Here is a 72,089-nt window from a genome sequence, read left to right as displayed (position 1 = left end):
TTGCTTATACCTTTCTCATGCTACCCCCTCCATGCCACCAATTAAATATGATTCATCTTTCAATCATAATGCGTTTAAAAATACCCTGGAAAGGCAGAGGAACCAGAGATCAAATTGCCAGCATTCGCTGGATCATAGAGAAGGCAAAGGAATTCCCGAAAAACATCTACTTCTGTTTCATTGACTATGCTAAAGCCTTTGACTGTGTGGATCATAACAAACTGTGGAAAGCTCTTAAAGAGATGGGAACACCAGACCATCTTAACTGTCTCCTGAGAAACCTTTATGTGGGTCAAGAAGTGACAGTTAGAACCCTGTATGGAACAACTGATTGACTCAAGATGGAGAAATCAGCACAGCAGGGCTGTCTGCTGTCACTCTGTTTAATTTATATACTGAGCGCATCATGGGAAATCCCAGGCTGGATGAGTTAGGAGCTGGAATCAAGATAGGTGAGAGAAATATCAGCAACTCAGATATACGGATGATACCACTCTAATGGCAGAAAGTGATGAGGTACTGAGGAGCCTCTGGATGACGGTAAAGGAGGAGAGAGAAAGAGCCGGCTTAAAACTAAATATTAAAAAAACTAAGATCATGGCATCCAGCCCCATTACTTCATGACAAATAGAAGGGGAAAATGTGGAAGTAGTGACAGATTTCCTCTTCTTGGGCTCTAAAGTCACTGTGGATGGTGACTGCAGCCATGAAATCAGAAGACGATTGCTTCTTGGTAGGAAAGCTATGACAAACCTAGACAGTGTGTTGAAAAGCAGAGATATTACTCTGCCAACAAAGGTTCAAAAAGTCAAGGCTGTGGTCTTCCTGGTGGTCTTGTATGGTTCTGAGAGCTGGACCATAAAGAAGGCAGAGCTCCAAAGAATTGATGCCTTCGAACTGTGGTGCTAGAGAAGACTCTTGAAAGTCCCTGTACAGCAAGGAGATCAAACCAATCAATCTTAAGGGAAATCAACCCTGAATACTCATTGGAAGAACCGATGCTGAAGCTGAAGCTCCAGTATTTTGGTCATCTGATGAGAACAGCATCAGACTCATTGGAAAAGTCCCTGATGGTGGGAAAGATTGAAGGCAGAAGGGGCAGGGGGTATCAGAGGATGAGATGCCTGGATGGCGTCACTGATGCAATGGACATAAACTTGGGCAAATTTCAGGAGACAGTGAGGGACAGGAAAGCCTGGCGTGCTGCAGTCCATGAGGTTGCAAAGAGTCAGACACAACTGGGTGACTGAACCACAACAACCAGATCTGTGCTTTCACTGCCAAGGGTTTGGATTCCATCCCTGGTTGGAGAACTAAAATCCCACAAGCTGTGCCTAGGGGTCAAAAAAGTACCCTTGTCTTTGCCTCTTCCCTTTCTTTTGCTTTTTTTTTTTTTTTCCCAAGAGGAAGAATTTGTTTCTGATCTCCATGATAAGCCATCCTCTTCCATTTCCAACTTAATTTCAATTTACCATTCTGCAACCTAGAGAGTTCCCTGGTGGCTCAGATGATAAAGAATCTGCCTGCTATGCAGGAGATCTGGGTTTAGTCTTTGGATCTGGAAGATCCCCTGGAGAAGGAAATAGCAACCCACTCCAATATTCTTGCCTTGGAGGATCCCATGGACAGAGGAGCCTAGCAGGCTATATAGTCCATAGGGTGGCAAAGAGTCAGACACAACTGAGTGACTAGAGTGTAAATAACAAATTAAATCACAACAGCAAATCCTATATACAAAATAAGGGAAATAGAAAAGAAAAATATATAATTATGAAAATTCATATTTTAAGAGGGAAGAGGAAATAAAAAGGAAAGGCAGAAGTAACTCAAGCTTTGGACACTCCTCCAGCTAAAAATACACACGCAGAGACCTCAGCCCCATTTCCACATCAGGTACTGAGGCCTAACTCGCGCCCCTTTCCCTTCTCTACTGAAAGTTCCCCTTCAACTGGAGTTTTCTTCCTTCTGATGTGACCCAAATCCTCACTTGTAAAGTCTCTGAGCTTTGGTGGTCTGCGATGATGCGGTCTCCCGTGTCATACAGTCACAGCCTTATCTAATTATTTGGTGAGTCCTGAAAAGTTCCTCTTGTCTCTCCTTTGGGCCTGGTCTCTCCTAGCTCTAACTGGGTGGATCTCATGGAAGTTTGAGGAGCCTAGGATTACGACTCCCACTCTAGGTGAGTCAGAGTCCTTCTCTGGGAATTTCTGAAATAAAATTAAAGGAAGGCAAGGCAAGGAAGATGTGAGCCTAGGGCCACAACAGTCACATTCTTTGCCAAATAGAAGTCAGCCTATTTGTAGGAGAAAGTAGTAGGAAAAAGTAGTCTGCATGTCTGTGACAGGCAGACACAGAAAGACAGAAGTCCTGCTAATAGTCCTGTCCTTGTTTCCTGAGGCCTTGATATACCTTGCAACAAGGCCCTTATTTTTTCAAGCCTGACTCGAGGGGAATTTCTCTGATTGGCAGTTGAAGAATCTTGATTAATACAGAGTACAGGGTGGTCCCCTGGGTCCCACTCAGGTACCTCTCAGCCCTCATTAAGTAGTAGCAACTTTATTTCCCCTTAAGAGTCCTTATCAGTCCAGCCTACAGTGTGACCTCCTTTCTCCTATTCCTCTAGTATTATGAGGAGCCCAAGGTACAGTGGAATCATCTTTGCATTCCCTGGTTAGAAACATTCCTCCCTAGATGCTAAAACCTCCTGAACTGCAGGATGTGGAATGTCAGAGACAGGAGGCAGACTCTGAGAAAGTCATTAGGTACAATCGCATAACATGCCACACCTGCCTCTACCTATTCCTATGTATTCTGGCTACAAAAAATAATAATAACTATAAACCGATTGTTTATCTAAAACCTCTATTACACTCGGTGTGCAATAACCTGGCAGAGCTGAGTCATCAGTTGGTCACTCCATTGTTCTATAAAGCTGGTTATTTCTAAATAACAATACCTGACAAGTGAATTCCAAGGGCATCTCTTTCCTTAGCCAAGGATCACGTTGGGTGGGGTACTCTAACACCGTATATGAAGTAAGTGCTCTGACAGTGGTCCTGGCAATTCCAGGATTTTCAGACAGCTGGAAGCCTAGAGGATAAAAATCCCTCCAGGAGGGAAGGGGAGTCCCTGACTACAGAAAAGCAGAAACGTAGATGTCTGATATGGACTTCTCTGGTTGCTTAGTAGTAAAGAATCCGCCTGAAATGCAGGAGATGTGGGTTCAATCCCTGGGTGGGGAGGATGCCTTGGAGAGGGAAATGGCAACCCACTCCAGTATTCTTGCCTGGGAAATCCCATGGACAGAGGAGCCTGGTGGGTTACAGTCCATGAGGCTGCAAGAGTCGGACACCACTGAGCGTCTGAACTACCACCACCAGTTGTCTGTTCTTCAGTCATCAGAGGCTTCCTTAGTCAGGCTGCCAGGCAATCAGTCTCCCCAGGTGAAGGGGTGTCTGTGGCTGTGTCCACCCAGCTACAAAGGGACGTAACTGGCAAGGACACAGAAATCACCTGAGATGGACAGAACCAGCCTGAACAGGGCTCTGTAGCAGGCCAGCCCATCATGAAGATCCGGCTGTGGCAATGAACTGATAGCTTGGTGAGCAGACAGATATCAGAGCTAAGACCGGCTAGCAAGCAGTGACCAGACCCAGGCTCAAGGGGCCGGGGATGTCAGACAAGGAGACAAGGGAGCATGAGAGACATTTCTACTTCAGGTAATAGAATCAACATGAGTTCCTCTCTAGGTGGATAATTTCTCAGTGTCACTACTCCCAGGAGAAAGAGATGGGTAGGATCAAAGTGTTTCGGTCTCAAGGACCTTGCCCCTTCCCATCCATTCATTCACATTCAGCACCCAATTACCTGCTTTGTGCCAGGGAATGAATCAGCGCAGAATCAGGACTGGTGGACAGCGCTGTGTTTAGAAAGGGAAATAGAAAAGAGTGGGCTATACGATGTGACAGATTCTACAACAGAGCTTGAAGACAAAATTAATGAGCCCAAAAGAGGGTAAGGAAAGGAAAGGCTTCACAGAGGGAATATTTGAAGGCCTTGAAGGATGACTCAGAGCTCACCGAGAGAAAGCAAGTGAAGGCAGAGGAAACCAAATGCAGAGTGTGTATTCAGATAACACAGAGGAGGCCAGTGTGGCTGGAGCTTGAGGGGCAAATGGAGATGGGAGACGAGGCTGCAGGATAAATCTGGCCCATTTGTGAAAGGCTTTGACCACCATTCCAGGGACCTTGGGCTTCATCTTGTGGATGGCAGGAAGGTAGATGAGGAAGCTCCCAAAGATTCCACAGCAAAGCAAAGCACTGGCATCTGATCTTGGGGGACAAGCTATTAGGCTGGCCAAAGAGTTCGTTCAGGGTTTTCTATTTCACTGTGTGGAAAAGCCCAAACGAACTTTTTGGCCAACCCAATACACTGTGACCTGTTTTCTTCTTTTTCCTGAGCTCATATTCTCTGTTAACTTTCCATATGGCTTTGGGAACTTGGGCAAATCAAAGCATTTTAACCTTTTTAGGTTAAATAAAGATAAGATGCCTTGAACATTGTTAAATAACATTAAGATTATGAACACTGTTACTTGGGCTCCTAAGGCCAGGCACAGCCCTGAAGGACCTCTGAAGTACGAAAGAGCACTTAAGGCAGGAAGAAAAACCGTTCCTCAGAATTAGCTCATCTCAAGAAAGGAAGGCCTAGGAAACCGGTGACCTAGTTGTTTTATTCATTCATTTCTCCACCACCTCTTAAAGGCAAAGTGCCATTCTAGTCTAGCCAAAAACTGCTGTGTGATCACCTTAGGTAAGACACGTCCAGAGGCTTCGCTGGTGCCTCAGTCAGTAAAGAAGACACAGGAGACATGGGTTTGATCCCGGGGTTGGGAAGATCCCCTGAAGGAGGAAATGGCAACCCACTCCAGTATTGTTGCCTGGAGAATTTCACGCACAGAGGAGGTCCGTGAGGTCCCTGGGGTCGCAAAGAGCTGGGCATGACCGAACAACTGAGCATACAGCAGAAGGCAAGTCCAGTCTCCAGCCCCACAGGGCTGTTTTCTCAGCTGTAACATGAGGAGGTGGTACTTCAAATATGAAGTTTTGAGGCTTTTTTAAAAAAGTCTTAGAATCATCCTTTTCCAACAAAATCTTTGTCATATACCCAGTTCCAGATCTCTCCTACCCTGAACCCTCCACCCTGCGCAGCTCCTGAGAGGCCTCCCAGGAAGCTTTTAAAGCTCAGTGTTGTTGTTGTTGCTCAGTTGCCCAGTTGTATCCGGCTCTTTACAACCCCGTGGACTGCAGCATGCCAGGCCTCCCTGTCCCTTACTGTCTCCCAGAGTTTGCCCAAGTTCCTGTTCATTGCATTGGTGATGCCATCCAGCTATCTTATCCTCTGAAGCCCTCTTCTTCTGCCCTCGATCTTCCCCAGTATCAGGGACTTTTCCAGTGAGTTGTCTGTTTACATTACATGACCAAAATATGGGAGCTTCAGCTTCAGCATCAGTCCTTCAAGTGAATATTCAGAGTTGATCTCAGCGGGGCAATTCCAAATCCAGTGCTCCACAGAAAGCTAGCAGATGGATTTCTCGACCATCCTCACCACCCACATCCTCTCTTCTGACCCTGAAGGGACAAAGGAGAAACTTAGGGGTGTTTTGGAGGTGCTGGAAGCATGAAAGGTAGTATAGATGCTTTCTCCCCTATCCATCCAAGTGGTAAGTGGCCTCTTTTCCACCAGGAGCCCAGAGAGGCCAAACCCAAGGTCCCGAGCCCACAGCAGAGAGAGTGAGGAAGAGAAGCTGATCTGAAGGGGGAATGAGAGAAGGGAGTGTCTGTTCCACCTCCTTCCTAGCAGCTGCCTCCATAATCCCCAGCCCTCTCCCCCACCCCAGCCTCTGGCCGCCCACCTCTCCTCCACCCACCCATTCATCAGTAGGAGGGCAGAGTATCAGCACAGCCTTTCAGGGCCTGACAGGTCCTTTCTGGGTGTCCCCCACATGTAACCACTTAACCTCCAGCACAAAGGGCCAGGCTGAATGGGCCTGGAGCCGGTGGCTCGTGCAAAGGGGGAGGCCTCAATAGGATTTGGGGAGCTGGGTGTATAAAGCGCTCTGCTCCAGCAGCCCTCAATGGAGAGGCTGGAGTCGGGGCATGTGCCGAGGGGAGGAGCCCGGCAGCTGCATCCCGCCCCTGAACAATGATTTATTCATTCTCCTGGCACACACAGAGAAAACAGGCTGGGGGAAACGTGGCCCCACAAATCGCCCTTGGCCTCAGCTGACTCCCGCTGCAGTCAGGCAAGCACTGTGCCCCTCCCACTTGTAGTCTAAAGTCTGGAAGTAGCCTGAAGGGGCCATTAGTAGCCTGAAGGTCAGGCAGATGTGTTTTTGGAATAGGTTCCACTCAAACTCACTCTCTGATAACTTCCTTGTCAGGTTTTTTTCATAGCTTGGCCTGTCTCAGAACTGCCCCAGGGGAAGGGCTGAGAAAGAAGCAGGAAGTTGGGGAGCTCAGCCTGGGAAATAACTGCCCAATAATGGGAATGCAATAAAAGCTTGCTGATATATAATGGCACCCTCTAGCCACATCTGGCTCCAATTCCTGGAAGAATCTTTGGAAGAACTTTGGGGAATAGGGAACTGAATGAAGGCAGGTAAGCAAAGATGCTAAAACTAGCAGATTAAAAAAAAAAAGTCAAGTGGGTGGTTTCAAGAAGCTAAATTGTGACGAGAATAAATTTGCTTTTGCCCTCTCACCGCCATAGCTCATGTCACCAGAGCCAGTTCACGCAGAAAAATCATCATAATAAATAAAACCCCAAAAAATCAATAATGTTAGCAGAACAGGGAGAACCAGATTGAAGTGACCATCTTCAGACTGGCCCCTGGGCTCCCTGGCCCCAAGTTCATAATTACCTTGTCACACAGAAAACAAATCTATTGTGGATGGTGAGTGTGGAGAGGTGGGAAATCTTGGACAAGGAGGTTGCCAGCTGCGGGGAAAGGGTCCACACTATGAAGACAAATTTGCCTTGGCACTGGGGTGGGAGGGGCTCGTGCTGAGACTGACAAAAGTAAGGCTTAGACAGTTTCCCAAAGTTGTCTTCCCTTAGCAGGGTGGGCATATGGAGGGAGGTCATCCTGTCTTATACTGAACGGGGGGTGGGGAGGGGGTGTAGTTAGAGGGAGATGGGGGGAAGACCCCAAGCCCACTCCACTGAGCCTCAGGAGGACAGGTTGCTATGCTGTTGCTGCCCTCTGGTGGATATATTCATAAAAAGGCTGCAGGGACACCTTCAACGCTGGAAATAGATGCTGGAAACTGCAATGGAGTCTGTCTTTTCCTGTCCTAAACCCTTGGCTTTAGATGGGAAAACAGTGGAAACAGTGTCAGACTTTATTTGGGGGGGCTCCAAAATCACTTTAGATGGTGATTGCAGCCATGAAATTAAAAGCCACTTTAGATGGTGATTGCAGCCATGAAATTAAAAGACACTTACTCCTTGGAGGGAAGGTTAGGACCAACCTAGATAGCATATTCAAAAGCAGAGACATTACTTTGCCAACAAAGGTTGGTCTAGTCAAGGCTATTTTTCCAGTGGTCATGTATGGATGTGAGAGTTGGACTGTGAAGAAAGCTGAGCGCCGAAGAATTGATGCTTTTGAACTGTGGTGTAGGAGAAGACTCGAGAGTCCCTTGGACTGCAAGGAGATCCAACCAGTCCATTCTGAAGGAGATCAGCCCTGGGATTTCTTTGGAATGATGCTAAAGCTGAAACTCCAATACTTTGGCCACCTCATGAGAAGAGTTGACTCATTGGAAAAGACTCTGATGCTGGGAGGGATTGGGGGCAGGAGGAGAAGGGAACAGAGGATGAGATGGCTGGATGGCATCACAGACTCAATGGACATGAGTTTGAGTGAACTCCGGGAGTTGGTGATGGACAGGGAGGCCTGGCATGCTGCGATTCATGGGGTTGCAAAGTCGGACACAACTGAGCGGCTGAAATGAACTGAACTGAAAGTCTTGGCCACAGGACTAGCACAGTCATAGGCTGGATTCCTCGGGAGACAGACTCAGACAGTTTAGGATGCAGATAGTTACTAAGAAGTGCCCTTGGGATCAATGTCTGTGGAAGGGAGGGCCTAGCAGCTGAGCCACCATACAGGTGCATGATAGAGGCTCATGCACCTGAGGCAGACCCCTCAGGGAGCTCTGAAGCAAGAACAGGCCCTTTAGACTTGTCCTGAAATGAGCCAACATGGCCAGGGCTTTACACTTCTGTCATCGCTGGATGTGGGCTGTGTGGGAGAAGGATGTGAGTGTTGGGTGAGGTGTCCTCTGAAACTGAGGCATTCTCCTGACTAAAGGCTGTCTGCAACCAGGCCAGCAAGGCCTTCACTAAAGGGGATGGGATGGCATATCATGGGGTCTACTCCACATATTACAGAAACTCAATAAACACGTGTTGAATGAATGGCAGGGTTAGATCATGCCTCAGGCTCCAGGCTCCACAGGACAGCCCCCAAGCCTATTATTCAAGCTCTTACACACTGACCTTTGGAAATGGTCAAGGGAGCCTTAATGCTCTGCTTCATGGATTCATTCATTCAACAAGCACTCATTGAGGTTTCCTAGGTGCCGGGCTCGGAGGCAGACGCTTTACAAATTTCTCAAATTTTAATCCTCACAACTGCAGAGCTAGTATTAACTCAGATTATACAGATTAAGTTATTAAGTGGCTTTCACAGTCCAGTGACGCTTTGAAAAATGACCCTCACAATGGGACAAGTGCTCTTGCTGCTGCCAAAGATTCTTCAGGCCAGAAAGGATCTTGGTTGTTGTGTGTGTGCACGTGTGCATGCAGAGAGAGGACTCTATGCTTTCAGACAGAACATTTCCTCTGTTGTAGCCTGGAGTCATGCCTCCAGAGCCTCCTACTTCAGCTCCTTCCTGATAATACTGCCCTATACTGTTGCTTGTAACAGAAAAAAGCTTTAAAAATTCCTAGCTGCAGCTACAGAGCTAGTTCCATTCCGGGACATTTAATGGACAGACAAGCCTCAACTCCTAGTGTCCTTTATATATATATATTTTTGCTGAAGCAAGGAATACAACTTTATTTGGAAAGCTAGGTGTCCTAGAAGATGGCAGGCTAGTGCCCCAGCGTATCACCTTATCTAGGTCTGAATGCCAGTTTATTTTATAGACAGAAGAGCAGGAAGTGAGGAAAGTGAAAGCAAAAGTGACGTCACTCGGTCATGTCCTACTCTTTGCGACTCCATGGACTATAGCCTACCAGGCTCCTCTATCCATGGGATTTTCTTTCTTTTTTTGGGGGGTGGGGTGGGGGTGGGGTGGGGGGTCCATGGGATTTTCCAGGCAAGCGTACTGGAGTGGGCTGCCATTTCCTTCTCCATATATATATTTTAAAATATTTATTTATTTGGCTGCTTTGGGTCTCAGTTGTGGCACGCAGGGTCTTCATTGCGTCATGCAGGATCTCTCATTGCAGCCCATGGACTCTCTAATTTTTGCACTGGGCTCTTAGTTCCATGATCAGAGAGGAAACCCACATCCCCTGCGTTGCAAGGCAGATTCTTTTTTTAAAAAATATTTATTTATTTGGCTGCACTGGGTGCTTAGTTGTGGCATGCTTTTAGTTTGGACATGTGGGATCTAGCTCACTGAACAGGAATCAAACCCAGGCCCCCTGAATTGGGAGCGCCAAGTCTTAGCCACTGGACCACCAGGGAAGTCCCCCCTCTAGCGTTCTTTGGCCATATCATCGTCAGAAAGTTATGAAAGGGTAAGTTCTTCCCCTAATGTCTAACTTCCATCCCTGCTATGATCGTTTTGGGATGCTAACACTGAAGGGACAAGAGGTAGACCAGGTTTCTGCTCCAGAAACCTCTCTGTACCCAAAACTCTGACTAACCCAGTGGATCTGTGGGAGGAGGCGATTGCAGGAGAGCAGAAAGCCGTCAGCCGCTGTTCTGCTCCAGCCCTGACATGTTCTCATCCTTGGCCAATTAAACCTTTCCACACTCCCAGCCACCAACGTCAAGATTTCAGTTTTCTCATTTAATTTGTAATCATAAAGAACTTGAAGAAAAAAGAGGGAGGAGGAGAGCTTGGATGTAATGGAGCAATTTCTGGGTCTGACTACACAGACATAAAATACTCTCAATACTCCTCACCCACTCCCAAACACACACACACACATACACACACATTCATACGCCTTTCCTCCTGGGCCCCCAGAAACTAATTTTTCACGTTTGGAAAACCCAGATGATTTTTGCCTGGGTCCATCTGGTTTTCCAAATAACCTGTCTTTTTGATAAATAACATAAGTTAAATTAGACAAGACAAAGAGAGGGGTGGGCAGTCAGTTTTTTTCCTTCCTTCAGTCACTGAGAAAAAAAAGAGATGAGGACTGAAAAAGCTACAGGACTCTCCCAGTCCTGCTGCAGCACCTTCCACCCCTCGGACTGGGCCCAGTGACTCTCCAGCCAGGAGCTGGGAGCTGCCTCTTCACCCCCACCTCTACCCCACCAGCCGTCAAGAATACCAGATCGTGGTTCCTTCTAAAGCGAAGGGAAAGAACCCCAGTGTCCAGCCCCACAGCTTCCTCCAATCACCCTTAGGCTGAAGCTGCTTCAAACCCCCTTTTCCAATTATGTATCCCACCCCAGGGAAGAACTGGATCAATAAACTGAAAATGAAAAACCTTTCAGGTGAGAGAAGAGCAGAGAGAATGAGGGGATGGAAGGACGTGGGTAGTACAGACCAGGATGATACAACCACGAGGGACAGAGATATGGCATCTGGGTCTCAAAAGGCAGACCCTGAGGTGGCACGGGCTGTACACAAAGCCGCGCCTGTTTCCCCAGCTCACGGAGACTCCAGGCACACAAGCAGACCTCCAGCCCGACCCCTCTCAGGAGCCTCAGCGCAGAGCAAGGCACCACTGGGCCCGGGCGAGGCCCGTGGGCTGGCAGCTATGGAGCTTTGGCAAGACTTGGCTTCTCCTTCCCACTCAGCTAGACGGTAATGAGCCCCACCTTCCCCTCAGCAGTAGGTCAGTCAGCATGAGCACAGCCTCTTAAACGTGCTCACTCATCTCACATTAATTGTACCTATGATCCCAACCATAACCTGGGAGCTAAACCAGGCCAGTTCACTTTAGCTTCATTTTCCAGCTGAGGAAAATTTCAGAATGACTTATTCCAGGGTCAGGCCACGTGTAAGCTGCAGAGGAAGGGCTTAAGATCTCACATAGCAACCACCTCTATCTGTTCTACCCCACATTAGAAAACATCCTTGCGGGCCATTCAGCTCCTGGCTCTTCACCATGAGCTTTTCCAGCCTTCAGATCATTCATTGCTCAATACATTTTTATTAATAATGCTACGTGCCAGGCATGGTGCTACCTGAAACATACATTATTTTTAAACACAATATATATGATCTCAGCTTTCACAGAATTTAGTCTAATGCAGAAAGCAGATCTAAACAAACATTAAAGTGGTAAACTGTGATAAAAGACCCAAAAGAAAGAAAGAATCAAAAAAAAAAACAAAACAGGAAACAGGTATTAAGAAAGAGGTGGTAATGGAAGCATCTCTGAAGAAGTTAGATTTAAGATAACAGTAGACAAAGGAGGGTGGAAGCAAGGACCTCTTGTACAGCACATGGACTTCTGCTCAATGCTATGTGGCAGCCTGGATGGGAAGGGGATTTGGGGGAGAATGGATATATGTATGTTTGGCTGAGTCCCTTTGCATGCGTGCATGCTCAGTTGCTTCGGTGATGTCCAGCTCTTTCCAGCCCCATGGACCGTAGCTGCCAGGCTCCTCTGTCCATGGGGATTCTCCAGGCAAGAATACTGGAGTGGGTTGCCATGTCCTCCTTCCCAACCCAGGGATCGAACTGGTGTCTCAAGTCTCCTGCATTGGCAGGCGGGTTCTTTACCACTAGTGACACTTGAGTCCATTTGCTGTTCACCTGAAACTACCACAAACATTGTTCATCAGCTATACCCCAGTGCAATATAAAAAGTTAAAAAAAAGACAGTGGAGAAAAGATCATTCCAGGAAAAGGGAAGGATACCTAGGAAGCCCCTGAAGCTGAGTAATGTGATTGGAGGGTGCGAGGCACAGTTATGTCATGGAGGGTCTTGTAGGCCATGGGGAGCTTGAACTTAATTCTGAATGCATTGGAAGACACACAAAGATTTTGAGTGAGGGATTGGCATCCTCTAATTTAATTATATACATGTTGCCCTTTGGCCGCTGTGCAGATTGGATGGAAAGGAGGCAAAAATATGAGTGAGGAGATCAGGAGGCTGCTGCCAACAGCTGGTAAGAAATTATGGAATCTTGGATCAGGGCTTTGGCTATAGAGGTGATTCAAGATGTAGTGTGAAAGTAGAAATAACAGGACTTATAGTTTGATTATGGGAGTAAGGTAGGAGGGGTCGAGAATGACCTTCAGCCTGAGTGACTGGGTATGTGGAGGTCTCCTTTACTGAAATGGAAAACACAGGAGGAAGAGCAGGTTTTTAGAGAAGATCACATTTTTAAAGATGTTAAGTTTGAGATGCTTATGAGACCACAGGCCTATGAGGAGGGGTCCACAAAACATGGCGCAGCTGTGATATTGACAAATCTATATGCTTGAAGAGTAGCACCAGACATGACGCACCCACATACATCTTCCAACAAGCCTCACAGCAACTCCGAGACAGACATGAATGACTGTGTTCATTTCACAGACATAAAAGGCGGCTCTGAAAGGGGTAGTCTTTTTCATTCAACATTTACTGGGCAATACCGCATTCCAGGCCCCATGCCAGGCAGTGAGCAGGACACAAAGGTAGAAGACATAGTCCGTCTCAGGAATGCTATAATCAGAGTATCACAATGAAGTGAAAGTCGCTCAGTCGTGTCCAACTCTTTGCGACACCATGGACTCTACAGTCCATGGAATTCGCCAGGCCAGAATACTGGAGTGGGTATTCATTCCTTTCTCCTGGGGATCTTCCCAACTCAGGGATTGAACCCAGGTCTGCTGCATTGTAGGCGGATTTACCAGCTGAGCCACTGAGATCACAAAATTCCTCCCTCCCCAATATCCCCCCCTGCCAAATACTTAACCTGTTCTTCAGTGTACAGACCTCAGAAGAGGAAACCCCAAAAGTTATTAGATAGACCTCTGGGAGATAAAACCCTGAGACACCCACTCTGAGCCATTAGAGATTCTTAAAGCAGGGTGAAGTTTGTAGAGAGGCAGTTGAGAATTTGCACAAGAAATTCTGAACACTTTGTCTCCACAGCACTCACGTGAGTATAACCTGATGCTTTATGGAAGAGACTCAAGTATGGTTTGTGCGGCTGTGGACTGAATTAATATCAGAATTAATACTGTTTAAATCAAGTAAGTACCATGTGTTCCTACCCCAGTGTGTGGAACACGAAGTAAGACACTGAGCACCCCAATCTCCCAGACTCACAGGCTCTCATCTCTCCAAGTATGTAATCTCCAAGCTAGTGAAGCTGAGTCCTAGCAGGAGCATAGCACAGGCCCTGGGCTGTGCAGTTTCATTAGAAGGAAGCTGAAGCTGATGGCTCAGTGCTCTGGGCACAGGGCATGTGGTCAGGTCACCACTCTCTACTTCAGTCATACCAGGGACAAAGCTTAGCTTGCCTTCTGACAGCTGTACTGGCAAGGAGAAAAGTAACGCAGAACTTAAGCTTCAACTTTTCTGTCTCCAAAGAGTGCTTTCTTTTTGGAGCTTAACCCTTAGCTCCCTAGATTTCTCAGGCACTGATTTTTTTATCTTTAGTGGACAACTCCAAAATCCTCTTCTCCATCCCTCCCCCTCAAAAAAGGATATGGGAAAGAAGAGGGGAGAAATATCCAGCCCTTGCCCCTAGTTCTGTGTTGCCCAGCAAGGGCTGCCAAGCCTTGGGCACTGTTTAGCGCACTCAAAGGGAGGGGCAATGATGATCACCTTGGACCCACAGCTGCCAATCAAAGGACTATAATATACATGTAAACTCTCCTCCCTGCACACCCAGACCACTTGGTAAGTTAACATGATCAATTCACCGGAGTTGAGGCAACATTGAGGGGACAACAGTAGTGCCTCTCACACCAAGCCCAGAGAGGCCTCCCCTGGGAGAGAGACACCCTAAAACCACAATGCTCAACATTAGACAGGTTCTGACCCAAGCATGAGCATTTAGTCTGGGCACCAAATCGTGCCGTCAAGGCACTGGATTTATTGAAAAACTATATACATATTAAAACATCTTTATATACATTTTCTCTGTTACAAGATTACAAATATACAAATGCAAATTCCATCAAAGTCAGCATCTTGTACATTAGAAACAACTGCAGAAAACCTATATCCTAATTCCATCAGTTAAGCTGATATTCCTCAATCGCCAGTTAAAAAAAACTGGCACAGCTCACCCAGCTTCCCAAGTCCAGCTCATGACAGTGAAAGCACAGTGTTTACATGGGACGCTTTTCCAAGGAAGCAGTGACGTTTGGTTCCGAGGGAGGAAAAAATGTCTGTTTAAAATTCTGAGAGCCTCATGGTGGTTCAGAGAAAACTGGGACTGGTGGCAATCCTCTTAACAACATTTTGATGAAACTCCTTGATGGTCTTCTCTCAAAATAAGTAATGAAGTTATTACTTCATTGTCCTCTGACTGGTCAGGGCAACATACTCAACCCAGCTGAATGCAATAAATAATGATTATATATAATTCTTCGGTCAGAATGAGAAGTATGTCCTTGAGCAACAGTGTTTCAAATTGAAAATTGAAGTCCTAGAAGAGAGGTCTCTGCTCCACGGAATATCTAATGTGGATAGCCACCAGGTGTAACCTGCTATCTTCATCCTCATACTCCAGAAAATTTGCTCTGACTTGGGTACCAGTTTGAGTCCTTATTATACAGGAAGCAAAGGTGAACTGGAGATTTGAGACTGTCTTGGGAAGGGCCAGAAAGGAAAATGGAAGGGGCATGACTTATGAAATAGCCCATCTGTTGATCCTTAGCTCCTCTAAGAAGTCTCTCTTTCACTGAGTCCTAGTCACTATCCTGCACATCGTAGGGGTATGAAGGCATCATCTCAGTTTCAATATTCACTGCTTTCTGTAATTTTCTGTCCTGTCACACTTTTTCTTCCTCCAACTACCCCTTTCACCAAAAGGAATCAATCCAGGAAGTTGCTAGGGTAAAATGTCAAATATTTAATGGAGGACACCCAGGTATCCCATGAGTTGCTGTTGTAAACACTGCAGAATTGTTAGTGGCCAACCCAGGAAGTAATACTAGGAAAGAGATGTCCAGAGCCACACGGTGGAAAGAACTGGAATCTCTGTCCTTAATCTTAATGCACTGATTGTGAAGGAGGTGGGGATCATCCGCGTGAGCATCAATTCCAGCCTTCAGTGCCAGAGACTCTCAACGGAGTCCCCACAGAGGGGCTGGCGCCCTCATAGTGCTAGCTTTCCAAGTAACGGAAGATGCTTTGCTTCGATTCTGAAGTGCTATCATCTGTTTTGAGGCGCTTAGGTGAAGTGGATGTCATTAAAGACGGACCCCTTCTTCGTACCTACAGAGCAGAGAAAAGAGACAAGAATCAACTCAAGACCTTTGTACAGGCTGTGGTTCACTCATACTTAAGCTTCAATTAGCTCTTAAGCAGCTCATAGTTAAATCATGGATAATTAGGAAAAAAAAGAAATTGAAAATTTCCAGGCAAGTCTCACAGCTGATTATACTTACTGGGGGTAGCAATCCCCTTGTACCTTACTGGGAATGCAAGATTAACACTATAGCATAAATCTTTAAGCCAGAAGTACATATATATTTTCAATTCAATTCAATTCACTCATTCATTCACTCTGCTTTGGAGAGTCACAGAATGAGTTCTCAAATTCCCTACCCGAGGCTTAGATGATTCCTTTGCTGCTTCAGCCTTGACAGGAGAAAGTGTATGGAAGACAAAGTTTCTAGAATTTCGGGGAGCACTGGGGTTGAGGTCAGAGAGGGCAGCCAGTTTCTGAAGCACAGCTTTGGGCTGGTTGAGCAGGGAGCCTGTCTTCAGCTGAGGAAAGAAGAGTCATCTGGTATCAAATTCCAAGTTCCAAGAAAGGAGAAGCCAGCTCCTCCCTGCAACCGCCAGGTATGGAGGGGACACATTTCTACCCTGCTCAAATAGAAAAGAGATAGCAGGCTCCTTTGACACCTACTTCCATTTCCCACAGCCACCTCCCTCCCCTAATGACAGAGCATTCCCTTAACCTGACTGAGGCCTTTTAACATTGCAAATCATGACTTCAGGCGAACAAGGTCCCCAACCAACCTGGCTGTCACTTCCCGGTTTGATGGCTTCGAAAGGATTTCTGAATAAAGACTTTGATTCTTGAATAACCACGGTGTGACTGACTGAAAAGAAAAGACAGAGAGGCCTGCTCTGGGCAAAACTGGGTAAATTACTTTTAAATCTAAACAAACTAACAGGCCCTTAACTAAACTAACAAACTGAGGCCAGAGGAACTCTGATTATTTTATAATCATGATTTGAAAGTATAGTAAGTGGTTAAGACAGACAATTCAGCTAAACTTATTGCCTAATTAACAGTAATAATAAGGAAAAACAACAGTGGTAAGACAAATTCCAGCTCTAACACTTAGGTATATAATCCTGGGCGACTAAACAAAGAAGCCAGAATTCACTCCTCTGAGCTGCCTTACAGGGGTTCCCAGGTGGCGCTAGTGGTTAAGAACCTGCCTGCCAATGCAGGAGACTTAAGATGCGGGTTTGATCCCTGTGTTGGGAAGATCCTCTGGAGGAGGGTATGGGAACCCACTCCAGTATTCTTGCCTGGAGAATACCATGGACAGAGGAGCCTGGCAGGCTACAGTCAATGGGATCACAAAGAGCTAGACACGAATGAAGCAACTTAGCACGCACACATGCACGAGCTGCCTTAGAACATAAAGCAAAACCAGCTATATACACTCTCTACTACCATATCCAATAGAATTAGATTGAAATAACATTGTCTCTGCCCATTCCAAGGGGCCCCTTTAAGATAATATTAGACACAGGTCCATGACTAAGCTGCAACAGCCTCTGAAGGCTGGAGTCACCTCCAAGGCTCCAGCACCAATAGCCCAGGGGGACAGCCCCTGTGAAGGACTAAGAGCTCACCATTCTTCTGCAGAGCTTTGGCTGTAACCTTCTTGGCCAGCATCATAAACTGACTGTCTTCCCCAATCTCTTCTTCATCTTCAGCTGCAATTTTCCCCTGCTGTGCCTGAAAATAAAAATCAGATAGCATTAACAGAATTAGCATAGCCTGGAAGCTAGAGTATTTGGGATAACATTTGTTTTCCTTTTTGCTACCCTCTGTTGCTTCAGACAAAAAAAAAAAAAAAAGTATTTTGGACAAAAAACATGAATACAGCTGCCCATAGTAATCTTTTCAAAGCACAAAAGAAAATTCAAGGATTAAAAGAGACAGCAATACACTGCCCAAGGTTTTGACAACTATCATGACAAGGTGGGTGACTGAGATGACCCTCCTATCTAGGGTTGGAATAGGCGAATCTCTTGCAGGCTTCCTACATGGTCCCGAAGCCACTGCTCTCGTTCAATTCTCTCCTTTCTCCATCTGGCTTCCGTCTCGTCAAGCTGTTCTTCAATCTGATCATCATCAGAGTCTCTGTGGAACAAGTCCATCTGGGAAGCATCATCTAAAGCAAAGAGTTAAGGCTATTAGCACTCTGCAATCCCCACAAGAGAGGGTGTCTGGACAGACACTAGTGAACCCTGTTCATTTACAATATACTGACACAAGCTTTTCCCATCCACTAATGGAAAATAAAGGTCAAGGCCAGGTCCTCCACAACTGTCTGCTATAGTTTTGACCTCCGCTTGCCGGCTTAAATTGGACAAACATGGACCTTGTACCATTTGCTTCTAAAGGTAATGATCAAGATACCTATATTTTTCCATCGGAATCTCCTCATTCGTCCAGGACCATCGCTGTGCAGGTCCCCATCAGCAAGGTACCTTTCTTGGTACAAACGTAGCTGCCGCTTATCATCATCTAACATTGTTTTCCTACGACGGGAGAAATACAGTGTTCAAAGCCAGGGCCACTCTGGCTGGTTATAGAGCCTGCCTTAAGATGCAGCCCACTGCTCAGAAGGGCTTGTTGGGATACTAACATGTGTATTTTCTTGACTTGACTCTGCAGTTCCTCATCAGAAGGAAGTACTTCATCAATCACATCCTCTTCATATTCATCAAGCTCTTCCCCATCATACTCGTCTTCGCTTCCCACATCACTCCCTGACACCTCTGCCTCGTCCTCCAGGTATTTCTTTAATCTCCTGGAAAACAATATTGAAAATTGGAAAATACAACAATTAATATACGCACAGTAATGACAAAAGCAGAAAACAAAGCCATCTCTAATAACAAGCATAAATTAATAATAATAATACATTTGTATAATACTTAAAAGCCTGTTATTTAATATATACTTTGTGCCAATAACTGTGCTTTGGGACATTATTGCATTATCTCAGGGAGGGGATATTATTATTGTTCCTTTTGATTTACAGTTGAAGGAACTGAAACTCAGAGAGTAAACAACTTACTGATGGCCACACAGCTGGGAGGCAGCGGAGTCTGGATTCAACCTAGGCTGGTGACTCTAAAGCCAGAACTCTCAATCTCCTCTATATACTTGAGACATACCTGTCAGAAGGTTCATACTATTTTGTTTTGCATTTAAGCTTACCAGCTTCAGGAGATAGACTAGAGATAGTATGGTATGGAAAGGTAATAGACTGGGGTCTTCCTGCTGCTGCTGCTGCTGCTAAGTCACTTCAGTCGTGTCCGACTCTGTGCGACCCCATAGACGGCAGCCCACCAGGCTCCCCCGTCCCTGGGATTCTCCAGGCAAGAACACTGGAGTGGGTTGCCATTTCCTTCTCCAAGGCATGAAAGTGAAAAGTGAAAGTGAAGTCGCTCAGTCATGTCTGACTCTTCGCAACGCCATGGACTGCAGCCCACCAGGCTCCTCCGTCCATGGGGGTCTTCGTACAGCCTGCCAAATCTTGACCCACAAGTTACAGGTATGACTGAGGCTCATTTGTTGCTATTTAGTCACTCAGTCGTGTCCAACTCTTTGTGACCCCATGGACTGCAGTGCACCCGACCCCATGGACTGCAGTGCACCAGGCTTCCCTGTTCTTTACTCTCTCTGGGGGATTGCTCAGACTCATGTCCATTGAGTCAGTGATGTCATCCAACTATCTCACCCTCTGTCGCCCCCTCCTCTTCTTGCCCTCAATCTTTCCCAGCATCAGGGTCTTTTCCAATGAGTCAGCTGCTTCCATCAAGTGGCCAAAGTATTGGAGCTTCAGCTTTAGCATCAGTCCTTCCAGTGACTATTTAGGCTCAGTTCAGTCAGTTCAGTTCAGTCACTCAGTTGTGTCTGACTCTTTTCGACCCCATGAATTGCAGCACGCCAGGCCTCCTTGTCCATCACCAACTCCCAGAGTTCACTCAAACTCATGTCCATTGAGTCGGTGATGCCATCCAGCCATCTCATCCTCTGTCGTCCCCTTCTCCTCCTCCCCTCAATCCCTCCCAGCATCAGAGTCTTTTCCAGTGAGTCCACTCTTCACATAAGGTGGCCAAAGTATTGGAGTTTCAGCTTTAGCATCAGTCCTTCCAATGAACACCCAGGACCGATCTCCTTCAGAATGGACTGGTTAGATCTCCTTGCAGTCCAAGGAACTCTCAGGAGTCTTCTCCAACACCACAGTTCAAAAGCATCAATTCTTCAGCGCTCAGCTTTCTTCACGGTCCAACTCTCACATCCATACAGGACCACTGGGAAAACCATAGCCTTGACTAGACGAACCTTAGTTGGCAAAGTAACGTCTCTGCTTTTGAATATGCTGTCTAGGTTGGTCATAGCTTTCCTTCCAAGGAGTCAGCGTCTTTTAGGCTCAGTCAGTGGTAATCAGCACCACCACAGGTTGGTTTTTCTGACTTCAGGTCATACTGAAAACAAATCTACTGTTGCCTTGCGTTCAGATCGCTGTTATCGATGGTCGAGAATGGCAGAAGCTTGATGGCTTTCTGAAAGGTGATTTTTATCAAAGACTTGCATTATTATTTTAAAGCTGAGTTCCTCTAAATCCTAGGGTTCCTGAGGAATTCCTTCAGGGGCCAAAAGCCACTAAGCTCCTCAATCTTCCCATCTAACCCTCTTTGAGCCGCTCAACTTTTAGCTGCCATTCTTTATAAGACTGCATTTGAACAAAGGACACTATAGTTAAATCAGGTTAAGAACCACTGCCTTAGAAAAAAATCTATAGATGACCCAAAGCTGTATGAGATGGTTAATTTGACAGGTGACAAATTAGAATCCAAAACTGATCTCAACAGAATGGAATGATGGGCTAAACACAACAAAATAAATCTAACAAGGATCAATCTGAAGTCCTATATTTGAAATCTAAAAGTCATCCACATACAATAAAATGTGAAATATCTATTAAAACAGTTTTTATACAATTTTCAATATCATGGAAAAATATTTACAGATATAGTAAGTGGTGAAAAAAGCAAGATGCAAAACTGTATATATAAAAAAAACTTTACAGATCTCAACCATATGAAAATATATGCCTAGCAAAGGCAATAATAACCACTACCACCGCTTTCACAAATATTCTGAATGGTGGACATGGATGCCTTATCTTTCTGTATTCTTTTAAATATCCTAAAATAAATGGCTTACTTTCATAATCAAAACAACAAAATATTTAAAAAATTTAACAGTGGGTCATTTGCCTGAAACTAGGATGAGGAAGACCTGGGATGCTGGTAATTCAAAGGAAAAAAGATATGAGAATTTTAATCATCTACTGGATCTTCAGGCTCTCCAGTGACTCAGCTCTTATGCTTACTGGTCACTTTACAAGTAGTAGGCAACCAGAGCAAGGGATGAGGTTGCACCACCACACAGAGCAGTAGTCAGACCACACCTGAAGATAAAGAGAGAATCCACATACGTGAAGAGTCTGGAAGCAACATCACGTGCGAAACAGCTGAAGAACTAGGGATGTTTAGTACAGAAATCACTTGAAGAGGATGTGACTATCTTTGGATACTCAAAAGATATCATGTAAATGGATGTTATTCAATCTGTGTTAACCACAAAAAGCAAAAATAGAACCAGTAAATGTAGGTAAAATGGTGGTGGCAAGCTACAGCTCAACTGTCAGGAGAACTTTCTTGCAACGGAAGGAAGGGCTGTAACACCTACATTTGCCGTTTTGACTTCTCCGACTGCTGCAGGAGGTCTTCCTCATCCTCGTCTTCACGGTCTTCCGGGGTCAGATCCTCCTTGTCAGAATCACTGTGCTCATCCTGCAAAATCATACAGTATCACGGGCAAAGCTACACAGCATAAAAATGCGTCCTCAGCTAAGACAGGATTCAGAAACTTCTGCCCAAATATTTCAGTCTAGGAAATTGCTTTTGATAACATGCCAAACAGGCTTCTCAAGAATTCAAACTACAAAACAAACACAACTCCCCAGCAGCTCTACACGGAGTTCAGTTATGATTACTTTGTTCCCTTCAAACTCACCTCATCACTATCAAACTCATTATCATTTGGGACAAGCCGAAAGTCTCCAAATTCCTCCTCTTCACCTTCTTCTTCCCTAAGATGCAAATCAACAAATCCATACACAAGTTGTTGAAAGCCAACTATAAGCAGTCAGCCAACTTAGGGACTGAAAATATCTTATAGCCCCAACAATCTCTTCAAAAACAGGAAACAAGATACCCTGCCTTTCAAAAAAAAAAAATTTTTTTTAAACTGTGATAAAATACATACATCATAAAGTTTGCTATCTTAACCATTTTAAGTGTACAGTTCATTAGTGTTAAGTACATTCACAGTGTTATCCAACCAACCTCCAGAATACTTTTCATCTTAAAAAACTAACTCTATACCCTTTCAATACCAACTCCTCATTCTTACCGCCGCACAGCCCCTGGCAACCACCTTCCTACTTCCTGTCTGTATGAATTTGACTACACTAAGAACCTCGTATAAATCATACAGTATTTGCATATTTGTGAATGGCTCACTTCACTTAGCATAATCTCCTCACAGTTCATCCATGTCTTAGCATGTATCAGAACCTCCATCCTTTTTAAAGGCTGAATAATATTCCACTATGTATGCATCCACTTGGGATGCTTTCACCTTGTGACTATTATGAATAATGCTGCTAGGAACACGGGTGTACTAATATTTACTAAGAAACTGTGTTCTCAGTTCTTTTGTGTATATACCCAAACGTGGAATAACTGCTGGGAGGGAGGAAGTATTTAAGAAATGGGGTTTTGGTTTGTATTTCCTTAATCACTGGTGATGTTGAGAGCTTCCATGTGGTTTTTCTTGCCTTTTTTACCCTGTTCACAATCAACTAAATGAAAGCATTATAATAAATAATTTCACTGTTCAAATATGAGACTCAAACCCACTGCAACTCTCAGACAGGATATGAAGCCCCTAAGATGACCATTTACCGCTAAGCCCAAAGAAGCTACCCCTGTACTTTATCAGAAGGGGGAACTTGCCAAATTCCCTCAGATCACTGGGACTCACCGGTCTGTTGGGAAAGAGCCTGAACAAAGAGCGAGTGCTTCTTCCATTGGATCACCCAGGCTGCTCTCCTTCTCCTGCTTATTTAACTCTGATGGATCCAAAGTAGAGACATCTACATTACAACAAAGAAAAAGATTTGTCACCAAGAACTGACAGCTTTATCCTCTTTCCCCAGCCATCTGAAGACATGCCAGCTCAACACAGTTCTAAGGTAAGCTTGCCAAAAAGAGCTCACCATCCATTCATTCAACAAATCCTTATTTAGTGCTTACTATGTGCCAGGCACCAGGGAGACGCAGTGAATAAAACAAAGATCCCAGCTCCCAAAGAGCTTACATTCTAGCAGGGGTGTGAGGAGAAAGGGGTGCACAGGTGGAAGTAATAACTTAGCATTTATATGAAGTTTACTCTGCAGCAGACGCCGCTCTAAGCTTTGCACATATTCTAGCCATAAATGACAAGTCATATGGCCAAAGTTAAAGCAGTCTTAAGGTGATACTTCACCACCCTAAAAAAGGAAGAGCTCTAAATGTTAGGAGCTAAGCAGTGAATTCAACCTAGGTTCAAGAATCCACCATGGCTGTTTTCTGTGAACATTTCACCTGAGATTAAGGGACTTCTTCGCATGGACACTGACTTACGGTATTTGGGTGGGTGAGCCTTCCTGCTTTGTTGGATAATTACCCTGAGAAGTAAATTTTCCTGAACAAAGATCCAGAAGTTCCTCCATGTTCTCTTTCTTGTCACTCTTCCCAGGCAGAGGCTTTTCAGCCTGAGATGCAAACTTCCCGGTACACAAATCCAACAGTTCATCCATGTTAGCGTCCATGGCGTTCTCATCCATACTGGCCAACGGCAACCGAGGCTTCAAATCTTGGTATTGATTCCTGTGGTTTCTAACATTTAAGAACCTACAAGCCCAATGAAGAGTGTAAGAAATGCTTCAGGAAAAAAAAAAGTAGTGGGGGAAAAGCCTGAACTCATTTCCAAAAGCAAAGTTAGAAGCTAAATTCTGAACCAGAAGATAAGAGTGTCAGATTTTAGCCTGTGATAACCTTAAGAGGGAGGGGGATGTTTATGAAAGAAGGCTATTCAAAAGACAAAGGGTAAAGGCTAATTTGGGGCTTCAGATGGTGCTAGAGTAGGGCCTGGTGTTACGGCCACATAATGTGCCACAGAGATGTCAATTCTCAATGCCACCCAAAAATCCTAACGTAGTGCGACAAAAGTCAAAGTGTTAGTCACTCAGTCGTGTCCGACTCTCTGCGATGCCATGGACTGGGGGCCTCCAGGCTCCTCTGTCCATGGAATTCTCCAGGCAAGAATACTGGAGCAGGTTGCTGTTTCCTTCTCCAGGGGATCTTCCCGACCCAGGGATCAAACCCAGGTCTCCCGCACTGCAGGGAGATTCTTTACCACTTGAGCCCCCAGGGATATGGATACAGGGAAATTTGATGACCTTGTAAGAGTTATGCAGGTCTAATAAGGTAGAAATTGAAGGATCAGAACGCTAGCAAGGCTATTTACTTTTTATTTTCTAGACAGACTTTGTTCAGACTTGTAGAATATAATACTAATGGTCTGCACACCTCTCTTTCTCAGAAGAGAAAGCACAGATGGAGTGACAGAAGCTCGCTTTATTTTTAAACAAAATTAAGCAGTACCCAGCACAATCCCACCCACAGAAACATAAAGCTACCTACCCATCTGCATCCAACAGTTGGCTCTGAGTGTCATCTTCTAAGCAGAACTGGAAGTCTCCTGCTCCTAGGAAAAGTGTCTTAGGTTCTGGGGAGGCGTTATACAGATCTTGGGAATCCTCTATGGGAAGTGAAGGCTCAGACAGCTTTCCTGAACTCTGGCACCAAAACAAAACCAAACAAAAAACATTTTACAAAAATGTCATTCACTGTCATGACAACAACAGAAGCTGCTATTTGTAAAATCTAATCTACTCTCAGGCAATTGCAGTTGGGGAGGACAATGCATAGCCAAGGGAAGCATAAAAAAAAAACATCCTCAAGAAAGAAAGAACCCTGGATGAGGCTTGTTTTTAATACACAAAGGGGGTGGATTTTTAAAACTGAACATACATAATGTGGTGGGAGTTTTGGGCTTGGACACACTTTATTTAGCAATGTGGGAGGGGAGGAGATTAGAAAACCATTACCATCTCACCTTAGAGGCTGAACTGACCAAACTGGCTCGAAATAGCCCTGGGGAAGGAGATCTGAATCCTCCTGCTGTAGGGAAAAGACTGGTCCCACGGCCTGTTTGTCTGTTACAAGGCTGATAGGATGGAAGTGTAGAGCCTATCAGCTCAAAGCTGCTATTGTGGCTGCTCTCCTTTGTCAGTAATGAGCATGAATCATCTTCATCTAAAGAAAGACAATTTTAAGTGCATGATTCCCAGAAATAAGTCAGATTTGTTTAGGAAAAAGAGTTGAGAATGAAACTGTCTGGTAAGATCCACTGGTAAACCTCTCAAGTTCCATGTTTCAAAACATTACATTAAAGGTCAATTATGGTACTAAGATAGCATCATACAATCAGGGTTTATCACTCTGAGCTAAGTGACACCTCAAAGTTCCTATCTTTTTCTCACCTTCCCTAATGCCTATGATTACCCTTTCCATTATCTAATTACTTATACATCTTCCTTTGATCTACATGGATAGAAATGTTTCATGTTTCACTCAATCAACACATATTCACTAACGACCTATTAAATGCTCAGGGTCAACTGGAAAGAAGCTGCATGTAAGATTTCAAAAACTGGACCAAGAAAAATATTTGGGATTTTTTGTTTGTTTATTGGCTGCACCATGCAACTTGTGAGATCTTAGTTCCCCAACCAGGAATTGAACCTGGGCCCTCAACAGTGAAAGCATGGAGTCCTTGCCACTGGACCACAAGGGAATTCCCAAGAAAAACAATATAGTTCATAAATTCCTATCACTGTCACAGGTAAGACTGGGAAAAGTTTACCAAGGTTCAGAAAAATGGAACCTTAAGGAATTGTAGTCCTTAAATGTTAAAGCTGGAGGATCAGAGAAAAATCAAGTGTCAAGTTCTACATTAAGAGTCACTACTTACCTAATTTGCTAGGTCTTTTGCCTGAGTTTTCATCTATTTCTGATTTTTCTTCACTAGGAGAGTAACTACAAAATAAGTAGGTAAATTGAATATCTGTTTCTACTTCTTCCAAGAGGGGCAAATTCCCTGGTATTTACCAGGGAATCTTATCTTTCCTTAGAATTACTTACCCCATCTTGGAAGAGCTGTCCTTGAATAGAAGGAAGGTAGAATCAGATGAGAGAGGCTTGGGGACAGAGAGGCCAACTGACTTGCCAATTTCACCACTGCCATCATCGTTTTCTTTATCTATTTCCTTCTCATCTTTGGTTTCTGTTTCTTCACCACCGAGAAGGAATTCTGCAGTCTTTACCAATCACGCCACCCAAAAACAAAATAGTACAAGTCAAAAATTTTTAAAGCAAACATACTAGCCTGAAATCTGGCTGCTTAGTTACAAGTCACGTCTTAAATCTGAACAGGTAAACCCGAAGAAAGCTCAGTCCAGCCACCATCATTAATACAATTTATTAGTTGTAGACACTTCTAGAGCTCTTTTACACTTTGTTACTTTACCTTTCACCCTTTCAAAACTGCTACGAGATTCTGAATGAACTGGATTATCATTTAACTGAGTCAATAAGAGACTGCATGATTAGCCTGAGATTGCAGGACAACTCCTGGCCTTCAACCAGACTGTGACACCCTGCTCGGTTCAGCCATGGCTTTCCTTTTCTTTTACCCAGGGCTAAACATTAACCAGCTCTTTCAAATGACTCCACTGTTCAAACAAGGACACTTTTCTTTTTCCTAATACCAAAAATCCTATCATCACCTGTCTTCTCTAGGTGGAAAACAATACCTTAGAACGAGGGCAAGAGGCCCATCTACAAATACCTTCTTCAACAATTAACTTGGGAAGGTCTTAGCCTGAGAATTTATTCCAGACCTCAACCTGGCCAATGTTAAAAGTGCTTTTTTTTCCCCCTAAATAGAGAAATCTAAATGAACAACAAAGATAAAAGTCTTTACTAGAAAGCCATTTCGATATCAGCATTATAGTACAATATGTAAACCAACAGGTAGAAGCCAGGGCATGACTGTGAACTGCAGGTGTTCCATGGGGCTGAAAGAATTGAATGCACTAAGATTTAGTACACATGAGCTACCTTCATCTCTGACCCTGAAATCTCTTCTAGTCGAAAATGCTCATCATCCTCTTACTCAGATCTGATTTTCTCTTTCCCGTATTCATCATGACCTAGTAACAAAACCACATAATTGCCAGCAACCTCCTCATTGCCTTCTTCCTCCTCTCCCTCTTCTTTCTCCTCTTCCTCCTCCAAGGCTTCCTCTCCCTCCTCTTCTCCATCTTCCTCAGACTCATCTGTCATTTCTTCCTCCTCCTCCTCCTCTTCCTCCTCAAATCCATCCTCATTATCTAACTTGAGTAATGCTTGGCGTTTCTGACGCTCCTCCAACCTTCGGAGTTTCATTGCTTCTTGAAGTTTAGCTTTCAGCACCTGAAGCTTTTCCCCTGAGCAAAAGTATGAAGAGATGTTTTAGATGCAATGACCGACTACACACAACAACACAAGCGTCCATTTTAGGCAACTCCAGAAGTGTTTTAGGCACATCACAAAAGGAAAATCAGAGACCTTCATATTTTAGGCTTTTGTTATCTTAACAAAGGGGGAATATTAGAAATTGAGTGTAGGCGATAACTCCCATAATTGGGATATTACAGATATTATGAAATTATTATTTATAAAAGCAAAAAAAAAAAAAAAAAAAAAAAGAGGAACGGAGGCAAGTGGACCTTCAAAAATCTCTGGTTCAGAAGCCATGAAGGAAAATATTGATAACTGTACCCACATTGAAGAAAAAGAGAAACAACTCAAGAGTAAATATAAGCGAAAGATATCAACTTGTATTAAAAATAATGCTTAACCTCACTTCTTACTAGCAATACAAATCAAAATAATACCATTTTTTATATATTTGGCAAACATTTGTTATATCCATTATTAACAGGAAGAAACAGGAACTCTTACTGTCATTCAGAGTGAAAATTGGTACAACTTATTTTGATGGAAAATGTGACTAGGACTCAGTGATTCCACTGTAAGGCATTCTGCATCAGCATTTACTAACATATATGTGATATTAGGATGCAATATTGTGTGAAATACTAAAACGGAAACAAACATGATGTCCCTTAACAGAAGTATGCTTAAACAAATCGTGTTATACCTGTACAATGGAGTATCACGTGATGTTAAAAAAAACCCTCAAAAGCAATATGTATATCTGAACTCTTGAGTTAGATGGTCTGGATTAGGCTACTAATTCTCTTACTTACTAGTTATATAAATTTGAGCAAGTTGTTTAAATGCTCTGTTTATCAGTTTCCTCACATATAAAATAAGGATGCTGACGTTATTTACTGTAAAGCACCTAGAGCTGCGTCTGGCAGAGAGGAAGCGTTCAGTGTCTCTCTCTCACACACTTACACAATAGTAAATGCATATGAATTTTCCTAGGACACACAAGAAATTGCTAAGCTGCCTCTGGGAAGACTAATTTTTTTTTTTAATTTGTCTTTTAACTGAAGGATAATCGCTTTACAAAATTTTATTGTTTTCTGCCAAACATCAACATGAATCAGCCATAGGTATACATATGTCCTCTCCTTAATTTTTCATTCTATACCTTTTCCTAAGTGTTTATTTTTTTTCTATGTGATAAATTGCTCCTATTTTCAAAGTGGGAGTGGGAACAACAGACCTGTCCCTAATACAGATTACAAAGCAGATTGTATGATGTATGACTGCATTATTATTTTATCTTTCAAACAGACATGTACCTGCATGCAACATGGTTACAGATGTCTCTGACAGAAAAATCTTTTTGTTTATTCCAGAAATTTTTTTACTGCAGAAATTTGGTGTTTATTCCATTTATTTTCTACAATGGGTATTTTTTTAAACAATAAGACAAAAATTATTTTAAGAAATAAAGTCATCTTACCCACCTCATACAACTAGGCCATATCCAATCTACAGAGTCTCCAAGGAAAAAGATTCTATAATGTCTCACTATAGGGTCTTCAGCAGCCATAAAGACCAGCCAGAGTACAAGAGTCAGGCACCCCACCCGACTCAGGGTCAGTAAAAACATACAAAAAAAAACGACTCCGTGAACTCACATACCTGGTTTTGTGTGGCTTGCCCCATCCAGCTTCTCAGCTGCCAAAGTCACGGGCACCACGTCTGCCTTGAGCTCTTCCTTCCCGTCAGTGCCCACATCTTTCACTATGATGTTCACATTCACCTTCTGACCAGCCCTGGGTTTGGCTGCTGGATTAGCATGCTTCCAGAAACGCTGCTTCAAGGCTTCCAGTTCTAAACCAAGCACCAACCAGTATGTCAGTTTGCCTTTTAGATTCCAGTTAAGAAGTACAAGCTAGGTTCAACAAACTTGTAAGGAAAAAAAAAGTACAGAGAGACACCAAAAACTCCTTTGCTACCAACACCTGTGTTCAATTCATGTAACTTAACCCAAACTAAAGGACTACTGTAACTGTTCTTCCTCAATGAGTTCCTTAAAACTCCTTTTAGGGTAGATATTTACACCTGAACTTTCTAAATAAGTGCAATTCTTTTTAAAAAAGCATTAAGCCGGTAGAAAAATACCATACTCCTTAATTATGCAAGGGCTTAATTTGTCACAGGTTTCAGTCTCCTTTTAAAATATTCCGTATTTTGAACATCTCACTGTTTATTAGCAATCTCTCTAAATACAAGCAAGGTCTATTTTAAAAATGGAAAAAAAGGGAATTCCCTGGTAAGCCAGTGGTTAAGACTCTGAGCTTTCATTGCTGAGGGCCCAGGTTCAATCCCTGGGTGGAGGGAACTAAGATCCCAAAGCCGTGTGGTGTGGCCAAAAAAAGGAAAATAATAATCAATGCCATTAAGGATGTAACTTGGTGGCAGGGCTGAAGTTTCTTTATGAAACTTTTACACGGATATAATCAGTACACTGAGAAAGGAAATCCCATTGAGAGGTGGTCCTGGGCTTCCCAGGTGGCTCAGATGGTAAAGAGTCCACCTGCAGTGTGGGAGCCCTGGGTTCGATCCCTGGGTTGGGAAGATCTGGAGAAGGGAATGGCTACCCACTCCTATATTCTTGCCCGGAGAATTCCACGGACCAAGGAGCCTGGTGGGCTACAGTCCATGTGGCTGTAAAGAGTCAGACATGACTGAGCGACTTTCCCCACACATCAACTTATATACAAGTGGGAACATACACAGGTAGTGAGTGCAGTGGTCTAACCACAATATGGCCTTTCCCTTTCCCCACCGCTTTTGCTCAGAACTTTCTTTTCTTTCTTCCTCAGCCAGCTGTCACCTGGTACCAGCCCCTACTCACTGTATAACAAGCCAATCATACCACAACAGGATCTGTTGTAAGAGAGCTGACAGCTGTAAAGAGAAAAGAAAGGAAAAGAAGAACAGTTTCTTTGGGTTCGGGCTATTCTCATACACCTTCTCTTCCATGATAATGTGTCCAGGGTACTCCAAGTTTGGTTCTTTTTTCTAAAATTCACTCAACTCATACTTCGGTAGTTTTGTGGTTAGCATCCAGACGTGGTTTTTCCCCTCTCTAAAGGGTCTTAGTAGAAAAAGAGAACTGGAAAGAAACCTTTTTCAGTGAGTCCCTGACATTATTTACTGGGCTTCCCAAGTGGCGCAGTGGTAAAGAATCCACGTGTAATGGAGGAGATGCAGAAGTGGGTTCAACCCCTGGGTCAGGAAGATCCCCTGGATAAATGAAATGGCAACCCACTCTAGGACTCTTGCCTGGGAAATCCCATGGACAGAGGAGCCTGGTGGGCTACAGTCCATGGGGTCACAAAGAGTCAGACATGACTTAGTGACTAAACAACAACAACATCATTTATTTAGTTGCAAAAATCCAACTCCAAAGGGATGGCATGTTTACACTGCAAACCAAAGAGTAGGGAGAGAAGCTGTAAGTCTGCATCCCATTTCTTATTAGTTCAGTAAGTTGGAAACAGCAGGCAGTGGCAGTGGGAAGGGAACAGAAGTAGGAAGGTCATCATTGGTGCCAAGAGAATAAAACAAATGGAAGGGGAGGAAGATTACTCAGGACCTAAAATAAGAGTGAGGCAGGAGTAGCTTTCATTCTTCTGGAGAAAGCCAGGCTCCTCAAAACTCTTCATCCCCCAACCCAACGGAGCACCCACTTCCCTTGTCCTTTACTACGCAACTCAATCACCACCCTCCTCATCACAGAACCCCTGTTCAAGCTCCTCTACCTCCTTCAGTCTTCTCCCAGCTTTCATCTCCTCTTTAAGTGAAACATCTCCACTCCAGCTCATGTCTCCACCTAAAACCCCTGCACCCTCTGGCCTCTGGTCACCAACCACCTTGCAATCTTCACTTTAGCTGACCAGAGCATCCTCTGCTTTCTCTTGTCTCTGTGTCTTTTGCAGGTCTGTCCCCTTCACCAAGAAAGCCCTCCCTCACCTCTCTGACTTGTATCTCCTACTCAGGCTTCGGGACTCAGCTCAGGTATCAACTCCTTCTAGAAACTTCCCTGACTCCATGTGAGGAACTCTCTCTAGGCTCAAGGTATGCATAGCACTTAATATCCAATTTTCCTGCCTGTAACTCCTATTAGATTTAAAATTCCTTGAGAGCAGGGACTACATCTTACTGGTACATACAGCAAGCAACACCAAACACCATGCTAAGTAAAAGTTTACTGCAAAAATGAATGAATGCTGACCCTAACTTTATATATATTATGAAACAGAGTAATCTGGAAACCCAACATTCATGTCAAATATTAGTTCTGAAGGAAAACATATCCTGAGTTAAAAATAATGCCTATTATGAGCCAGGCATTGTCCTAGCTCCCTGTATAAGCAATTGCAGCGTTGGAAAAATTACCCAATCTCTCCAAACCTCATTTTCTTCATTTGCAAAATAATACTTGGGGTTATGAGAATTAAAGATAATACTAAAAAAGAAAAATCAATCAGTATCTAATACATTCAGTTCAGTTCAGTCGCTCAGTCGTGTTCAACTCTTTGCGACCCCATGAATCACAGCACGCCAGGCCTCCTTGTCCATCACCAACTCCCAGAGTTTACCCAAACTTGTCCATCGAGTCAGTGATGCCATCCAGCCATCTCATCCTCTGTCATCCCCTTCTCCTCCTGCCCCCAATCCCTCCCAGCATCAGGGTCTTTTCCAATGAGTCAACTCTTCACATCAGGTGGCCAAAGTATTGGAGTTTCAGCTTTAGCATCAGTCCTTCCAATGAACACCCAGGACTGATCTCTTTTAGAATGGCCTGGTTGTATCTCCTTGCAGTCCAAGGAACTCTCAAGAGTCTTCTCCAACACCACAGTTCAAAAGCATCAATTCTTCGGTGTTCAGCTTTCTTCACAGTCCAACTTTCACATCCATACATGACCACTGGAAGAACCATAGCCTTGACTAGACAAACCTTTGTTGGCAAAGTAGTGTCTCTGCTTTTCAATATGCTATCTAGGTTGGTTATAACTTTCCTTCCAAGGAGTAAGGGTCTTTTAATTTCATGGCTGTGATCACCATCGGCAGTGATTTTGGAGCCCCCCAAAATAAAATCTGACACTGTTTCCACTGTTTCAAAAAAGGAGTTTTCTTCCCTTTCCTGTTTCTCAGTCTGAGATGATAAAGAAAACTTCTATTCCCATGTAACAAAATTTCATAGCGTCTAGTATAAGTTTCTTCCTCACCTGTTAGTCTGAGGCTATTTAGGTAACGTCTAGTCCCACACAACAAAACTCTCTCCCTGCTCTGGGCACCAGCTTATTCCCAGGCTTCTTTGCTAATAGAGCTACGCTAGTTCTGTTACACAGCTCTTCCACCCCACCACCTGCTCTGGTCAAATTGACTTACACGTCCTCCCAATATGTACCACACAGAGCTCTTTCTGTCCCTCCCAAGAACGTCCTTCCCTCCACTTCCACAAAATCCACCCATTCAATCAATGACTTAACTGATACTGTGGCTGACCTAGCACCCGCCAACCATATGCTATTTAATGAAGCAGCATCTCGATGTAAATAATTTCACTAATAATAAAAAGAACAGCTACCATTCGAGTGTGTCTTTATGCTTTCCATTTGTATGCATTATTAACAGCTTTACTCTAGTGCCGCACTGTGAACCAGAAGTGTTATTTCATTTTTTTAAAGTTGCCTTGGAGCAGTCAAATAGCATACTCAAGTTTAAATAGTGAGTAATGTCCAGATTCAAATTCTGATCTTGCTACCAAGCCTAAGCTCTTAATTATCAAATGACACTCCCTCAAAGTAGAGGAGGGAAACCCAATTTTACCTACAAATCAGGAAATCTACCCAAAGTGGGGAATACCTAAGTTCTCTTTTTTTATTTCTGGCTGCACCATGCAGCATGAGGGATTTAGTTCCCTGACTAGGAACAGAACCCGTGCCCCCTGAGGTGGAAGTGTAGAATCTTAAGCACTGGACCTCCAGCTAAGTCCCTTGGGCTCTCTCTTGAAGAATCATTCATTCACTCCTTAATTCATTCAGTAAACATGGCTGCCCAACATATAGTCATCGACTATGGAAGCACAGGGGATAGAGGAGGAACAAGCCGTAAGATCCTCACTGAAGTATAAAGGGGAAGAAAGTGAACATGTAATTACATCTGATTATTCTTCAAGCCTTCCTTTAACCACCTATTGTAAGAAACATCCCTTCTCTGAACTTCCATGCTTTATTCTTAATATTTCTTTCAGCAAAGAATACACTACCTTTTTTCCATGTTAATTTTTTCCAATTATTAGTGACACATGTTCCTGATAGAAGATGCCACTTTCCTGTATTACTGCTATTTGCTTCCTTCTTATCTCCCCTGCTAGAGTCTAAGCAGCTTAAGCGTAGGATAAATGTCAGATTTCTCAAGTATGCCTTACAGCATCTTACATGAAGTGGGTAGTTTAATATTTCTTGAATAAGTGAAAAAAAAAAAAAGAAAGAAAAGAAATTCAGTTTTGCAAGCAATTTGCTGATGTTTCTAACCGAAAAACTGAATTGAATAATGCTTTTATCAATGTCATACCACAAAACACCACCAATGTACCCTCCTCTGTACATTAACTAGCAACAGGTTTCCCTTCTAAACGAAGTTCAGAATGTCCTGATACCTTGCCAAATGTACACAGTGATTTTTATCCATATCCGGTACATCGGTATTAAGACCACGTGTGGTTGTTTGTTTCCCCTGTGTTCCCTGTCCTCCACACTGGCAAATAATAGAAGCTGCCAGAACAAATCATTCTAGAGAAGCTCCCCACAGTTCAAAGAATTACCTCTGTTGGTTTCAGCTTCTTCAAGTATCACAAAGGAATCTCTGTCAGCACCCAGCTGAGGTTTACCGAAAACATCTACTCCCAGTTGCTTAAGTCTATCCACAGTGAACCTCCTTGCTTTTTCAAGCGGCACCACTGCTGTTGATTCATTTTGCTGGCTGGGCTCTTCCACCTTCTCATCTGCTGCTTCTGTTCTTCTCAGGCCTTTTTCTTGCTCAAGGGCATGAGGTTCAGGTGCCACAAGCCCTTCAGTCTGATGCTCTTCACTGTCCTTGTTCCCCAGGACGCTGCATTCTTGACGTGCCACCGAGACGTCCCCAGGTGAAGGTCTAGCATCACTTTGCTCCTGTTTCTCTGGAACTTCTAGCTCTTCACTTCCTGTCAACTCTTTCCCGCAAGGCTCATCGGATCCAGCAGTGATCTGGGGTTCCTTTGAAACTGCAGGAAGCGCATTAATTTCCACTGCACATCCTGCACCTGTTGTCTGTGCAGAGTCTTTGCTGTGGTGGTCGCCATTCATCTCAGTTGTGCTTTCAGCGTCTGTGGTTTCTTTGTGATGGCTTGCCTGATACTTAGTGGACCTAGAGAAAACAAGCTGGAGTTAAACATTCTCCTAAATGCGAAACATTCCCAACCCTTTGCACATAATGCATTGGTTAGATCAGTTTTACAGGACCGAGGAATCTGAACTTTTGACACCAGGTGTTTGCCTCAAAACTGAATGTTTATGAAAATTATAATCACAAGGAAAGAAGGTTCTTACTTCAGGAGCGCCATGGCATTTCCCTGGCAAGTGGGCCGGGGTTTACGTTTGAAGAACTCATGAACGGTTTTATTCTTAGGCATGTGATATGGAAGATTAAGTGCAGACTCTATAAAATGGAACAGAACAAGCAAATGCATATACTATATAGTCTGAAATGTTGCTTTACATTCAGTTAATTAACAGTACAACCAAAGCCATCACCAGAAATAGAAAACAATCCTGCCTTTAACATAAAACAGGATCTAAGTACAAAAGAATTCCACAAAGACCAGTGGCTTTTAAAACTAGCTATGAAATCAACTGATCCAAGAAGTTTTTTTAAAAATACAAATTTTTGAACCCCATTTCAAGTCTATTGAGTCAGAATTTCTGTGGGGCCTAAGAATTTATAAATTTGGTTTGTAAAAGAGATCCTGATGCAGCCAGACTATAGACAACCCTTTAAAATATTCCCTCCCGGGACTTCCCTGGTGGTCCATTGGTTAAAACTGCACTGCTAAAGCAGGGGGCTTGCGTCCGATTCCTGGCTGAGGAACTAAGATCCCACGTGCTGCGTGGCCAAAACATTTTTTTAAAGTTTTAAATAAATTTTTAAAATGAAAAATTCCCTTCTTACCACCACTAGTTCTGGAAATTTTCTTAGTTTATATTAATGTTTCAGAGGCTTTAGAACAAAGGCCATTCATCAAGATCAATTCTAAACTTCAATGTTTACCGTATAGGTTTCTTTACCTCGAATAAGGCGCTGAGTCTCACTATGCAATTTTTTTAATGCTTCCTTACTTAACTTGGCTGCCTTTCTTTCCTTAAAGAAAACAAAAAGTGAGACTACATTAATGCTTTTACCAAGAAAGATAGATATCCCTTAAGAGTCTGCTCTTCCCAAGAAAAGATAGAGAAGAAACAGTCATCTCTAATAAACTCAATACAATGTACACTTCAAGAGCTCATTTATTTGCAAGTCTCTTAGAACTGATTCAACCTAATTCATATCTGTGTTCCTACTATGTATGTACAAAGCAATATCCTGGGAATCAGGAAAATACAACAGATACAATAAAATTCCTGAGAAATCCACAATCTCCTGGAAAAAGAGCTCAGCATGACAAATATTAATATATAGGGCTCTACCTCACCTTCCTCGTGGTGCCTTTTGACAACTCAGTTTCTTCTTCAAATGAATAGACCCCACTCTCCAAAGACAGTTCTTTTTTCTAAAAGAGAAGGTTGCAAATGGATTAATAGAGACAAAAATTAAACCGACACAAGAGGATGTTGCTTATGCAAAGACTGTTTTTGCACTCCAACATCACATCATGCTACATTAATAATAAATCAATAATTATTAAACACAAAATGTTAGACACACAACATCCTGTAATGACTAGAAAATAAATTAGATGTCTCCAATGGAGCTTGGGGCCTCATTTCTTACACCTCTGTATTTCCCTAAAGAGGGACAATGACCCCTCAGGGAGCTAAAAAGATAATCTTAGGAAGAACAATTATGCTTCCAAACACTCAGGACAAGGATGCTTTGACTGATGCTTCTCTTTCATAGCCTTCTGGAAACCCTATAGGTTCATTTCCTAGAGGCCATTAAATTATAAAATTTACATCTCTTCCCCTTTTTCACCCGTTTCTTATACAACATAAAGTATCTTATGGGACTTCCCTGGTGGTCTGGTGTTAAGAATCCATCTGCCAACGCAGCTGACATGGGTTTGATCCCTGGTCTGGTGCCACAGAGCAACTAACCCTCGCACCACCAACTACTGAGCCTGTGCTCCAGAGCCTGTAAGCAGCAGCTACCAAGCCCTCAGGCCTAGAGCCTGTGCTCTGCAACGAGAGAAGCCACCACAATGAGAAGCCACACACTGCAACCAGAGGCGCCCCCGGCAAGCGCAGTCAGCGAAAACACACGCACAGCAATGGAGACCCAACGCGGCCCACTAAATAAATAAAATAAAGCACCTTACTTTTTGCCTCAAAAAGTAATGAGAATACTAGTTTGGGATAAATAAGGGATTGGAGGAAGAGCAGAAGTAAAATCAAAGCGAAAACATGAGAAAAAGAGTGAAAGATGGAAAAAATTAGGCAGCTGAAAAAGAAGGAAACAAAAAATGAGGTACATTTGAAAGAATAATTTGCTGTTTCCAGGGCAGATTAACGTTTTAGGAAAAGAGAGCTGCTTTTAGTTCTTGGAGGTTGTTTCTGCACTCAGAATATAGCTTTGAGTTGGTCAGGACAATGAAAATACTAGTTTCCAAACAAGTTAGCATGTCTATTACTTGTACTGCATGGTTCCAAAATTAACAGCTGAAAAATTTATATCAATTGACATGTGTTTTTCTTCAGTTAAAAAAAAAAATTAAGGTTCCATCAGTAAATCAGAACATAAAGCAAAGGTTCGAAGCCGTGGGTTCACTCGTATTGGAAAAAAATTAAGGTTCCATCAGTAAATCAGAACATAAAGCAAAGGTTCGAAGCCGTGGGTTCACTCGTATTGGAATCATTGTTTACTTGCCTTGTGCTTTTTCACTTTGCTTTTCACAGCCGCCCTTATTGATTCTAACGACTCTTCATCTTCTAATGGAGAGTGATTTTCCTCCTCCAACCCAGTTTCAAAAAGGTCTTTATCCACAAGTAGACAGCCACTGTCATTAAATGGCTGTTTCACATCATCTTCCTGGATAACACATAAGGAAAAAACAAGATTCAATCATTTTAAATCCAGTATTTTACTACATCATACAGCAAAATGCATCAGGACAGAAAAGTTCACGTGTCATGAGCAGACAAGTATATGGCATCCTAGAACATTATCACTGGTTCCTTTGTCATCCTTTGAAATCCATGCTGTGATCCGATGCAATCGTCCAAAACTAACTTAATCAATAGTACCTTTGTTTTTGAAAAGTCAATTAACAGTTCATTAAGCAACTAGTTTATAAAATTTGAGGACAGTTCTTCTAGTTGCAAACAAAGACTTCCGATGGATGGATGCATGAAAATTCCTCCTATGAAAGCTAATTTTCATCAGATCAGAAACAGCAAAGACTAACTCTGTGTGCTCACAAAGAAAATCAGAAATCTATTTATTTAGAAATGTCCTCTTGTATCCAAAATGGAGAATGAGACCAACAAACAACAGATTTGAAATTACATACCTCATTGCAAAACAATCAACTCAAAGCTATATTCTGAGTGCAGAAACAACCTCCAAGAACTAAAAGCAACTCTTTTTTCCTAAAACGTTAATCTGCCCTGGAAACAGCAAATTATTCGTTCAAATGTACCTCATTTTTTGTTTCCTTCTTTTTCAGCTGCCTAATTTTTTCCATCTTTCGCTCTTCTTTCTCAAGTCTTCGCTTTGATTTCACTTTTGCTTTTCCTCCAGTTCCTTCTTTACCACAAATGGGCTTTTTGGAAATCTTTCTGTCAACTGTAAAGTCCATAGAGTTTTCAGACTGGAGACTCATCTCCAAGCAAGGTGTCACTTGGGTTTCAGAATTCTCCTGACATAAAGACTCCTCAATGTCACTTTCATCACTGTCTGCCAGAGTTTTATAGATCCTTCGGGCTTCTCCATTCTTCCCAGCACACAGGTTCTCTTTATCCTCCTCTTCAGCATCGTCATAGGTAGTTTTCTCTGGAGACACATCTGGGTCTTCTCTTTCAGAGTCACTCTCTTGCAGCACCTTCCTACTCTTCAATTTCCTGCTCACAAATATCTCTTCATCTGAATCTGGAGGAAACACAATTTTTTTTTTTTAGAGGTCTACTGTCATTTGGCCTTTTCCTAGTCCCACCACTCCTCAAAATCATATCCAATTATCCAAGTGATATATCACCTTGTGAAATTATGTAACTAAGAACTAATTGCAGCAAAGCAAATCTAAAAATACGTTTTGAAAAACATTTTCCCTGGAAAATATCTCTTACTGAGAAATGTAATTATATATATTTACAAAGTGTAAAGCTGTTCTGATCCTTCTGGCAGGTGTTAAAAATCCTTTTATTACAGAATGAATACATTTAACCAGGCAATGTGCTAGCTTTTAGATACTTTATACATTCAATAATTTAATAGAAGTGGTTATTTTCAAAAGAGTACATGCACTATTATTTTGCTTTTATAATAAACAGAACAAACAACAAGGTGAGGCATTAATAATTTTAAAAATCAAGAGAATAATTTAATTAATCCAGTCCACTTACAACCCACGCCCCCACATTCTATTCCTAAAAATAAAAGTAATAAAGTACTGACTGTTACAAACCTTGTTCACTCAAGGGCCCAATTGTTTCACAGCTGCCCTGTCCACTGTCTGAAGGACTGTCTGTTTCCTCTTGTGAAATGAGTTTTGAATCATTGATTTCTAGGTGAACCTAGAAAATGAGAATATACTTTGTATTAACCAGCAAGTGACAGAACACTCTAAGTACATAAAGATACATAAATCATCATGGGATCATCAGACTGAAATAAGGGGAAAAAAACCAATACAATGGTTTAACGAAAGGATGACATTAAATGTTACTGGCTAGAACAAACAAACTAAAACTCATTGTTCATCTTTGAAGGATATTACAGAAGCAACACTTTGAGTTATGGTAAATAAGAATCAAGCATTATTGTGTTTTTCTGTGTGAACTATTTCTCAGGGTATCCATGACATGTTAAATATCATCACACAGAGGCAATCCAGATATGGGACGCTCTACAGGACAAACTATGTCATTTCTTTAACAATAAATTGCAAGAATAAAAAGAAGGAGGGGGACTTATAAGGAGAGTTAAGATATTTACACATACATAGAGATAAAGCAATACCTGCAATATGCAGGCTTTGTCTTAAGCCTAATTCAAACAAACTGAAAGTATATGTAAGAGTCAAAGCAATCTGAACTCTGATAATTTAATATCAAGCAATAATTCTAAATTTTTTAGGTATGGTAATAACATTATAGTTATCTTGTTTGGAATGCACTTACCTTTTAGATATGTATAATGACATATTTGTGGATGAAGTATGTGTGGAAATTTGGTGTCAAGTAATCCAGTAAGGGGGGGAAGTGCATGGGGGTGTAAATGAAACAAGCTTGGCATGACTTGATAACTGTAGGAGTAAGGTGATGGGTTCGTTATAACAGCTTTTCTATGTTTGTTTATGTCTGAGATTCAGCCCCAAACTATCCCCCTCCAATTTTTTAAGTCACAAGTGAAAAATCTAAGGAGAAGGGAGTTAGTTGGATGACTTGACTAGTCAATGATCAAGCTAACCCTAGATACCAGTTCCCCAACAACCTTGGTGTTTGCAGGACTCTGAATCAAATTCTTACTAAGGGGGAAAATACATCTGTAATGTAATGGGGCACAAGACCACAATCGAACAGTTTCTGAGACAACTACTAAGCTGACTTGAATGTTTAGTGCAATTATTAAAATAATAACAAAAAATAATACAAACAGAGGAATCACTGAAGATCGTGATGTATGCTGTTGATTCTCCCAACAACTCAAAGCAGTAATAGTACTTGTGGCTATGGAAACTGAGTTTAGGCAACCACATGGCTCACTCCAAGGTGATGCTCCTAATCACTCAACTCTAGGCAATTTGGAGCAGAACAAGCAATAATCAGGGCCAGAAACACAGCGAGGTTAGGAGGTCTCAAACACTCAGTAGTCAAAAGGATTTTTGTGCAAAATTAAAATTTAAAAAAGCAATGGGTAAATTATGGCCCATGAGGTCAGCTGCCTGCTTTTGTGAAGTTTTTTTGGAACCTGGGCCAGGCTAAGAGTCAGGTGAGTAAGGCAGCGTAGTGCAGATATAGGGTTGGATTGTGTCTTCATTTCAGTTTGATATCTTGTTCAAAACCAAATTATGGAATTTTTTTGCATTAAATTTTTTAAAAACTACATAAAATATTATCTTGAACAACAAAGTCCTACTGTATAGCACAGGGAACTCTGTTTAATATCCTGGGATAAACTATAGTGGAAAAGGATATGAAAAAGAATGTGTATATAAGTGTAACTGAGTCACTTTGCTGTACAGTAGTAATTAACACAACATGGTAATTCAACTACACTTCAATAAAAAAAGTTTAAAAAATTATCTTGATTACTGAGTATTTTAGCGCCCCGTTAAATTTTGCCCCATACTGTTTTACTCCAGCCCCAGCTCCAAAAAAGAACACAGATTTGAAAGATGCCTCTATGCCAGTTCCGAGAACGATCAGCCAGTCACCACCCGGAAGTCTTCCAAGACTGGTGCCTTCCCTTCTCGGGACCCAGGGCGATGACTTCAGAGGCCTCTTCCAGACCCAGTTTGGAACTCCTTAAGACTCCTGCTGTCCAGAGAATTATGCTGCCGCGACTTCCCTGGTGACTCAGACGGTAAAGCGTCTGCCTACAATGTGGGAGACCCAGGTCGGGAAGATCTCTTGGAGAAGGAAATGGCAACCCATTCCAGTATCTTGCCTGGAAAATCCCAGGGACGGAGGAGTCTGGTGGGCTACAGTCCGTGGGGTCGCAGAGTCGGACACGACTGAGCGATTACGCATGCACAGCACCCTAGCGGTCCGGTTCGGCTGGGTCCTTCCTCTTTGGGGGGCGCTGTTGTAGGAAGCGCTCTCGCCACCGGAAACGCGCCAAAGGGGCGGGCGGAGCAGGCTGAGCTGGGGCCGGCGGCCGGCTGAGCGCGACGCAAGGACCTGGTACAACCCGGCCGAGGGACTGAGGCGAGAGGGACCCAGAGCCGGGGCGGACCGCTGGCTCCCGAGCGCGCGGGGCCCGCGGATTTATCTCCGCGCGAGTCGAGCAGCCGAACCGCCGCGGTGCGGGCCGGGAACTGTAGTCCTCCCGCCTCCGCGACCCGCTCGGCCGGCTCGACCCCTGCTCCCCCACCATCCCTCGGCGCCGGGCCCCCGCAGCTGCGGATGGAGGCAAGGGCACCAACTCACCTCGGAAACCACTTCACCCGTCATGACCAGGGCCTCCTCAGCGCGCCACTCGGGAGGAAACAGGTCCCCAGTTCCCTTACCCGTCGAGACGCAGCCGCTCCCGCCGTCTCCAGTCAGGCAGCGGCGTTCGAGCTTTCGCGCCCAGCCGGAGTGGAGGCCTCGCCCTCGATGATTTGCACCAATCCGGAGGAGACTTTCTACGTGAGACCACGCCCCCATGCTGTCCGGCCAATCACGGAACGCCTTCGGCCAGCCCGTTGGATGTAATTTGGGTGAGGTTGGCGGTTTGCGGCTCCTCTTGTCAACTCAGGCTGGGGGAGGCTGGAGGTGTCCTGCCTTACTTGCGGCCAGATCCTCTGGCCTTGCAAGACGATACTGTGCGAGTGGTGGTCTTTGACATTTGACCTTTACCGTAGCGCGCCAGTTCCCATCAAGCGCAATTTGAGGAGTGAGCCCTGCAGGCAGGAAGTGAGCCGGAAGCAGATACTTGGGCATCTGAGGTCGTCCTCGGTGGCGATTTCCTCCAGGACTTCCTTTCTTGGAGCAGCTGGGTCCTACGTGCTCCTTCTTGTACTTGGCACTCACGCCACTGGACATCAGAAAAGTTTTGTGGCTGCTCAGATACCAAAGAATATCCTTGGATAAGGTTTGTAATTTTATTTAAGGTTAATCCGAGTATGCAGAAAACATCCACCCATCCCACTCCCATACTCGTTGAACAAGGCAGGTTTAAAAAAAAAAAATGTCTGGAGTCAGACTAATCCCAGACAGTTCTAATTCCTTGTCATTGTGTTGGTTACTATTTGCCTCTTCAGGTCAATTCTGTCTCTTTCGTTATCCTGCTCTATCCAGGCAAGACTGACTTCTCCCCACTGCATTATTCGAGGTTCCTTTCTCTCCAGATTCTTGTTGAGTCTCGCTACTACAAGATATTTACAAGATTACTGTAAGGAAGAGATCAGTGCACCAAAAAAGAAAGGTCACACGTACCTCCCTGACTTTGCCAATGATGGTCCTATCCACTGATAGGATGAACAACTTGTTTCTATTTTCCCAAGACTATCACAGTTTTAGCATTGAAAGTACCACCTCCTCGGTCTCAGGCAAACCAGGACAGGCAAACCAGGATAGTTACTCACCGTATCCACTGGCCTTCTCCAAATTTCCAGCTGTAGCTGGGTTCAGATAAATGTTCATCCAATTTCATCACCTCCTCACCAGTTTCCAACCCATTGCTGCTCCCACCAATAAGATCCCATCATCCATTCTCTTTTCTGACATCTCAGTCTGTCCACCTTTTCATGTACCTTACTATTAACATTTACACTGATGATTCCCAAATATACATCTGGCTTTCCTGGTGCTCAGTGTTAAAGAATCGCCTACCAAGCAGGAGATGCAGGTTCAATCCCTGGGTCTGGAAGACACCCTGGAGAAGGAAATGGCAACTCCGCCCAGTGTTCTTGCCTGGCAAATCCCATGGACAAAGGAACAGAGTGGACTCCACTCTGTGGGGTCTCAAGGAGTTGGATACAACTTAGCAATTAAACAACAACAAATATATATCTACACACTGTTTCCTCATATATGGAGGGCTAACATTTATTGGGGGTTTACTTGAGACAGAAAGTTACAAGAATTTTACAAATATCTTAGTTAATCTTTAGAGTAATGTGAGGTAATAATATATTTCCATTTTAGCAGATGAGGAAACTAAACCTTTGAAAGGTTAGTAACTGCTGGAATCAACATTCACATCCTGCTCAGTCTGACTCCAGAGCTCATACTCCTCAGGGGGACCTTGCTTGCACACCCTCTAGGTTCTCCCACCATCCTCTGTACTGGTTTCCTGGACAGCACTTACCTTTGCTTGAAGTTTTATTTTTGTCTATTTGTATATTGTTACTTCAAGGGGACAAGCACTTTTATTTTAACACCACATTCTCCGTATTCTAAAATAGTCATTCTCAATCTTGAGCATGTGTCAAAATGACCTGAAGGGCCCCTAAAAACAGACTTTTGGACTCCATTCCTAGAATTTCTGATTTAGTATGTCTGATGTGAGGCCCGAGAATTTGCATTTCTAACAAGTTCCCAGGTAATGCTAATTCAGCTGGTATGGCGACCATACTTTGAGAATCAATGGCTTAGAACATACCTGAATCATGGTAGAGAAATCAATCAACATTTATTAAACTAATTAACTCAGTCACTTGACAACTATATTCTTTTTTTTTTTTTTTTTTGGCTGCACTGGATCTTTGCTGCTGCTCGAGGACTTTCTTTTAGTTGCCGTGAGCAGGGGCTACTCTAGTTATGAGGTGCCATCTTCTCACTGCAGTGGTTTCTCTTGTTGCAGAGCATGGGCTCTGGGGCTCAAGTTCAGTAGTTGTGGTGCATGGGCTTAGTTGCCCTGTGGCATGTGGAATCTTCTTGGACCAGGGATTGAGCCTGTGTCCCCTGCCTTGGCAGGCAGATTCTTAACCACTGGACCGCCAGGGAAGTGTTGTATTATTCTTGAACTCCCTCTGGGGAGTGAATAAATGGGATGATACTCCTGATATTAGCATTTTCAGAACAAATTAGCATTTTTCCTTTCTTTGGGGAACACATCATCAGTCACCTGGGAAACTAAGAGAGCTCTGGTTTGGAAAAGAGGTGGAAGGATTGAGGTAGCTAGGGGAAAGTTTTTATTTTGTATATTAACTTGTGCCAAGCTAAAGCTCTGTATTTGAAATTAGCATCTATATTCTCAATTTTGGTGGGAATGTAGCACCATAATCCAAGTCACCAATTCAGAAATCTGAAAGTCACCTCGACTCTTCTCTGTCTCTTGATTCTCAGGGTTAACTATCCAACAGGCTCTGTCTGTGTTAACTTTGCAGAGATTAGACTGAACCTATCCCAGAAGTTTGTCACCCTGCTTATGTAACTTATATGCAGAGTACATCATGCAAAATGCCAGGCTGGATGAAGCACAAACCGGAATTAAGATTGCTAGGAGAAATATCAATAACCTCAGATATACAGATGACACCACCCTTATGGCAGATAGCGAGGAGGAAAAAAAGAGCCTCTTGATGAAAGTGAAAGAGGACAATGAAAAAGCTGGCTTAAAACTCAACATTCAAAAAACTAAGATCATGGCATCCATCCCATCACTTCACAGAAAATAGATGGGGAAACAGTGGAAACAGCAACAGACATTATTTTCTTGGGCTCCCAAATCACTGTGCACGGTGACTGCAGTCATGAAATTAAAAGACACTTGCTCCTTGGAAGAAAAGCTATGACAAACCTAGACAGTGTATTAAAAATCAGAGACATTACTTTGCCAACAAAGGTCTATATAGTCAAAACTATAGCTTTTCCAGTAGTCTTGTATGGATGTGAGAGCTGAAAAAAGACTGAGCGCCAAAGAATCGATGCTTTTGAACTGTGGTGCTGGAGAAGACACTTGAGAGTCCCTTGGACTGCAAGGAGATCAAACCAGTTCATCCTAAAGGAAATCAGTCCTGAATATTCATTGGCAGCACTGATGCTGAAGCTGCAGTTCCAATACTTTGGCCATGTGATGTGAAGAGCCGACTCATTGGAAAAGACCCTGGTGCTGGGGAAGATTGAAGGCAGGAGGAGAAGGGGAGGACAGAGGATGAGATCGTTGGATGGCATCACTGACTCAATGGACATAAATTTGAGGAATCTCTGGGAGATGATGAGGGAGAGAGAAGCCTGGCAGGCCATGGGTTTGCAGAGAGTCTGACATGACTGAGCAACTGAACAACAAATCCTATAAATGGCTTTGTGATCTTAGGTAATTCATTTAGCTTCTTGGAGCCGTGTTTTCCTTATTTGTAATTAGAAAACATTGGATTAGATCATTATTAAATGAGTTTCATTGGTAGGGCACCTGGAAGTAAGGTACTCTACAGGAAGTACTTTGCTATACTGACACTTATTTTGTTGTATAAATTGAGAAATTTTCCACTAGTAGGATCTATAATTATATCACACAAAATCAATATAAACAGTAATTATGAAAAAATAAGCTATGTAATTTACCACTGTTCAGTTCAGTTCAGTCGCTCAGTCGTGTCCGACTCTTTGCGACCCCATGAATCGCAGCACGCCAGGCCTCCCTGCCCATCACCAACTCCCGGAGTTCACTCAGACTCACGTCCGCCGAGTCCGTGAGGCAGCCTATTCCAAAGTTCCATTTATGTACGGGCTTCCTAAGGTGGCGCTTGGAGAAGGAAATGGCAACCCACTCCAGTATTCTTGCCTGGAGAATCCCGGGGACGGGGGAGCCTGGTGGGCCATCTATGAGGTCGCACAGAGTCGGACACGACTGAAGTGACTTAGCAGCAGCAGCAGCAGGTGGCGCTAGTTGTAAAGAACCTGCTTGCCAATGCAGGAGACGAGGGATGCTACTTCGATCCCTGGGTCAGGAAGATCCCCTGGCAACCCACAAAACCAAGTATCCCATGGACAGAGGTTCCTGGTGGGCTACAATCCATAGGATCACAAAGAGTTGGACACAACTGAAGTGACTTAGCACGCACTCAGACAAACAAAAGCAGATTCCAAAGACTCACAAAAGTTTGGAGGGAGAATGTTAATTAAATTATATCTTTACTTCATCTTTTCTGCAAATTGAGTCTACCATGCTAAGTTTTTAGTACTCTTGCTCTGGAGTTAAAAGTGTGAGAACTGCTAAGGAAATGGCAACCCACTCCAGTGTTCTTGCCTGGAGAATCCCAGGGACGGGGGAGCCTGGCGGGCTGCCGTCTATGGGGTCGCACAGAGTCGGACACGACTGAAGCGACTTAGCAGCAGCTGCCGCAGCTGGGCTCTCGAAAAATCTTCATCCCTGGAGATGTACTGCCACCATGTGGCAGGGATTGGTCATGACAGTCCATCTATGACCTGTAGCCACTTTATCCTAACCATGCCATTGTTTTCATTTTATAATTATTCAACGTATAATTATTATACTTTCCTTTGGAATAGTGAAATAATTAGAACTCTCAAAATCTGCTTTCAAAAATAATTTTGTACTATAATTCCATATAGTTAAAAGCTTCTCTTGGAGAGTACCTGCTTGAAGGCCAAGGCTGTTTTTCTTGCTTAACGTCGTGTACTTACCTTTACAAATGGCACAAGACCTAACACATAATGAATGCTTAATAAATCATTGTTGATTGAATGATTGAAATACATCTAAATAAACAAAAACTGGAAAATACCAGGGCCTCTTTCCAAAGCATAACAGCATACACAACATCAGCTATTTTATATGCAGAAGTTCCTTTACTGTAACTTTTGGCGAGCTAAAATACCTATCAAATATTCGTCCACTCCTTCAACAAATCTTAAGCCCCTAGTTAAGCCTATGCTAGACACAGAAAATATAAAGATAAATAAAATACAGTCTTGTTCTGGGACAGCTTCCCATTGCTGTTGTAAGACAAGCAAAAAAATAGGCATGTGTAATAAAATAATAATAGAAGTAAATAGGGGTGTGTAAAACAAGTAGCTGTGGGGGCCTGATTTTGTCTGGGGCAATTCAGGGGGAGATGACTCCTGAACTGAGTTTCAAAGATGGATTGGAATTCTCCTGGCTGGCACAGGGAGGAGAAGGCATTCCAGGTATGTGTAGGGGCTTGATAAAGCATGTTGTGTTGGGGAACTGAAAGTAGGTCAGTGCAACTAGAGCACAGGGTGTGTGTTTGAGGGAGGGGGAGGGATGGCCGGAAAGGAAGGCAGAAAGTTAAACGGGGAATAAAAAGGCTGGAGTGCTGTGCTTAGAGTTCAGCCTTTAGACTGTATGAACTGGGCAGCTGGTGAGGGTGGGGGGTTGTTAAGAAAGAGTGCAACATGGTTAGAAACATGCTTGAGAAAGATTATTCTGGCAGCATATGAAGCATGGATTGGAAGAGGATTAAACTGTAGGCGGGAAGAGCAGTTGTCTAGGTGGGAGATTATGGGGACCTGAACTAGGTCAATGGTAGTAACAGTTGAGAGGAGGAGATGGATTGAGAGAAAAAGAGGCAGATTTGACAGGGCTTGTTGATGATTAACACCGAGGGACGAGGGACGGTAGAGTCAATGTAAAACTAGCGACTCAGGTTTCCGGGTTGCTGAGTGACAGAATAGGGTGCCAGTCACCAGAGCTGAGAATATGGGTCACTGACTGCAAGAGCACATTCACTTTAGCTTGGCACAAGTTAACATATAGAAGAAAAGATTTCCCCTTCCTAGCTCACCCCGGCCTGCCCTTTGTTCAAACTGGGCCTCTGTCTTGGCTCTTCTGGTGCCTTCAGAGGTATTCCCCAGGCATAGGTCCTTATCTCCTTTCTAGTTTTAAACTTCTATCTGTGCAGCATCCGAAACCTTAACTCAGTAGCTTTTAGTATTCCATTCATATATTTCTCCTCTTCAGTTTCCTTTTCCTTTCTAGCTGCTGAACCAGGAAAAATGTATGAGAAATTCCTCTGTCCTGTTTTATTAAACTCCATCCGCCCCCCACCCCACTGCTTTTATGCTTCAGTTTTTGTAAAAACCCAAGCATTTTTACAACCCAACCCTCCTCTAAGCTTTAGAGAGACTCAATGGCCTGTGGTGTGAGTAGTGCTTGTTTAGATACTAGCATCCTCAGCACTTAGTCAACCCATCAATGTAGATTTGGAGGAAGAGGATTCCATCAAAGAAGGACAAAAGGGGTCTTCTCCACTGCTGCTTCCTATTAAATTTCAGCACTTGCTTATGGGCAGGCTAGTGCCTGACCTTCCAACATTCCAGATAATTCAAGTTACCTAGAAGGGCACAGTCTTATAGGAATATAGTAACTTCTTCAAGAACAACATAGTTGGAGTGGGGAAGAACACTTCCTAAGACAAGAGGTTGTACTGGACAGACAAAACAATACTGGCCCACTGTAGACCCAAAGGATGGGTTTACTATTGATATTCAACCAGAGGATTGATCATGGTTGTCATAAGGACCCTGCCTCTACTGGAATTCAGTGAGTAGGGCCAAAGTTGCTGAACGTCAGTGAGAAACATTGAAACAAGCCAAGAGGAACAAGGAGAAGGTGGGGAAAATGAAATAGATAAAGGCATAGAGACAGAAGTGATGATAGGATTTTCAGAGAATGATTCCACTAGTGACTTCATGATGATGGAATGGAAGGTGGGGAATAAAATGTCAAGGTTGTTAAATTCATTAAAAAGTTACAGAACATCTCTTTGGAGCTTGGGTATCTACTAGATACATGGGATATTCAGAGAGAACAAGATGAGGTTCTTTCTTTGAGGATAAAACACGTACATGAATAAATAAATAATAGAGCAGATTGTGATGAGTGCTCAGGAAAGATATGATGTTTGTGCTCTGGAAGCAAGATCACAGCAGACCTTGAATATGAAGCATGGAACTTTAGACATGATATAATACATTCTTCACTCCACAAACTTATTGAACTCTGTGAGACTGTTAGAATAACCACAGCTCTTTGTGCTTTTTTTTCAGTGTGATTTTCCTGAACCTTTCTTCTAATTCTTGATCTCTTGAACCTGAGATGTCCTTATTACCTGCTTTGATCAAAAGAATCTAGTGAAAGTAACATTATATAGATAGCATCTGAGGCTAAACCTTGAGAAGCTTTACAGTTTTCACTTCTATAATATTAGGACAGTGGTCTCCAACCTTTTTGGCACCAGGGAATGGTTTTGTGGAAGACATTTTTCCACAGATAGGGGGCAAGGGATGGTTTCGAGATGATTCAAGTGTAGTTCATTTATTGTGTACTTTATTTCAATTATTATTGTTCAGTTGGTAAGCCATGTCTAGCTCTTTGCGACCCCATGGACTGCAGCATGCTAGGCTTCCTTGTCCTTCACTATCTTCCAGAGTTTCCTCAGACTCATGTCCATCGAGTCAGTGATGCCATCCAACTGTCTTATCTCTGTCGCCTGCTTCCCCTGCCTTCAATCTTTTCCAGCATCAGAGTCTTTTCCAATGAGTCAGCTCTTCACATCAGGTGGCCAAAGTGTTGGAGCTTCAGCTTCAGCGTCAGTCCTTCCAGTTAATATTCAGAGTTGATTTCCTTTAGGATTGACTTGTTGGATCCCCTTACTGTCCAACATTACATTGTGATATATGATGAAGTAATTATACAACTCACCATAATGCAGAATCAGTGGGACCTGATGATAACCTGCATTTGCAGCTGCTCCGAATGCTAGCATCACTGTCTCAGCTTCGCTTCAGATCATCAGGCATTAGATTCTTATAAGGAGCATGCAACCTAGGTCCCTCACATGTGCAGTTCACAGTAGGGTTTGCATTCTGATGAGAACTCTATTGGCACCACTAATCTGACTGGAGGTGGAGCTCATGTAATGTGAGTGAGGGGGAGCAGCAGTAAATACAGATAAATCTTCATACACTGGGCCTCCACTTACCTTCTGCTGTGTGGTTTACTTCCTAACAGGCCACAAACCAGTACCAGTCTGTGGCCTGGGGCTTTGGGGACCCCTGTCTTAGAACACTGCTGCCACCATTTAAGAAACACATGATATCTTGTTATGTGCCTCATAGAGGAGAATCAAGGAACTTCAGCAAACAGCTAACCACTAGATTTGCCATCTTGGGCCACCCAGTACCATGGAACTTCCAGATGAATGCAACCATGTGAGTGACCAAAGGTTAGATGAACAGAAGAACTGACCAACTAAAGTCCAGCTAAATTACAGAATAATAGGCAAATAAGCAAGTCACTACATTTTAGTATGGTTTGCTATGCAGCAGAAGATAAAACAAGCTTTTACCATAGGTCAGGCATAGAGAGTATCAGTTCAATTCAGTCACTCAGTCATGTCTGACTCTTTGCGACCCTATGGACTACAGCACGCCAGACTTCCCTGTCCATCACCAACTCCCGGAGCTTACTCAAACTCATGTCCATCATGTCAGTGATGCCATCCAACCATCTCATCTTCTGTCGTCCCCTTCTCCTCCCACCTATCTTTCCCAGCATCAGGATCTTTTCCAATGAGTCAGTTCTTTGCATCAGGTGGCCAAAGTATTGCAGTTTCAGCTTCAGTATCAGTTCTTCCAATGAATATTCAGGACTGATTTCCTTTAGGATTGACTCGTTGGATCTCCTTGCAGTCCAAGGGACTCTCAAGAGTCTTCTCCAACACCACAGTTCAAAAGCATCAATTCTTCAGTGCTCAGCTTTCATTATAGACCAACTCTCACATCCATACATGACTACTGGAAACACCATACCTTTGACTCAACGGACCTTTGATGGTAAACTAATGTCTCTGCTTTTTAATACACTGTCTAGGTTGGTCATAGCTTTTCTTCCAAGGAGCAAGCATCTTTTAATTTCATAGCTGCAGTTTCTTGTCTTATAGAGATTATATTCTTATAGATGAAGATAGACACTAGCAAATAAGTAAATACATATATCATGTCAGAAAGTGATAAGGGTTTTGGAAAAAAATAAAGGACATAAGGAATTATAGTTCAGTTCAGTTCAGTCACTCAGTCATGTTCGACACTTTGCAACCCCGTGAATTGCAGCACACCAGGCCTCCCAGTCCATCACCAACTCCCGGAGTTGTTTATCCAAACTCATGTCCATCGAGTCGGTGATGCCATCCAGCCATCTCATCTTCTGTCTTCCTGTTCTCCTCCTGCCCCCAATCCCTCCCAGCATCAGAGTCTTTTCCAGTGAGTCAATTCTTCGCATGAGGTGGCCAAAGTACTGGAGTTTCAGCTTCAGCATCAGTCCTTCCAATGAACGCCCAGGACTGATCGCCTTTAGAATGGACTGGTTGGATCTCCTTGCAGTCCAAGGGACTCTCAAGAGTCTTCTCCAACACCACGTTCAAAAGCATCAATTCTTTGGCACTCAGCTTTCTTCACAGTCTGACTTTCACATCCATACATGACCACAGGAAAAACCATAGCCTTGACTAGACGGACCTTTGTTGGCAAAGTAATGTCTCTGCTTTTGAATATGCTATCTAGGTTGGCCTTAACTTTCCTTCCAAGGAGTAAGCATCTTTTAATTTCATGGCTACGATCACCATCCGCAGTGACTTTGGAACCCAAAAAAATAAAGTCTGACACTGTTTCCACTGTTTCCCCATCTATTTCCCATGAAGTGATGGGACCAGATGCCATGATCTTCGTTTTCTGAATGTTGAGCTTTAAGCCAACTATTTTGGACCCCAAATAGCCAAAGCACTCTTGAGAAAGAATGAAAAAGCTTAAGGCATCACACTTTCTGATTTCAAACTATAATACAAAGCTATGGCGATCAAAACTGTATGTTATTGCCATAAAAACAGACATTTAGATCATTGAAACAGAATGGTAAGCCCAGAAATAAACCCACACATAAATGGTCAATTAATTTACAACAAAGGATCTGCAAATACCCAATGGGGAAAGGACAGTCTCTTCAATAAATGGTGTTGGTAAAACTAGACACACACGAAAAGGAAAAAAACTGGTCCACTATCTTACACCACACATTAAAAGTTAATTCAAAATGAATCAAAAACTTGATCATAAGACATGAAACCTTAAACTTCCTAGAAGAAAACATTGGAATGGTTAATTAGTATCTGAAATTCTAATCAACAGTCCATATTCCAGTAGCAGTTTACAATAAGAACTTCAACTATCTTTATCTTTAATCAACATTAGACGGCTGTTAAATAGGTTAACTGTTAAATGTGTTTTTTTTATGGGTGAAATAAATGGAGTCAAGTGATTTGGCTAGAAGCATTGTATTATATGGACTTCCCAAGTGGCTCAGGAGGTAAAGAATCCACCTCCAATACAGGTGACAGAGGTTTGATCCCTGGATCAGGGAGGTCCCCTGGAGGAGGGCATGGCAACCCACCCCAGGATTCTTGCCTGGGAAATCCCATGGACAGAGGAGCCTGGCAGGGTACAGTCCATAGGGCTGCAAAGAATCAGACAGGACTGCAGTGACTGAGCATGCAGGCATGTATTGTGTTACATAGGCACCTCCACCCTTGCTTGACCAACATATAAGAATCTAGTAATCCCAGCAACTAGCTTCTGCAGAGTGATGTTATGGGCTAGGACCTAGTTTGTCTTTTTCTCCCCATTAGTGAAGGATCCTGTTACCTGCATCTGACTAGCAGTCTAGATGAATCCTGCTGATAAAATATTGTCTTATTTACTTACAGTTAACCTTTCATACAAGGTACTTGGCAAAATGTATAAAAAGATCAAGAGCTGGGACCTCACTGGGCTTGCAAGTTGTATGACTGGTTTTACCTGCCTGTTATATTTTGAGCATGTGGCAGATTTCCATCTGAGACTTGATTTGATTTCATTGTAACACACCACTTGGTAGTTAGGTTTTGAGAAAGAACATGTGGCCCATCTCTTACTGTTGGAGGCTACTGATATCTGCCCCTCACCCCTGCAATAACAACAACCCAAAATGCCACTCAATAATTAATAAAGAAATGTTCATTAATATAATAAAATTAATAAATGAGCATGTTGGCTTGGATCAGTTTGTGACAGATGATTTGCCTAAGGTCACATAGCAAATTGATTCTTCCACCATGAAATGCCAAACAAAACCGCACAGTACCAAAGAGAAGCCAACAAATGTTGAGTCAAGGAAGACCATGCAGGGTTTTTAGGAAGTTCAGCTTGTTGCCATTGGGAGAATAGACTGGGAAAAGAAAAAACAGAAGCAGTGAGGACACTGTTGTTATATAGCCCAGGTGAGGCAAGAGCCAGAGGTGCAACAAGGTGCCATGGAACAAGCCCAGACTCTGGCATCAGAGAGATCTTTCTTTGTTCACAGGCTGGCCCTGCCACTTATTGGCCGTGTAACTGTGGCAAAGTCACTTCTTTTTTCTCAGGTTCAATTTTGCCCAAACAAACTCCATTAAAATGAGATAGTATATAGTAAGACCCCTAACTCACAGACTGGCACGTGGTAGGAATTAAATAAACACTAATTCCTTTCACCATCATTAAACCATGGAGTGGAATGATAGAATAACTGCAGAAAGACTAGTCTAAGCCTAAAACAAGTGCTTAACCGCTTGCCTGTCACCAAACATTAGATGTAAAATTGGGACTAGAAATTCCTGAGAAAGAAAGAAATATTTTATTTCCTAAAGAAATAAAGAAGATGTCTGCTTTCAGACTGCAGACTTAGATAACACATTTATGGTTGCCAGGGAAAAGGATAGAGGGACGGTATAGTTAGGGAGTTTGGGATGGACATGTACACACTGCTGTATTTAAATGGGTAACCAAGGAGGACCTACTGTAGAGCACATGGAACTCTGCTCAATGTTCTGTGGCAGCCTGGAGGGGAGTTAGGGGAGAATGGATACATGTATGGCTGGGTTTCTTCGTTGTTCACCTGAAACTATCACAACATTGTTAGTAGGCTATACCCCAATACAAAATAAAAACTAAAAAAAAAAAGATGTCTGCTTTCAAAGAGCTTCTAGTCAGTATTCTCTTTCTGTCTATTAATGCTTTAGCTTCTCCCCTTTCAACTACCACTAGCTCTCCAAATATTGTGATACTAGATTCAACTACTATTTTTTTAGGAAGAACTGATATGCCAGGCACTAGTCTAGACCCTTCCTGTGCATTGTTTAATCAACAAACAAACCTACAATGCTGGTATTATTATTATCCCTATTTTAATAGATGGAAACTAAGACCCAGAGAAGGAAAGAGGGCTTATGCAGGATCACAGAGTTACTTAACAGCATAGCTAGAATTTGACTCTAGTCCCTCTAATTCCAAGTCCAGTGCTTTCCCCACAGCTCTAGGATGTTTCTTTCTTGTATTTACACAGGCTGATCTTGATATCTTATTAAAAGTCAGATATCAACTCTGTTAGAAATGCCAAGTTTTTAAGAGGCTGTTAGATATGTTTCCAATATAAGGATATGTATTTGATTAATAAGCCCAGATATTACCAGTAACACTTAACTAAATCACCAAATGAGATGTCCAAGTTTTTCTTCGTGTGGAAACAAATGAGACTTACACATTATGATCATTAGTCAGGATTTGGCTATCACACCCCCTCTGCCTTTTCTTACAAGAAAGTTGCAGGTTTGAATTAAGAGAAAAAGATGAACAAATGCAAATGCCCTTCTTAAAGCGCCTTTATTTAGACATCCTTGTTTGTTGTTCACTGGCCATGCCGAGTGGCTTGTGGAACCTTAGTGTCCACCAGGGACTGAACCCAAGCCCTCTGCAGTGAGAGGGCTAAGTCCTAACTGCTGGACCACCAGGGAATTCGCTGCTTGCTAATTTTTTTTTTCAATATGGCAAATTTTTTTAATTGGAGTGCTTGATCCATTTATATTTAATATAATTATTATGTGCTGGGGTTTAAGTCTATCATCCTTGTATTTGTTTCCTCTTGGACTCATTTGTTCCTCATGTCCTGCTTTTTCTTGGGTGAATTATCCCATGTATTTCCTCTACTGTTTGCTATACTTCTTTAAACATGCTTTAAAAATTTTTTTTAAATAATTTTATTTATTTATTCTTGGCTGTGCTGAGCCTCCATTGCTGCATGGGCTTTTCTCTAGTCGAGGTAAGCAGGGGATACTCTCTAGCTGGGGTGCTCAGGCTTCTCGTTGCTGTGGCTTCTCTTCTCTTCTCCTAGCCCATGCTCTAGGGTGTGCAGGCTTCAGTAGCTGTGACACATGGGCTCAGTGGCTGCAGCTCCTGGGCTCTAGCGTTGCTAGACTTAGTTGCTCTGTGGCATGTGTGATCTTCTTGGATCAGGAATTGAACTCGTGACTCTTGCATTGGCAGGCGGATTCTTTACCTCTGAGTCACCAGTGAAGCCCTAATATGCATTTTTAACTTAACACTGCTGCTGCTGCTGCCGCTAAGTCGCTTCAGTCGTGCCCGACTCTCTGTGACCCCAGAGACGGCAGCCCACCAGGCTCCCCCGTCCCTGGGATTCTCCAGGCAAGAACACTGGAGTGGGTTGCCATTTCCTTCTCGAATGATGCATGGAAGTGAAAAGTGAAAGTGAAGTCGCTCAGTCGTGTCCGACTCTTGGTGACCCCATGGACTGCAGCCTACCAGGCTCCTCTGTACTTGGGATTTTCCAGGCAAGAGTACACAATCTACCTTCAAATGATATTGTACTATCTTACGAATAGCATAAGAAATCTTACAGTAGTATACTTTGAATCATTGCATATTTATAAATCCCACAATATATATTATACCTACATTATATACCTATGTAAATATTATATATATGTGTGTATATATATATACGTATATGTATAAACACACAGACCTAAAAGCTTTAAGGTGTTCCAAGCCCAAACAGCATGAAGAAAGGACATCAAGGCATATTAAAACCAAGGTGCTGAAAACTTTCCAAGAAAAGGTTCATAGGCTTTACCAGAGTGCCAAAGGAATCCTTAGCACACAATATATAAGGTTAAGAATTTCTGCTTTAGACAGACGAAAAAGCTAATTCAGACTCTTTAGGAAGCAAACAATAGAGATGTTTTCTCCCCTTGCCCCTTTTTTTAAACATCCAACAAACAAACCAAAACCTAGTCATCTTCTTGGATCACAGAAAGAAGTAGTTACAAAAGAAAACCTTGAAAATTACATTTCATCAAAAATTAAAACTCTGCTCAAGAGACACTTATTAAACAATGAATTAGGCAAGTCAGAGAGCCAGCAAAAAATATTCCTCAAATGCACTTTGCATGTATATGACAAAATACTTGAATTCAGAATATATATACAGAACTACCAATCAGTAATGAAACCCCAGAAAAGATTTAAAACTAGGCAAATATTTAACATAAACTTCACAAAGGTAGATATATTAATTGTCAATAATCACATGAAAAAGTTCAAAATAATTGATCAGGGAAGTGCAAATTAAAACCACAGTGATCTACCGCAACATATCAACCAGAATGGCAAAAGTAAAAAAGGACTAACAACCAACAAACATTGGCAAGGACATGAAGCAATTGCAACTCCCATACACTGTTGATGAGAATGTAAAATGGCACAACCACTCTGGAAAAAAAGCCAAATAGTTTCTTTAAAAAAAAAATTACTTAACAGTTCCACTCTTAGGTATTTACCCAAGAGAAAGAATAGCACAGGTCTACAAGAGACTTGCAAAAGAATGTCTAGGGCAGCTTTATTTATATTAACCCACAACTCTTGCGAGTCCCTTGGACTGCAAGGAGATCAAACCAGTCAATCCTAAAGGAAATCAGTCCTGAATATTCATCCGAAGGACTTATGCTGAAGTTGAAGCTCCAATATTTTGGCCACCTGATGCGAAGAACTGACTCATTTGAAAAGACCCTGATGCTGGGCAAGATTGAAGGCAGGAGGAGAAAGAGACAAGAGGATGAAATGGTTGGATGGCATCACCGATGTGATGGACATGAATTTGAGCAAGCTCTGGGAGTTGGTGATGGACAGAGAAGCCTGGCGTGCTGCAGTCCATGGGGTTGCAAACAGTCTGACATGACTGGGTGACTGAACTGAACTGAAACTTGAAATAGCTCAAGTATTCATCAACAGAGAAATAGCTAAATAAACTGTTATATTCATATGGTGAATTCATACAATGAATTCATACAATTCATACAATGTATTGTACCTAGCAATAAAATGGAAAGAAATGCTGATACACACAACAATACAGATGAATCCAAAATACTGATATTATGGCATTCCCGGGACCGTAGTCCGTGATACAGCAGTGCAGCCATGGCAGAACCACAGCCCGCCTCCGGTGGCCTCACCGACGAGGCTGCCCTCAGCTGTTGCTCCGACCCGGACCCCAGCACCAAGGATTTTCTGTTGCAGCAGACTATGCTGCGAATTAAGGATCCTAAGAAGTCACTGGATTTTTATACGAGAATTCTTGGAATGACACTACTCCAGAAATTTGATTTCCCCACTATGAAATTTTCACTCTACTTCTTGGCTTATGAGGATAAAAATGACATCCCAAAAGATAAAGATGAAAAAGTAGCATAGGTCTTCTCCAGAAAAGCTACACTTGAGCTGACACACAACTGGGGCACGGAAGATGATGAGACCCAGAGTTACCACAGTGGCAATTCAGACCCTCGAGGATTCGGTCACATTGGAATTGCTGTTCCCGACATTCACGCTGCTTGTAAAAGATTTGAAGAACTGGGAGTCAGATTTGTGAAGAAGCCTAATGACGGTAAAATGAAAGGCCTGGCATTTATTCAAGATCCTGATGGTTACTGGATTGAAATTTTGAATCCCAACACAATGATAACTATTATTTAGTTCTGTGAGAAGGCTGATTTGAAATTTCAGTGGAGACACTGTAGAAGGTAAAACAGGAAATGATGTGATTCAAGATATTCAGGTAACAGAAGCATCCAGGACTGATGGATCCTTGTCCCAACTCAGATTATTCTTAAATCTATCTCCCTTTCCTTTTTCAGCTGTTTGCCCCTAAATGTTCAGTCATCCTAGTTTTAATGTAGTGCCTTGTCTTATGTCCTTGAATATAGTTGTATAACTTTACTTTTTTAGGCAATAATTAGAACAGTTCCCTTCAGAGGCTGCATTTGCCTTCCATCTCCTGAAGAGATACAAGTCTACAAGTCTGCCTTTGAACCATCATTTAAAATAAAAAAAAAACACTGAAAAAAAAAAATACTGATATTATGATTTTCAGTTCAGTTTAGTCGCTCAGTCATGCCCAACTCTTTGTGACCCCATGAACCGAAGCACGCCAGGCCTCCCTGTCCATCACCAACTCCTGGAGTTTACCCAAACTCATGTCCATTGAGTCGGTGATGCCATCCAACCATCCCATCTTCTGTCATCCCCTTCTCCTGCCCTCAATCCTTCCCAGCATCAAGGTCTTTCCAAATGAGTCAGCTCTTTGCATCAGGTGGCCAAAGTATTGGAGTTTCAGCTTCAACATCAGTCCTTCCAATGAACACCCAGGACTGATCCCCTTTAGGATGGACTGGTTGGATCTCCTTGCAGTCCAAGGGACTCTCAAAAGAGTCTTCTCCAACACCACAGTTTAAAAGCATTAATTCTTCGGCACTCAGCTTTCTTTATAGTCCAACTCTCACATCCATACATGACTACTGGTAAAACCATAGCCTTGACTAGAGCAATAAAAATATCAGTCCAGTGAAAATGTATGTTTTTAGAGCCATGAAAATATGTGATACCATAATGATTGATACTTTTGCCCAAACCCATAAAATATACAACAGCAAGAGTGAACTTTAACTAAACCAGGGACTCTGGGCAATAATGATGTAGGTTCATCAATTGTGACAAATGTATCACTCTGGAGGGAAGACGGATACTGGGGGAGACTATGTATGTATGAGAGCAGGGGAACATGGGAAATCTCCGTACCTACCCTTCAAGAGATCTCTTTCTATCCTACTTCCTCGCTTCCAGCTTTTGCAAAATGACTGTAGTATCTTTGGTTGAGTCTGTAGTACCCCTGGCTCATCCTTCCTCCTCCCCTAGTGGGTGCATCCATAAATAGATGAAGAAAATATTTTTTTCTTTTATATCTCAAATAAGAAAAAAGGGAATTGAAACTGAATTTTAGTATGAGCTCACCTAATCTGACCCTAGGAAAATAATGAAAATGATCAGAATGACTCCTCATTCTTGCTGGAACTGCAACCCAAACCAAGTGCTTAAGTACTCAGAGACTCTGTTGTAAGATTGCACACATCCATGCCATCACTGGCTCCAACTACAGGGAAGCAATACCACCTTTGGGGGCCAGGCTTATTCAGATGGTTGAAGAATCCCAGTTGAAACAGAAGGCTAAAATCAGTGAGGATATCACCAAGATATGATCTCTGTCTTAAATATAATAGTAAATAAGTAGTGTGAGAAATTTTTGATTGGTTTCTGAGACTTGGTATCTTAAAACAAGACTATTCGCTCAGTCGTGTCCAACTGTCTGTGACCCCGTGGACTGTAGCCCACCAGGCTCTCTTTGCAACCCCATGGACTGTAGCCCACCAGGCTCCTCCATCCATGGGATTCTCCAGGCAAGAACACTAGCGTGCCATTTCCTTCTCCAGGGGATCTTCCTGACCCAGGGATAGAACCCAGCTCTCCTGCATTGCAGGCAGACGCTTTAACCTCTGAGTCACCAGGGAATTCCTGGTATCTTAAAATTTTCATCTAATGAGTTAAAGAAAGCAAAATGTGATCTAGTTCTAAGATAAGAGGCAGCCGAGGATAGTGGTTAAACATCTGAGCTCTGGAGTTTGAATGCCTAGATTCAATTTCTTCACCTTAGCCTTTTATTTAACCTTTGTGCGCTTTAGTTTCTTTAGTGGTAAACTGGAGATAATGGTAGTACCTACCTCATTGGGTTGTTGAGAATCATGTAGTTAATATATAATGGTTTTTTATAAGTTAATAAATCAGCATTTAACAAGCATATAGAAAATTTCCAGTTATTACTAGTACTAACTTCAGCAGATTCAGAAACACAAGGATGTGTGGATAATGATACAAAATTTATGGACCAAATTACCCCCACCCACCCATTCCATATAATACCCTCAGCCTGAAGTTTTCAAATATTTTCCCCATATAACTTAGAGATTCCCTTTCATTACTTACTATCATTTTCCAGACTTAGCAGAGTTGCACTATGTACTCCTCCTGTGTGAATATCATGGACATAGAAGAATGGAGAAAGGGGAAGAGGCAACGTGAGTTGGCTCCTTGGCAAGCAGTATATGCCTCCATGGTCAGTTAACTGGAAACCCGATGAATGGACCAGGCAAAAATACTTCTGGCCCAGTTCTAGCCTCTGGGAAAAAGAAAACAAGAGATACTCTGGAAGAGCAGAGGCACTACAAATTCAAGGAATGTGGCTTCTCCAGGGAAGAACTCATGAAATTCTGGCCCCAGATCCTAGAAAATTGCTGTACATTTCATGACCTCAAAATACTGTTGCTGAGAAGGAAAAATGGTGGTTTGAACACATGTGCTTGTCTTGTCTTCTTCTTGGAGCTCCACAAAAAAAATGAAAGCAAGTGAATAAGACCAAAATAAACACACAAGGATAAAAAGAGTGGGAGAGGAGACGTGAGAGGATGAGAAGCTGAAAAGCCAAGTGGAAAAATTAGCAAGGCTGAGAAAACGGCATACCGAGTGTCTACAGAGGTGGTACTAATGAGAAGCAAGCCATTTCCTGCCACAGAACTCCAGCTGAGCTCAAATAGCAGTTCAGTTCAGTTCAGTCGCTCAGTGTTCGACTCTTTGCAACCCCATGAATCGCAGCAAGCCAGGCCTCCCTATCCATCACTATCTCCCGGAGTTCACTCAGACTCACGTCCATCAAGTCCGTGATGCCATCCAGCCATCTCATCTTCTGTCGTCCCCTTCTCCTCCTGCCCCCAACCCTTCCCAGCATCAGAGTCCTTTCCAATGAGTCAATTCTTTGCATGAGGTGGCCAAAGTACTGGAGCTTCAGCTTTAGCATCATTCCTTCCAAAGAAATCCCAGGGTTGATCTCCTTCAGAATGGACTGGTTGGATCTCCTTGCAGTCCAAGGGACTCGCAAGAGTCTCCTCCAACACCACAGTTCAAAAGCATCAATCTTTGGTGCTCAGCCTTCTTCACAGTCCAAATCTCACATCCATACATGACCACTGGAAAAACCATAGCCTTGACTAGACGGACCTTAGTTGGCAAAGTAATGTCTCTGCTTTTGAATATACTATCTAGGTTGGTCATAACTTTCCTTCCAAGGAGTAAGCGTCTTTTAATTTCATGGCTGCAGTCACCATCTGCAGTGATTTTGGAGCCCAAAAAAATAAAGTCTGACACTGTTTCTACTGTTTCCCTATCTATTTCCCATGAAGTGATGGGACTGGATGCCATGATCTTCGTTTTCTGAATGTTGAGCTTTAAGCCAACTTTTTCACTCTCCTCTTTCACTTTCATCAAGAGGCTTTTTAGCTCCTCTTCACTTTCTGCCATAAGGGTGGTGTCATCTGCATATCTCAGATTATTGATATTTCTCCTGGCAATCTTGATTCCAGCTTGTGTTTCTTCCAGTCCAGCGTTTCTCATGATGTACTCTGCATAGAAGTTAAATAAGCAGGGTGACAATATACAGCCTTGATGTACTCCTTTTCCTATTTGGAAACAGCCTGTTGTTCCATGTCCAGTTCTAACTGTTGCTTCCTGACCTGCATACAGATTTCTCAAGAGGCAGGTTAGGTGGTCTGGTATTCCCATCTCTTTCAGAATTTTCCACAGTTGATTGTGATCCACACAGTCAAAGGCTTTGGCATAGTCCATAAAACAGAAATAGATGTTTTTCTGGAACTCTCTTTCTTTTTCCATGATCCAGCAGATGTTGGCAATTTGATCTCTGGTTCCTCTGCCTTTTCTAAAACCAGCTTGAACATCAGGGGGTTCACGGTTCACGTATTGCTGAAGCCTGGCTTGGAGAATTTTGAGCATTACTTTACTAGCATGTGAGATGAGTGCAATTGTGCGGTAGTTTGAGCGTTCTTTTGCATTGCCTTTCTTTGGAATTGGAATGAAAACTGACCTTTTCCAGTCCTGTGGCCACTGCTGAGTTTTCCAAATTTGCTGGCATATTGAGTTCAGCACTTTCACAGCATCATCTTTCAGGATTTGAAACAGCTCCACTGGAATTCCATCACCTCCACTAGCTTTGTTCGTAGGGATGCTTTCTAAGGCCCACTTGACTTCACATTCCAAGATGTCTGGCTCTAGATTAGTGATCACACCATCATGATTACCTGGGTCGTGAAGATCCTTTTCGTACAGTTCTTCCGTGTATTCTTGCCACCTCTTCTTAATATCTTCTGCTTCTGTTAGGTCCATACCATTTCTGTCCTTTATCGAGCCCATCTTTGCATGAAATGTTCCCTTGGTATCTCTAATTTTCTTGAAGAGATCTCTAGTCTTTCCCATTCTGTTGTTTTCCTCTATTTCTTTGCATTGATCACTGAAGAAGGCTTTCTTATCTCTTCTTGCTATTCTTTGGAGCTCTGCATTCAGATGCTTATATCTTTCCTTTTCTCCTTTGCTTTTCGCCTCTCTTCTTTTCACAGCTATTTGTAAGCCCTCCCCAGACAGCCATTTTGCTTTTTTGCATTTCTTTTCCATGGGGATGGTTTTGATCCCTGTCTCCTGTACAATGTTACGAACCTCATTCCATAGTTCATCAGGCACTCTATCTATCAGATCTAAGTCTCTGTAAGGATCCATTAGCCTTCAGATCCCTTCTACCATCTTGGACCTGTCAGATGACTACTTCTCCCTGGCAGGAATCTGGAGGCTTAGTCTGGGGAGTGATTGAAACAGAGAGGTGCCTTACTAGAAGAATAGAGAGTCCTTGGAAGTCTACATACTGAACGGAGAAACCACACACTTCTATGTCCCCTTTCACCCCACCCATACCCCCACAGTCTCCTTATTTGGTTGACTAGGCTATTTCCTCCAGAGGCTTGAAAATGAGGAATTCTTCTCTGGAAAAACTGAACAGCCTCAGAGAAATGATCTGGAGTTTAGCTTCTGCTGTGAAAGCTACCAAATGACAAAACTCATACATGGATACAGGATTCAAATCAGCCTTTTAATACCTGACTGTTTGATGTAAATGGACAAAATATGACCACTGGACATTTGAGAAAAAAAAAAAAACTCCAAAATAAATGAAAGAAACTGAAAGAGAAGGAACCAACAACACTTGCCTCCCTGAGTTTCTGAGATTTCATGCATTCTTCTTTTCCTCCAACCTCATTGGCCATCCCTTCTCAATTTCCTTTGCAGGAGCTTCCTCATTTTCTTGAGCTTTAAATGATACAGTGCCCAAGACCCTACTAATTCCAGGACCTCTTTTCTTCTCCATCTACCGTAACTCCTTTAGTGATCTCATCCAGCCTCATGGCTTTCTTTATCTGTATATTGTTGATTCCCAAATGTATATCTTTAGACCAATCTGTCCCCTGACTCCACTCTAAGCCTATTCAACCTCTCCACTTGGTGACCTAACAAGCACCTCAAAATTATTGTGTTCAAAATGTTCTACTGATCTTCCCCTCTCCAAGAATCTGTACCTGCCAAAGTCTTCTCCATCTTCATAAATGTCAATTTATTAGTTAATATATATTAATAAATACCTTTCCAACTGCTCAAGCTGAAAATCTTGTGTATTAGTACAAGTTTCCCCAAAAGCAGACTCTGAGATAAAGAGTCAAGTACAAATAGTTTATTTTAGAGAAGCAATGGTCACTAGTAGGAGATGAGGGAAGAGATGCATGGAAGAGAAAGCAGCCAATAAAGATGTACTGGTAAGCCAGCTGCCACTGATTGACTGAAGTTTAATCTTGTGGGAAATAGCATCAAACACAGGTGTCAGAATTATCCCATCTGAGAAGAAGGAGCCTGGGATATTTATATACCAACTCCTGAGAATCACTGGTTGAGGGCTTCCCCTAAGGTGGGGTTAATTTCCAGCACTTCCAGTCTAAGGTAGAAATTGTTAGAATGGCTTTCCTTTTGCACTCAGGCACAAAGATGCAGACACCTGGGACACTAACAGCACTGAAACTTAAGAATTATCGATAATGCTTCTCTCTCTTTTTTTAACCCTATACCCAGTCCATTAGCAAATTCTGTCTGCAAAACATATCCAGAATCCACAGCTACCACCTTGACTTAAGCCACCACCACCATTCACCTGGATCATTGGAACAGCTCACTTCTTGGTCTCCCTATTTCCACCTTTTCTGCCTATTTTAGTTTCCTAGAGCAATTATAACAAAATACCAAAAACCAGATGATTAAAACAATAGAAATGTATCATTTTTCAGGGCTCTGCTCCCTCTGAAACCTGTGGTGGAAATCCATCATTGCCTCCTCCTAGCTTCAGGCAGTTTGTGGACAATCTTCAGTGTCCTTCGGCTTATGGATGCAACACTCCAGTCCTCCAGCTTTACATGGTGGTTTTGCTGTATCAGTTTACACAGTCTTTCCTCTGTGCATGTCTGTGTGAGGTCATATGGTGCGGACTTGCATCTGTGCAACTATAAATGCACAGAAAAGATTAGGGATTATACACATAGAATATTAAAAGCAGTCACCTCTTTGAGGGAATTGGGAGATAGCTAAAGGGAGCTATACATTTTATATTTTTGATATACAATATCATTGTGCATCTTAACTCTACAACTGGATTTTTTTCAATTTAACAGTGTAGTTTAGAGCTCCTTCTATGTCAGTACATATAGAAGGATCTCATATATTTTACTTATTATTTCACAATATGAGTGTAATCTACTTTTTAAACCATTCCCTTTGATGAATGCTAAGGTCATTTCTATTTTTTCCTATTGTAATCAACTCTATAATGAACAAACATCCTTGTTATGTGTGTGCAGAAGTTCAAGTTTCTCAAGAACAGAAACCAAGAATGGAGTTAGGGATTTGAGGGGAAGCACAATTAAATTTTTGATAGACACTGACAGACTATTTTCCAAGGCAGTTATCCTAATTTACAATCCTACCAATGTTGTTTGAGAGTATTAATTTCCCTCACTCTTACCAACTGGATTTAATCAATACAAAAATATTTTTCAAGCACTGTATTTTAAAAATAATAAAAAAGCTCATTTTGTTCTTTGCTTTTCTGATTGCTCAGGATTGCACAACTTTTTTCATGTTTGTTAGCATTTGTGTTTCTTCTTCTTCTTTCTTCTTGCCGATTTTTCTACTTATGAATTTGTAGGAACTCTTTATAATTAGTTTTATGGTGGTTTTGTGAGTGTTAATTTTTCATGTAATTAAATCTATCAGTCTTTTTCTTTGTGGTTTCTAAAATGTTTTTAAATTTATTTTTATCAAAGGATAACTGCTTTACAGAATTTTGCTGTTTTCTATCAAACCTCAACATGAATTCAGTTCAGTTCAATTCAGTCACTCAGTCGTGTCCGACTCTTTGCGACCCCATGAACCACAACATGAATTAGTCATAGTAAATTTTTTTAAATTCCTGTTACTTTATTAAAAATTTTTTTTGGTTTAATTTGGGTACACCTCACAACATGTGGGATCTTAGTTCCCTAACCAGGGATCAAACCTATGGCCCTTGCTTTGGAGGTGCAGAATCTTACCTACGGGGCCACGAGGGAAGTCCCATGTAGTTTCTAAATTTGATGTACCATTAAGAATATTAAGAATGCCTTTCCTACACTCCCTCTCACAATTTGGAAATATTCTAGCTTATCCACTATTACTTTGTTTTTATAGTTTATCTGTTTTAATCAAATTGAAATTTAGTTTTGCGTATGGCATGATACATTGTTGGAACATATTATTATTCCCAAATGGATAGCCAGTTGTCCCAACATTTGTTGTAGACATTAATCTCCCCTCCAATTTGAAATGCTTTCTTTTTTATGTACTAAATTCCAAGAGAAATAGATAGATGAGGGGGGATATACCTGGTGTGGGACCTTGTATTCTGTTTTTCTATTTGTTTGTTTACTTTTTAATGTTAATCTTTTCTTGGGCCAATAAATTTTATTTTAATAATTAAAACTTCATAGCACATTTTGATATCTAATAGGGTAAGTCCTGAAGATCTCCTGGAGTAGGAAATGGCAACCTACTCCAGTATTCTTGCCTAGAAAATCCCATGGACAGAGGAGCCTGGCGGGCTACAGTCCATGGGGTCACAAAGGGTTGGACATGACTGAGCATGAGCTCAAGCATGAGGGTAAATCCCTCCTCCTACTTGGTCAACATTTTTTACTATTCTGCTTTTTTTTTTTTTTTGTCAACCTGACAAATTTCATTTTAAAGATAGATAACTTTGAGTAGAAATGATATCTTTAAAAGAAGCAATTTCCCATATGACTTTATATATTTGGAACTTCTTTTATATCTTACAGTAAAACTTCATAATTTTATTGATATTGAACTTTCACATTTCTTTCTGAGTTTATTTCTTGGTTCTTCATAGGTTTTGCAGCAGCTGTGAATTGATTCTTTTCCATGACATATTCTAGTAAGTTATCACTAGTCTATATAGGAAAGCTATTGATTTCTCTACAGTAATTTTATACACAATTATTTTATTAACACTTATCCATGCTAATAATTTTTTTTGGTGGTCCACTTATATTTTCTATTTCAAAATCTATATTTTTAAAATTCAAATGAAAAATCTTTCATTTTCGAATAATCCTTGTACCTTTCTTCCATTCTTTTTTCTAGTCTCTCAGAAATAGTTGGGGCTTCCCTGGTGGCTCAGATGGTAAAGAATCTCCCGTCAATGCAGTAGACCTGGGTTTGATCCCTGGGTGTAGAAGATCCCCTGGAGAAGGGAATGGAAACCCACTCCAGTATTCTTGTCTGGAGAATCCCATGGACAGAGGAGCCTGGTGGGCTACAGTCCACAGGGTTGCAAAGAGTCAGACACGACTGACTGATTAACATACAGTAATAGTAAAGTACTCCAATGTGACGTTGCCTAGCAGAAGTGTTAACTGGCATGCTTTTCTTGTTTATTTTAGTGAGGTTTGTGGTTCACCATCTTTTTTATAAGAGATAATTTTGGGCATGGACCATCAATTAACAGAAGCATGAATGTATTATTTAAACAAATTGTTTACTTGGAATAGCTTCATTCAGCAGACAGCAGACATCATGGAAGAGATTCTATAGCTGACCTCCCTTGGTCCCATAGAAATGTCCTGACTAGGGGACAATGTGTTAACAATTGATGTGAGGTGGGTTTCCTGGAGACTAAGTTGCTGCCCAAATACTTTTCCAGTAACTCTTTACATCTGTTCCTTGCATGGGTAACACAGCTTGTGCATATTACAGTAATATGTTCAACTTTACAGGATACATCTGTATTTAATATGTTATTTAATTTAATAGAATACATCTGTATATAATATTTACATACTTATTTTGCTCTGGATGATTTCCTTCATGGGGGGTCATAGTGTGGGCATCCCCTTATGGGGAACTCCCACCACAAGTAAAATGTTCACCTTTGATAGATACTTTTTATCACATTACAGAAAGATAGCATGGTGATAATAATAGTAGCATGGTTCTGGCTATCTATTTCAGGATATCAGATTATCCCCAAAACTAGTGGCATAAAGAAACAACCATTTTAGAACAAGTTCTGGCAAGGATGTGGATAAAACAGAATCCTTGTGCATAGTTGCTGGGCATAAAAATTGGTATAACCACTATGCAAGACAATATAGAGGTTCCTCAAAAAATTAAAAATAGAAATACCATATGATCCAGCAATTCCAGTTCTGGGTATTTATCCAAAGAGACAAAAGCATTCCAAAAGATACATTCACTCCCCCAGATTCATTGCAGCATTACTTGTAATAGTCAAGACACGGAAGACAACTAAGTCCTCATCAATGAATGCATGGATAAAGAAAACATGATATATATATATATATATATATATATATATATCAGCCCACTTCAGTACTCTTGTCTAGAGAATTGCCTGTGCAGAGGAGCCTGGCAGGCTGCAGTCCATAGGGTTGCACAGAGTCAGACACGACTGAAGCGACTAACCAGCAGCATATATATAAAATGTGCATATATATAACATATATACATACATATAAACAACAATATTATTCAGCTCCCAAGAAAGAAGGAAATCTTGCCATTTGTGACAACATGGATGGAATCTTGAGGGCATGATGCTGAGTGAAGCAAGTCAGACAGATCTTATGATCTCACTTATATGTAAAACATAAAAAAACAAACAAATAACCAAAGTCATATATAGAGAGAACAGATTGATGTTTGCTGGAGGCAGGAGCTGGGGATGGGAAATGCGTGAAGAGGGTCAAAAACTATAAACAACTACGAATTCTCTGGCAGTCCAGAGGTTAGGTGTCTGCACGTCCACTGCAGGGCAATGAGTCTGATACCTGGCCCAGGAGCTAAGATCCTGCCTAGCAAAAATGACTAAAAAATTAAATATATATACAAAAGGTAAAAACTTCCAATTATAAACTAAACACGTCCTGGGGATATAATGTACATTGACTATAGTTAATAATTGCATATTTTTTAAATTGCTAAGAGAGTAAATCTTAAAAGCTCTCATCACAAGGAAAACAATGTTTATTATATGACATGTCACGTGCGTTTATTATATGTCACATATAATTATATGACAAATGTTAACAAGACTTACTGGGGTAATCATTTTGCAATATAGACAAATATCAAATCCCATACATTATATATTTGAAACTGAAATAATGTATGTCAATTATATATCAATAAAAAACTCAACAACCATTTTATTATGCTCATGGATTCTGTTGGTCAGGAATTCAGAAAATGATAGTGGAAATGGTTTGTCTCTGCTCTGCAATGCCTGGAGTCTTAGCTAGAAAGACTCAAATAGATGGGGGTGACTCATATGGCTGGTGGTTGGAATCATCTGGAGGCTTTGTACTCATTTGTCTGGCAGGAATAGCCAGAAAGCTGGTCTTAGCTGGGACGGCCAGCTAGAGCATCTACACACGGCCTCTCCAAAGTGGTGGCCTCAGAGTAGTCAGAGTTACAGGGTAGCTCTGGGCTCCCAGAAAGAAAGCACCAGCAAGGAAAAACTGCCTGACCTTTTATAACTTAGCCACGGAAGTCACGTGGCATCAATTCTGCAGTTCTTTGTTGGTGAGAGTGGTCATAAGCCCACTTATATTCAAAGAGAGGAGTCATAGGGACTTCCCTGGTGGACCAGTGGTTAAGAATCCACCTTACAATGCAAGGGATGCAGGTTTAGTCCCTGATTGGAGAACTAAAATCCCACATCCTGCAGGACAACTAAGCCCGCAAGCCACAACTAGAGAAGAGTCTGTTCACAACAAGGAATAGCCCGTGTAGCCAAAATAAAGCGAGGGGACATAGACCCACGTCTTAATGAGTGAAATGTTAAAGAATTTGTGGTCATGTTTTAAAATCACCACTAGGTTGCAGCTCAAATGTCACTATATCAGAGAGGCTATCCCTTCCCACCTTTTCTAAAATTGCCTCTCCTATAAGCATCTGAATGCAGAGTTCCAAAGAATAGCAAGAAGAGATAAGAATGCCTTCTTCAGCGATCAATGCAAAGAAATAGAGGAAAACAACAGAATGGGAAAGACTAGAGATCTCTTTAAGAAAATTAGAGATACCAAGGGAACATTTCATGCAAAGATGGGCTCGATAAAGGACAGAAATGGTATGGACCTAACAGAAGCAGAAGATATTAAGAAGAGGTGACAAGAATACACGGAGGAACTGTACAAAAAAGATCTTCATGACCCAGATAATCATGATGATGTTATCACTAATCTAGAGCCAGACATCTTGGAATGTGAAGTCAAGTGGGCCTTGGAAAGCATCCCTACGAACAAAGCTAGTGGAGGTGATGGAATTCCAGCGGAGCTGTTTCAAATCCTGGAAGATGATGCTGTGAAAGTGCTGCACTCAATATGCCAGCAAATTTGGAAAACTCAGCAGTGGCCACAGGACTGGAAAAGGTCAGTTTTCATTCCAATTCCAAAGAAAGGCAATGCAAAAGAATGCTCAAACTACCACACAATTGCACTCATCTCACATGCTAGTAAAGTAATGCTCAAAATTCTCCAAGCCAGGCTTCAGCAGTACGTGAACCGTGAACCCCCTGATGTTCAAGCTGGTTTTAGAAAAGGCAGAGGAACCAGAGATCAAAGTGCCAACATCTGCTGGATCATGGAAAAAGCAAGAGAGTTCCAGAAAACCATCTATTTCTGTTTTATGGACTATGCCAAAGCCTTTGACTGTGTGGATCACAATAAACTGTGGAAAATTCTGAAAGAGATGGGAATACCAGACCACCTGACCTGCCTCTTGAGAAATCTGTATGCAGGTCAGGAAGCAACAGTTAGAACTGGACATGGAACAACAGACTGGTTCCAAATAGGAAAAGGAGTACGTCAAGGCTGTATATTGTCACCCTGCTTATTTAACTTCTATGCAGAGTACATCATGAGAAATGCTGGGCTGGAAGAAACACAAGCTGGAATCAAGATTGCCGGGAGAAATATCAATAACCTCAGATATGCAGATGACACCACCCTTATGGCAGAAAGTGAAGAGGAACTAAAAAGCCTCCTGATGAAAGTGAAAGAGCAGAGCGAAAAGGTTGGCTTAAAGCTCAACATTCAGAAAACGAAGATCATGGCATCTGGTCCCATCACTTCGTGGGAAATAGATAGGGAAACAGTAGAAACAGTGTCAGACTTTATATCTTTGGGCTCCAAAATCACTGCAGATGGTGACTGCAGCCATGAAATTAAAAGACGCTTACTCCCTGGAAGAAAAGTTATGACCAATCTAGATAGTATATTCAAAAGCAGAGACATTACTTTGCCGACTAAGGTCCGTCTAGTCAAAGCTATGGTTTTTCCAGTGGTCATGTATGGATGTGAGAGTTGGACTGTGAAGAAGGCTGAGCGCTGAAGAATTGATGCTTTTGAACTGTGGTGTTGGAGGAGACTCTTGCGAGTCCCTTGGACTGCAAGGAGATCCAACCAGTCCATTCTGAAGGAGATCAACCCTGGGATTTCTTTGGAAGGAATGATGCTAAAGCTGAAGCTCCAGTACTTTGGCCACCTCATGCAAAGAGTTGACTCATTGGAAAAGACCCTGATGCTGGGAGGGATTGGGGGCAGGAGGAGAAGGGGACGACCGAGGATGAGATGGCTGGATGGCATCACGGACTTGATGGACATGAGTCTGAGTGAACTCCGGGAGATGGTGAGGGACAGGGAGGCCTGGCTTGCTGCGATTCATGGGGTTGCAAAGAGTCGGACGCGACTGAGCAACTGAACTGAACTGAACTGAGGTATTCAATCTTGTTAACTAATTCTACAACTCTCATCACAATTTGTAATTATCTATTCATTAGTTTTTGGTTGGTTTTCTTTTTCTTGTTAGTCTCAC

General features: G+C 42.4%; 2 protein-coding genes and 1 non-coding gene across 3 annotated transcripts; 1 reads left to right on the top strand and 2 right to left on the bottom strand.

Moving 5' to 3' along the window:
- Positions 1-14,262: 14,262 nt before the first annotated feature.
- Positions 14,263-42,139, bottom strand: CLSPN (claspin). Its single transcript, XM_040231707.1, has 25 exons — positions 41,976-42,139; positions 39,290-39,398; positions 38,306-38,754; positions 37,534-37,695; positions 36,143-36,220; positions 35,739-35,811; positions 35,004-35,112; positions 34,241-34,821; positions 29,041-29,232; positions 27,121-27,365; positions 26,020-26,195; positions 25,850-25,914; positions 24,932-25,131; positions 24,457-24,611; positions 23,438-23,664; positions 22,754-22,865; positions 21,722-21,797; positions 21,395-21,498; positions 18,273-18,437; positions 18,044-18,165; positions 17,668-17,795; positions 17,251-17,356; positions 16,399-16,481; positions 15,979-16,140; positions 14,263-15,645 (listed from the first exon to the last, which is right to left on the bottom strand). The coding sequence occupies exons 1-25, from the start codon at positions 41,997-41,999 to the stop codon at positions 15,535-15,537; spliced, it is 4,014 nt and encodes a 1,337-aa protein (XP_040087641.1). The 5' UTR covers positions 42,000-42,139; the 3' UTR covers positions 14,263-15,534.
- TRNAE-UUC lies at positions 25,600-25,672 on the bottom strand. The gene has a single exon. It is a non-coding gene; the product is annotated as a tRNA-Glu (tRNA).
- A 15,633-nt stretch (positions 42,140-57,772) lies between the features above and the next one.
- Positions 57,773-58,719, top strand: LOC120856425 (lactoylglutathione lyase-like). Its single transcript, XM_040231706.1, is given in 1 exon segment — positions 57,773-58,719. A coding segment is annotated over 1 exon segment (555 nt). The 5' UTR covers positions 57,773-57,797; the 3' UTR covers positions 58,353-58,719.
- The last annotated feature ends 13,370 nt before the right edge of the window (positions 58,720-72,089 follow it).

This window comes from Oryx dammah, unplaced genomic scaffold (assembly GCF_014754425.2).
Source record: "Oryx dammah isolate SB20612 unplaced genomic scaffold, SCBI_Odam_1.1 HiC_scaffold_28, whole genome shotgun sequence".
NCBI lineage: Eukaryota > Metazoa > Chordata > Mammalia > Artiodactyla > Bovidae > Oryx > Oryx dammah.
The sequence above is the reverse complement of the archived record's forward strand: the minus strand, read 5'-3'. Positions and strand labels throughout refer to the sequence as shown.

What these genes read in the sequence shown, in the direction of transcription:
- CLSPN (XM_040231707.1), bottom strand. Translation starts at nt 41,999, where the DNA reads ATGACGGGTGAAGTGGTTTCCGAG. An exon ending in TGGGCCCTTGAGTGAACAAG is followed by an intron (nt 38,755 to 39,289) that starts GTTTGTAACAGT and finishes TGTTTCCTCCAG; the next exon opens with ATTCAGATGAAGAGATATTT. An exon ending in ATGAGTTTGATAGTGATGAG is followed by an intron (nt 21,499 to 21,721) that starts GTGAGTTTGAAG and finishes ATGATTTTGCAG; the next exon opens with GATGAGCACAGTGATTCTGA.